The sequence below is a fragment of the Callospermophilus lateralis genome, unplaced genomic scaffold (assembly GCF_048772815.1).
Source record: "Callospermophilus lateralis isolate mCalLat2 unplaced genomic scaffold, mCalLat2.hap1 Scaffold_63, whole genome shotgun sequence".
Taxonomy (NCBI): domain Eukaryota; kingdom Metazoa; phylum Chordata; class Mammalia; order Rodentia; family Sciuridae; genus Callospermophilus; species Callospermophilus lateralis.
In genome coordinates, this window is record NW_027514713.1 from 10,043,503 (window position 1) to 10,115,591 (window position 72,089).

Here is a 72,089-nt window from a genome sequence, read left to right on the forward strand (position 1 = left end):
AAGTTCATCAACTAAAAAAAATTATAAATTAAAAAAAAAAAGAGTGCTCTTGGAATTTTAAAAAACACAGCTGGAAAGAGACTCTTTTTTCTCCAGGTTATGTAGTGCCTATGGTAAGTATATACTCATATTTCTTCCAAGGTGGAATTCTGTGTGGGATTTTAACAAACTTATGTCCAAAGTTTAATTAGATTTTCTAACAGTTTTTAGTTTCTACTCTTATCTGTTCTTTTAATATTAAATCTCCTGAAATCCTTTTACATATTAATAATCGGTTATAAATTAAGAGTGAATATCTATTGAAGTTCTGCTAATTTCTTTAAGATATTTATATTTTTATTAATTTGCATTATAATAGGGCATTTTTACAGATTGTGAATTAAAAGTAGTTTTGTACAGCAAGACTAATGTCAAATTTAATTCTAATAGTGCTGATTGGGGGGACACTCTGATACATTATTAAAAAACATAAAATATTTTGTCAAATTTTATTTTACACAGGTGTAGCTGCTGCTAAAGATCATAATATAGGAACAACAAATCTCCATATTGCAGTTTCTGATGTTGTAAATATCCTAGTCTATACTGGAATAGCAAAAAAAAAAAGGCATTCTCTCAAAAGCAGGTAAAGGAACTACGAGTAGTGGTATTGCAGTTGAATACACCATATACACTAGTCTCATGCAGAATGTCAGCCTCCCAGTTAACAGAGGCTCCAGAAAGAATTCCAATGTATATGAGAATATTTTGAACTTTATTACTTGAAGATTAATTTTCCTATTATATAAAAGAAATTTTAATTTTAAAAGGTTCTTTTGTTTTGCTCCTTTCCTCTTATTAAATAATGTGTTTATGAAAATATATTGTTCAATACATGTTTATGTTTAAGAATAGAAACTAGGTTTTGGGACTTTTAATGTTTTAATGTTCTTAGGTTTTTTATTGGTTTTTGATTGATTGAACCCATGGCCTCAAGCATGATAGGCAATCATTCTATCACTGAGCTTCAACCCCAGCATCTGTCTTCTTCCTTTTTACTTTCCCAGTATCAAAAGAAGAAAGGGGCTTTTCCTCCTTAAATAAAAGTGGCATTTCTGTCTAGTATATTGGTTTTAGTTTCCATGCTCAGGATTTTTCCTCTAAAACTTTTGTCCATCATCACCTATTTCCTCCTTTATAAATATATACTCATAGGTCTTTAACCTTTACCACTCTACTGGTTTCTTGAATAGGAGCTTAATCTAGGGGCTGGGGGTATCACCCAGTGGTAGAGTGCTTGCTTAGCAGAAGTGAGGTCTTGGGTTCAATCCCCAACCATGCAAAAAACAAAAACAAAAAAGTATGCCCCCTTTGAATCTATTACTCTAGCACTCTTAAACAGATTTTTTTCCTGTCGATGTCACATTTCAACCTATAATTCCTGGGTGAAATTATTGTTGCAGTTGCTTTGATTGACATACATTTGGGTAGTAATTCAGGGATTTCACTCTGGTTTGTTTATTACTCTCTGCCCTCAGTAATAAGTTACACTGCTAATTGCTATCTTTTCAAATACTTTTTGCTTTTGCTTCTGACACCACTTAATTTTGACACCTTATGGACAGACTGTTATTTATTTATTTGTTTATTTATTTATGTGTGTGCATGTGTGTGTGTGTGTATTTAGTTGTAGATGGACACAACAATATCTTTATTTATTTATTTTTATGTGGTACTATGATCTCAACCCAGTGCCTCAGGCATGCAAGGCAACTGATCAACCACTGAGCTACAACCCCAATCTCATGGACAGACTTGTCTAGAGTTACAAATGTTCTCTGTTTTGCTTTTCCTGCACTTTCTGTGATATAATTATATATGACTTGTAGCCAGCCTTTAGATGACAACATTCTGTATCCAGAACTTAGGATGAATTTATGACTTAGTGGCAAGGTGCTGGGGACATAGGGATTTATTATAATATTCACTGTATTTTATGTACATTTGACAATTTCTTTAATACACAACCTAAATTTCTTCAGAACTATAGAATTAATTGGTTACTTTGCTTTCTACCTCTACTCTAAGAATTTGAGAGTCATTGGCACACATGAGTTTTCCCAGCTCTACCAGAGACATTATTGCAAATAATGTAAACATTATTTGTCCTTTCTGAGCCTATGATGGTGTAGATAAATAATTACTATTTTTTGTATCGTTATATTATACTAAAATCATCCCCTGTATGTATTCTAAAGGTTAGAAATTACACCTGCTTTTCCCACTACTATTAATTCATGTACTTAACTACTGGAACTTTCTAATTCATCTTCACTTCTTTTTCAGTACTGAGGATTGAACCCAGGGCCTTGTGCATGCTGTGCAAGTGCTTTACCACTGAGCTATAGCCTCAGCCTTCTTATTCATATTTGTTCCTGTGTATTGCCTACCTCTGGTACCTAGTAATAATAATCAGTCTTTTGACAAAACTTTAAAATTCTAAATAATTCTTTTTGCTGTATTTATCTAAAAATTTTGTCATTATGATGTAGGTGTCACATAGAGAGCAGTATTTTAAATTTATAGTAATACTTAACAGCCAGGTGTGGTGGTGCACACCTGTAATCCCAGCAACTTTTGGGAGGCTGAATCAGGAAGATCATAAGCTTGAGGGCCAGCCTCAGCAACTTATCAAGACCCTTTCTCAAAAATAAAGAAAGAATAAGAATGTAGCTTAGTGGGAAAACATCCTTGGGTTCATTCCCCAGTACAGAAAAAGAATACTTAAATATCAAGAAATACTAGCTTGTTTGAATCACATGCTTTTTCCTCTACCTACAAAGCCTTTATGACCTCCTCCTTGTCTTCCTAGCAAATTACTGTATTCATACTTCAGAATATAATTTAGATTATAAATTCACCCAAGAGGTATAAACTTAAAAAGTAAATTTAGTCTGCCATTCTATTTTATATGATAAATCTCTATACTTTCTTGAGTTTATTGAGCAGTAAAGTTTAAAGGAAGAAACAGTGGAAAATAATCCAAGATTTGCAACTTATAATTTGTTAAGAAAACACATTTTTAAACTATCAGCTATTTTTTTAATTAAAGAATAATCTTTATGATGAAATCTTTCTCACTCCAGTACTGGGGATTTAAACCAAGGAGTGCTTAAACTTTAATCTTCACTTTTAGCTCATTTTATTTCATTTTTTATTTTAGACAATGTCTCACTAAGTTGCTGAGACTGGCCTTAAATTAGGATCCTCCTGACTTAGCTTCTTGAATTCCTGAGATTATAGGTGTGTGCTGCCACACCTGGCTTATGATAAACTTTTAACATTGTTCTTTATTTTCTTGTTTTATCATGAAATGAGAAAAACTTTGTCCCAAATAACACTTGAGGACTGAACTAGTCTGTGAGCATTCTTTTACCAGGTATGGTATACATGTGAATTTATTAAGACCCTTCTTAACTCCAAGAAGTCTTGCTAGATCTTTTTTAATTCTCATCTTAACTGCGTTTGACACATAGTAAACAGTTAAAAAGTTAATACACATTTGAATTAATAAATCCTACTGAAAATTGTACAACCACTTTGGAAAGCAATGTTGAGATTCCTTAGCAAACTAGGAATGGAATGATCATATGACCCAGCTGTCCCAAAAGAACAAAAATCAACAAATTATAGTGATATAGTCACTTCAGTATTTATAGCAGCACAATTCACAACAGCCAAATTATGGAATTAACTCAAATATCCAGAAGAGTGAAATCATGGCATTTGCTGATAAATGGTTGGAAATCATGCTAAGGGAAATAAACCAAACTCAGAAAACCAAGAGTCGAATCTTCTGCCTCATATGAGGAAGCTAAAGCAAAATGAGGGGGAAAGAGAGTGGGGGAGGGGATAAGATATGATAAAGATATAGTCAGGCAAGATCAGTATAGTAGAAGTGGGAGAATGATAGGGAGAAAAAATGTAAGGGGAAGGGAAAGACAAATGAAATTAAACTTAACAGAATCATATACATAGATAAATATACTGAGGGAATTTCTGTATAAGTAGAAAGTATTAAGCAAAGGAGTAAAACTAAGATAAGTAGAGGAGGGGGAAAAGGGGAAGGAAAGTGGGGGAAATGGAAATTGAAATCAGATTTATAGTATGTATGATTTTTTACCATAAGAACCCCAAATACAGGGCTGGGGTTGTGACTCAGTGGTAGAGCATTTGCCTAGCCTGTGTGAGGCACTAGGTTCAATTTTCAGCACCACATATAAATAAATAAAATTCCATTGACAAAAAATATATATATATATATATATATATAATCTCAAATACTATGTATAATTTTCATGCTCTAATAAATAAAACATAAATGAACACATAAAAAAATCTTTGTAGTCAGGTTTGAATATTTTAAATGTTTCACCATCGTAGATGTTAGTAGACATTTGTTATATTCTTTGTAATAAAGACTTGCTTTCTTTTTCTCTTAAAAGATGATTAGGTGCTCACCTGTAATCACAGTAACTTGGGAGGCTGAGGTGGAGGATTAAAAGTTCAAGGTCAGCCTTATCAACTTAGTGAATCGCTAAGCCACTTAACAAGATCTTGTCTCAAATAATTTTCTTAAAAAATAGGCTAGGGATGTAGTTCAGCAGTAAAGTTCCCCTGGGTTCAATCCCCAGGACAAAAATAAGGGAATAAGATTTTTTTTAAAATACTCATTGTAATAAGTCAGGCACACTGATACATGCCTGTAATGCCAGCTGTTCTGCTTCAGAAGCTGAGGCAGGATGATCACAAACTTAAGGCCATTCTGGGCAACATCATGAGACCATGCTTCAAAATAAAAAATATTACAGGCCCAGCATTATCAGTGATAGAACACCCCTTGATTCAATTCTCAGTAATACTGAAAAAAAGGAAGAAAAAATATTTACCATATTGAAATCAAAAGTTTGCATGCTTCCAAAATTTTTTGTGCTTACACATAAATATAAGGTTTTTGGTTTGTCAGCATTTTAGAACAATGACCTTGTTTCTTCAAAACTACAGCTTTGTTGATAAAGATTTTTTTTTATTACATATTGACCATAATAGAATATGAGATCCCATAGGAATTAATCAGAATGTTTTTCATTAGTCACAAAAATAAGCAAATCCGGGGCTGGGGATGTGGCTCAAGTGGTAGCGCACTCGCCTGGCATGCGTGCGGCCCGGGTTCGATTCTCAGCACCACATACAAACAAAGATGTTGTGTCCGCCGAAAACTAAAAAATAAATATTAAAAAAATTCTCTCTCTCTCTCTCTTTCTCTCTCCTCTCTCACTCTCTCTTTAAAAAAAAAAATAAGCAAATCCCTTCATCTCACTGAAACTTTTTACTCAAGTGTAAAATAGAGGTTATGATTCCTGACAACCATACTCTATAGTTATAGGAACCAACTGAATGATAATGGTCATAAAAGTTCTTTATAAATTATGAAATGCTATGAGTCCAAACCATTGTTAGGATCACCGCTTTGAGGACAGGGAGAATGCTGATTGAGTAAAAACTCTTAAATTTTCTGTTTCCTTTCCCTTGTTTTACAGAAAACACACCAGGAAAATCACTATTAAACTTTCCTCTAGCACACAGGAAACATTCCCAGTTTTCTGCTCTTTAACAGTTTTGAATAAAAAGCTGGGTTTGACTCCTTCAAGAATACTGATCAAGTCAGGCATTCTGCTATTCTCATAAATCAATTTTAAAAGATTTGGCTTTCTGATAGTCTTCAATGACTAATTTGAAAATGCTCTTCTATATTTTAGGAATACTCAAGAAGATTGTGGAAGAAGATTTGGATGACATTTAAAGGAAAAGATTGAAGGACTCAAGTAAAATTCCTGGAGCCCTGTGGCATATTTATGCTTGAAAAGATGTGGGAAAAGATAAGAGAGTTTCTTCAAATGGTATAATTTATGTTGCAGACAATATATTTCTTCACTTTGAGCAAGGGCTCAGTGATTTTTAGTTTGAAGGGATGGAATTTTTGTTGAAAATGAAAAGCTCCTTTGTCTTGCTTCTTTTAAAGGCCTGTTTATTTTGAGGTTTTTATAGTGGTACTTTGTATTCTTTTATTCTAGATTTTCTTACTTAACAAATGCATTTGAGATTCAGCCATGTTATGTATGTAATATTTGGTTCCTTTTCATAGCTGGGTATTTGTTTCTTTTATTTATTTTTCCATATTTGAAAGGCTGTTTTTTTAAATCTCTTTACTAACTGAAGTATATTTGTAATATTTTCAGTTTGAGGCTACAGAAAATAAAGCCACATTTGTGTATAGCTTGTGGGTGAACACAGCTTTTCATTTCTGTTAGTGCTTAGTGAGATTCCTAGAAATGTGAATTATAAACTGCCAGGTTATTCTTTAAAGTAGTTATACCATTTTCTTTCTCCAAAGTAGTGCTATATGCATTTTAGTTCCTCTATGTCTTCTCTCAATGCTTGTTACTATCAGTTTTGTTTCAAAACTGATCTTATAACTTTGTAGCACCATTTCATTGTGGTTTAAATTTGTATTTCCACCCTTGGTATGGGGATTGAACCCATGGGTACTTGACCACTAAATTAAATACTCAGCCTTTTTATTTTTTATTTTGAGACAGGGTCTTACTAAGTAACTGAGGCTAGCCTTAAACTTGAAGTTCTCCTGCCTCAGACTCCCTAGTCAACTAGGATTATAGGTGAGTGCCACCACACCCAGCAATTTGTACTTTCTTAATGTCTAAATATAATTTAAGTTTCATAAAGTCAGAGAATTTTGGTTTTGGTTTGGTTTTGACCTTTTATTTTTTGCAATACAAGGGATAGGGATCAAACCCAGGACTTCACACATGCTAGGCAAACTTTCTACACTGAGCAACAACCCCAGCCATAACATTTGTGTTTTTCAATGTCCCTTTGCCATACTTAGAATAATACATTTAAAATAAATATTAGTAACTCTGTTTGTAAAGACTTGAAAGATATATTGTCATATACAACATATTTTTCAACAAAATTGTACTTTTTTATAAAATTTGTATATATGTATAAACATGCACATTCGTGTGTGTGTGTTTGTGTGTGTGTGTGTGTGTGTGTGTGTGTGTGTGTATGTGTAGTGTTCTTTGTATACACACGCAGAGTTATACTTCTTCCTGTATTTTCTCTGGGTACTGTGGAAAATTCACCTGAGTTGGAACTTAATTTTAATTTTCACTAGGTACAAATAAATATCAAAAGACATAGTTTCTTTGGAAATGTATAGAAAAGCCAGATAATTTGTAGAAAGCAAATTTTATATTTTTCTCATGTCTGCCACTAAAGTGATGAATGATCAAACTTTTAATTCTGTGCTCCAGATTTTGGCAAAAAATTGGCTATAAAAGCAGGAGATTCTACTTTCCCTTTCCTATGTAGTATGATAATGACAGCACAGTCACAAGTTGAGAGGTTGTTGTCCTTTATTTAATATAGTGGTAACGTATTTTGTTTTGTTGTTGTATTTTGTTTGTTTTGGCAGAAGTAAGGATTGAACCCAGAGACACTTTTTTTTTCATACATATGATTGAACCCAAGGGTACTTAACCACTGCGCCACATCACCAACTCTTTTTATTATTTTTTTTTATTTACAGATAGGGTGTCACTAACTTTAAGTCTTTTAGGTTGGCCTTAAACTTGCAATCCTCCTGCCTCAGCTCCAGAGTCACTGGGATTACAGGCATTAGCCACTGCACCTGGCTCCAGCCCTTTTTTATTTTGAATCAGGGTCTCACTAAATTGCCCAGGCTGGTCTCAAACACGAGTCCTCCTGACTTAGCCTCCTAAATTGCTGATAATACAGGAATATGCCACCAGGCCGTGCAATAGTAATGTTATTTTTAGAGAGAATTCAAGGAAAGTGATAAGAACTCTGTTTACAATATTAATTTTGATTTGATATACATTATTTCCAGCCTATTAGGGTCTTAGCAGTACTGCAAATGTTCATTGATGGTTCAAAACTTATATACTACAGGTGGTCCTCAAAATAGTACAGACTCTAAATAAATATTTCTTATTCTATAGCATACATTGGAATTTCCTGGGCAGCTTTATCAGACACAGATTTCTATACACCACCCTGAGTTTCTAATTAATTAGATCTAGCGAAGAAAGAAATTTTTCCCAAGGAATGCTTAATGTTATTGTCAGGCACTACACTTTGAAAAACCATTCAAATTAGAAGCCCTTGTAAGCCCAACGTACCCATCAAAAAACTTTCAACCAAGTGATATTCATGACAAGATCCAGTAATGCTAGGAAAGAAGCACCATTCTTTTGCCTGTAAAAAGTAAGTGCTTCCAGAAGCTAAACTAAGAGAGGAGTTCTGGTGTGTGTCTTGTAGCCACAGCACTATCATTGTATGAACCACTGTAAAATGGCAAACTTAAAAATATTTTGTAGGGCTATGCATGATGGCACATGCCTGTTATCCCAGGGACTCAGGAAGCTGAGGCAATTTCAAGTCTCAAGCAAGTCTCAGCAAATTAGAAAGGCCTTAAGCTACTTAAAGAGACCATATCTCAAAATTAAAAAAAAAAAAAAAACTGTAGCCAGGGCTAAAGTGCCCCTGGGTTCAATTCCCAGTATCAAAACCCAGCCCAAATCTTTTTTTGGTCAACAACACAATTTGTGAAATTCTTCCTTTACATCCCTAGAAAGAACAGCTAGACTTTGACCTCCAATGTTTACTTTGTCACAGCCAAAGCTTCTGAGTGACCTTTATTTAAACTGCAACAATTAAACCTCAAGCTGGGAGTGGTACAGTCAGTGCTCTAACACAGTCCTTGGCAAACTAGATAGATATATAGATAGATAGATAGATACATCTTTTTTCCCATGCATTTCTCTTTTATTTTCTGAGGAACCTATAAGGTAAAAAAGTAAAATTCTTCCAATTTTATAGAGGATTAAATTATGTTACAAAAAATAAGTAATGAATTTGTGACCTCAAACCATGTGATTTTACATCTTTAATGATAAATTTTCCCTAAATTGCTTAAATTGCTGAATTGTGCAATAGTCATGTTGTAATCAGAAAATTACTGCCAAATAATTATAAGTTGTAAGATATAAAGTAGATACTAAATACAGACACTTAAATATTTTGTTGAAGCTATTGCCTGTATAATTAAACATTTTCAAAACGTGTAATTTATTTAAAATTGTCTCATTTTGGAAAAAAATTATGTGAAGTTTTAAAAGCTATTCATAATGAATTTATAATATTTTAAAGATGTATATTTTTTGCATTTATATGACCAGTTACATATAATTACAACTGATTCCTTAAGAGAAGTATAAGAAAGTGTCTAGGAAGTGAAGTATAAATTACTCAAGACATGGCAGAGAAGAGGGATGAGTAGCCATCTTTAGAGGAACATGCCTATAATCCTGGCATCTTGGGAGTCTAAGGCAGGAGGATCACAATTAAGGTCAGCCCCAACAACTTGGTGAGGACTGAGAAACTTAATGAGACCTCATCTCAAAAGTTAAGAGCTGGGAATGTAGCTCAGTAGTAAAGGAAGCTATAAATCCCCAATACAACAAAGAGGTGGGGAATAAATGGAATGGAAAGGTTTGATGTCTTTAAAACTTAACCCTTACCTCTTAAAACTAACCCTCAGTCCTTTAAGGAAATATATCATGTGAAAACACAGTAGCATCCTGTAAGTGCTAATAGAACTCAACATTCTGGGATTTGGATTTTGTTTGTTATGGGGGCCGGGTACCAGAAATTAGAACCCATAGGCACTTAACCCCTGAGCCACATCCACAACTCTTTTCATTCTTTTAAATTTTGAGATAGTGTCTCTCTCACCAAGTTGCTCAGGACCTCAGAGTTGCTGCCATTGGCCTCAAACTTGAATTACAGCTGTATGCCACAACACCCAGCTAAAACTCGACATTCTGAAAATCATTTTTAAATAACCATAAACTGTCAAAAATGGACAGAATCAACTTTTTTTTAGAATCTGGAATTTAATCCAAAACTTTTAATAACCAAGAGACTAATGAAGAAAAGGGCAGCTAATTTTTTATATCAAGGGATATCTTTTTAGGCACTGATGACCACTAAAATAATGGAATACAAACTTCAATGACTACACCAAACAAGAAATTCAGCCTTTGAGGAGAAATTGGTACAACTTACTAAACAATGACTGTGGTCCTCATTGATAAACAACAACAAACTCTGAGGCAGGGGAGAATCTGATTATTACAGTTAACACATTTACAAAGTTCAGATACCCAATTTAAAAAAAAATACAAGGCATGCACACAAAAAAAGGAAAGTGTCTCATTCAAAGGAGAAAGATATATTGACAGAAATATTTCCTGAGGATTCCAGATATTGAAGTTAGACAACAGTCAAATATACTCAAAAAGCTTAAGGAAAGTCTGAATAAATAAAGAACTAAAGGAAACCAGGAGAATGATGGATGATCAAAATGAGAATACAAATAAAGAATTTGTATAACCTACTAGAAATTTTGGGACTATAAGTGATTTTAAGACATACTAGAACTAGACCTACCAAAAGGCATATACTGAACCATGCGTGGGTAATACACACCTGTATTCCTAGCTACTCAGGTACTCATGAGGCAAGAAGATCACAAGTGTGAGGCCAACCTGAGCAACTTAGACCCTACCTCAAAATTAACATTTTAAAAAGGGCCATGGAAGTAGCTCACTGGTAGAGCACTTGCTTAGCATGCACAGAATCCTGGATTCAATCCCCAGTACCAAAAACCAAAGGTATATACTAAAACTTGTTTTTTAAAGAAAGGGAGAGAGAGAGAGAGAGAGAGAGAGAGAGAGAGAGAGAGAGAGAGAGAGAGAATTTTTAAATATTTATTTATTTATTTCAGTTTTTGGCGGAAAAAACATCTTTGTTTGTATGTGGTGCTGAGGATCCAACGGGGGCCGCACGCATGCCAGGTGACTGCGTTACCACTTGAACCACATCTCCAGCCCCTATACTAAAACTTTTTAAGGACATACTCTTTACCCTCCTTGCAGCTTGTTCAAGTAAGTAAAAAGAGAAAGAGCATTTAGAAGCTCTGTGATGGAATTAGACACTTAATGAAAGTTGATGTCAATAATATCTAATATAAAACATCTATTAGACAAGATTTCAGAGAAGTTTGGCTTCTGTTGACTTGCTTTTCACTGGCTGATTTGTCTTAAAACAAGAACTGAACATCTCACCCATAGTAGGCTGTTCTGTGAAACAGATTATCTGTTGTATGAACAAATGAAGAGTCAGTAAAACTGTATATAACAGATAAAACTGTCAATCATCCACAATGCACTATATTGGCTGGTTTCTTATTAAAACTTTTTAATCAGGAAAGAGAAAGCTGTTTTGAAAAACTGTTGTACTAAAGTCACAGAAAATTGGAATCTATTTCATTGGCTAATTTGAAAGAAAGATGCAAATAACCAAAATTATAGTACAAATTTGAAACTCATTTGTGGTCAGTTTTCTTACTCATTCCTAAAAAAAAAAAACTGAACCACATTTCTTTTTCTTTATGCTCTGCTATAAGTTAACAGTAAAAGCCAAAGAAACAGCATCAAACATACTCAGATTTTGATTGCTTTGTTGATTCTTTCTAGTTGTCAGTCTAAAAAGTCCATCTTAACAAAATTTAGGATCCAATTATCAGGTTTTCCAAAGGGTTTCTAAAGTTCTTTTTGTTGTTGTTGTTTGTTTTTTATCAATTAAAAATATTTCTTTTACCAAGTCACTTTCAATGAAGATTTTCAATGGAAAGTGTGGTGTTCTGCCTCAAAATCCATTTGATACTTGGGAAAAATTAAATCTAGTTAAAAATTAAATCTCTGGTTAAAATTAAATCTCTATTGGTTTCAGACTGTGGCTTTTCTTTGCTCCTACCTCATTAGATTTATATTACACAAGTTTTCTTTTGGAAATAGGTAAAGAATTTTCACAGCTTATTCAGGTAACTGAAGACTTTGTGTCCCCAGAACATCTTGTACAGTCATTTCACTTAACACAGGAACTGAGACTTTTGAAGGAAGAAATCAATTATGATAGGCTCCAGGTAAGAAATGAATGTTCAATCCTTTTATATTCAGAAATTAAAATATATGCATAATACTTTAGGCAGTCATTTTCTGGTTTGTCACAACAAGGTAACTGAAGGTTAATATTAATGTATATTTAATTGTTTGAATTTTAATGACCCTTATTATAACTTTTGGCTTAGAATCACTTTTAGATTTTGACATTTTTCTTATTGAATTTGGCTTTCCTAGGTCCCCATTAAAATTATTAATATTTTTAGCATGGTAATTGTCATTTGTCAGTTTCTCTCCAGCTTAAGTGATGAGAAATGTCAATATCTCTTTCAGGTTAAAAATATCTTGTATTATGCAGTCAGAGAAATGGTGAGAGCTTTGAAGGTACATGAAGATGAAGTAGAGGATATGGAAGAAAATTAAGTGTGTCCTGTTGGATAATTTTAGACCGGATTACCTCCCCTTGAATAATGACATGTGTGCACACTAATTTAAGCTTCACAAAACCTTCAGTGCCAAGAAATTCTCTTCGTAGTGATTACTTGTTACTGACACCAGAGCACTATAGCATATGTCACAGCTCCTGTGATTAAATGTCATGAAACAAGGTAAATTTTAAAACAGCAATTCTGAGCTGTTTCTGTATCATAGTGTATATGATGTTTGTGAAAATGTCAGATTTAAAATGATGTATTTATTTTTGGTATAAAATTCTATGCTATATTGTTGATCAAGTGTAAATGTGCCCTTGTACAGTTTTATAAGATAACTGATAGTTTTCAGTACATTGAGATAGTTGCTTTGAGAATAGGACACGAACACCAGCTATTGCCTGCATTTGGGGAATTGCTGAATCGCTCAGCAGTCATGTCATAATCAGAAAATTACTGCCAAATAATTGTAAATTTTGTAAGATATAAAGTATATAAAGTAGATACTAACTATAGACACTTCAATATTTTGTTGAAGCTATTGACTGTATAATTAAACATTTTCAAAAGGTGTAATTTATTTAAAATTGTCTTATTTTGGTAAAAATTATGTGAAGTTTAAAAGCTAAATATTAAACTTAATATGCTATATAAATATATACATATATACATTTAATGGTGTATTTTTTTAAAACATTAGCTTGCTTTTGTTAAAGTGCAAGTGTTACATATGGCTTTGTACATTAAAGTTAAAAGGGGTTTTACATTTTCCATTAAGCAGACTTTATCAGAAATTGGATTACTTAGTTTGTCCTCTTTTGACATACATACTGCTGGAACAGAAAAGAGCTTGGCGTTGAGAGTTTGGATATGCATAATAAAAAACTGTGTGGCCCCAGTAAGTAGCATTAATTTAGAATCTTGATTTTAATAGCTGATGACTATTATCAGCTGTCTACTTGAGGTGTGTATAGGACTAACTATGCAAAATATTATTAAAAAACAGTTCCAGGTGCAGTGGTGCACATTTGTAATCATAGTGACTTGGAAGGATCACTAGTTCAAGGCCAGTCTCAGAAACTTAGCAAGACCCTGTCTCAAAATAAAAAGGCTTTGGGATATGGATGGGAGGGTTAGTGGCCCTGGGTTTAATCCCCTGTAGAAGAAAGGGGGTGGGGTAGGGTGGGAACCGCCCAAGTTCTGGCTATTTTTCTGTTTGTTTTCTTTTGTTTGTTTGTGTGGGTGGGTTTTTTCCCCTACCATTTTTATCTCCACATAGACTATTTTGTCACTGTTTACCCCAAAGTTCAGCCAGGATTGTGAGCAAATACCTTTCATGTGAACTCCCAACACTTGGCACAAGGACTAATGAGATAGCTAACTGGCCAGGAAAGAAAATTCTCTGAAAAAGGAAATTGGGCTAATTAATACTTAATATGATTTGGTGAGCTATGACTTTTTAAAGATTACCCTGTTGATGAACAAGAGATGTAGCCCAGTGGAAGAGCATTTACCTAGCATGTGTGAGGCCTTAGGTAGGTTCAATCCCCAGCACCACAAAAACAAGACTTCCCTGTTGATTCACTTATTTTTACACATTTATTTTTGTGCTGCTGGGGATTGAACCGAGGGCCTTTAACCCCGAGCTACATCCCAAGCCCCATGAGCTTTGACTTTTTAATAACCATTTTTTTCAAATATGCCTCAACCGATTGTAGTTTCTTTTGCCTGATGCTTTTGTATGTGATATCTGATTTAAGTTTTGATATGAAATTAAAGGCAAGACAATTCTGGATATTACCACATGCTGGTCCCCTGGTCTGCCAAGACCCAATTGTCTATGATGATTTTTCTCCCCAAAAGCATTTGCCTCTTTCAGTATTGCTTAAGCCACATTTTAACCATACTACAACCCCTTTCATATATCTGAAGCCAAGGAATTTCTGGCCAGGCAGAGGCTGAAAACTTGATTGATGAGATTATTCTATCTATAGTCTGAAAAAAGTTGCCATGCTCTGAAATTCATGCTAGTGAACTAAATTGTGCTAAGTCTATGGTGGAGAGAGAACACTGTTGTGCTTATATCATAAAAGATATTTGTAAACTTTGGAAGGCTGGGGAATTGCAGGTATATCCTTGCCCCTTTGATTTTTTTTTTATTTTGAGGCTGGCCTCAAATTTGTGGTCCTCCTTCCTCAGCATTCCAAGTCACTGGATTTGCAGGCATGTGCTACCTTGCCTGGCTAAATGTGTAAAACAGAAAAATCAAGATCAAGGAAATGTTCAGAGTGAAACTTGTGCTGAATAGTTTGGACCTTCCCATTTTAGTATATAATGTTTTATGGATTTCTTTTTCTGATTAATGAATTTACAAGTATTGAAATCCATTTCTTTTCTAATGTGGGAATTTAAACACATTAGAAATCAGTATGTTACTTCCATTTTGGGGGTATGGGTTTAATCATGAGATAAAAAATATTGGTGAACGAAGAAAAGTGCTCTCATACCTTTATTTTACTCTATATGCATATATTGAATATATAGAGATAGATAGATTCAGTATGTTCTGTTCTAGATTCCGACCTATCAAAAATATTCTGAAGACCTGATTAGATAAGCACTTTCATCCTTGGGGAGGAAAAAAGAGAAAGTGGTTTAGTTAACATTCAATACACTGTGCATTATGAATTAAGGTGTAGCACATTGACCAAAATACAAAGCTTATACCATTCTCATGTTACCAAGAGTCAGACTTGGAAGTTTCCTAATTGTGAAATTATTAAAACCTTGGTTCCTTAATAGGTTTACCTAGGTAATTATACCTTGAAGTCACATGGGAAGTGTGAAAATACTTAGATTCCCACAGTAACCTATTTTGTATTTATTTATTGGTACAAGGGGTGGAACCCAGAGGTACTTTACTACTGAGCTACATCTCCAATTCTTTAATAGTTTTTTTTTACATGTTGTTGGTCCTTTATTTTATTCATGTTTATATGCAGTGCTAAGAACCAAACCCAGGGCCTCTCTAAATTACTAAGATTGGACTTGAACTTGTGAGCCTCCTGCCTTACCCTCCAGAGCTGCTGGGATTACAGGCATGCACTTCCACACCCAGGTACCTGTTTTTTTTGTTTTGTTTTGGTACCAGGGATTGAACTCAGGGGCACTCCACTGAGCCACATCCCCAGACCTATTTTGTATTTTATTTAGACACAGAGTCTTACCAAATCTCACTTTTGCTGAGGCTGGCTTTGAACTTGCAATTCTTCTGTCTCAACCTCCCAAGCCACTGGGATAACAGGTGTGCACCACCGGACCCATCCCAGCTAACATTTTAAATGAAAGTTGTTACTTAAAAATGAAAAATGTTGGCAGGCTATATCCAGGTCACACTAGCTGTATAGGAAGTTGAGTTCCCTTTTGTTAATAGGGTGGTTTTCAGAGCAGACTCAGCTTTTACATAAGCTCAGTAGGCTTGGGATGTAGATCAGTGGTACAGTACTTGCTTACTATGCATAAGACCCTGGGTTCAATCCCCAGAACCATCTAAATCAAAAGTCAACTCAGTGTAAATGAGCCATCCAAAATGCAGTCAGAATTGGAGGATTGCCCTATTGTGGTTTTTGTCTTTGAAAATACCTCAGCTCTGTAGCCAATGAAGGGATGTCAAGGATGTGCTATATATGGGGATCAGAGCTGGAATACCTTGAGGAGATGCATTCTAAGGACAAGTGAGGAGTTAAATGGTGTTTTCCAGCTCTCTAGTCTTTGACCCTAAATTTGACAGGTATGGATGATGTAAACAGCAGGGGGGGGGGTGGATGTCAACAAATACAAATGAGAAGTACAAGCCAGATAGAACTGACTTCTTTCCCAAGAAGAGCTGTGTGATCTTCTCTGCCATCACAGAGGATGGTGACTCCCTCTCAGGTCTGTCACACTGTTCCAGAAGAGGGAAGAAAAGGAACAGTTCCTAAAAATCACTGCACCATCTGAAGTTCACAGTGAAAACTACAAAACTTATAAGGAATAAAGCTTTAGGGCATAACACTCATAAAACTTCAACAATGACACTCAAAAAACTTCAACAATGATACATTATAAAAGAAAAAAAACCTGGGATTACACTTTTGGTGATACTAGGGGTTGAATCCAGGCTGTGAAGCATACTAAGGAAGCTCTCTTCTGTTAAGCTACACTCCCAGTCCTATAATATTTTAGATTTTCACCACTATAAGAGGAAGGCACTACAAGAACAATTTTAGAGAAAAAAGTTTATTTGGGGCTCAAAAGTTTCAGAGGTCTCAGTCCATAGATGGCTATCTCAATTGCTCTGGGCCCAGTTGAGACAGAACATGTGACAGAAAAGCAGCTTTACAGTCACACCCTGCCTGCCCACAGTTAACCATATCAGTGAATTAACACACTAGTTATGTGTAAGCTCTCATAAACCCAGTCATTTCACCTCTCACATGTGAGATTTTTGGGGAACAACTTCCATGTAAGCCACAATGTGCATCGAATGTTTAAAAATTATAAATACTACAAATACAGGCTTCCTACCTTGAAGACCTAAAGTTTTCTTATGGAAGTAGAAAGGGTTTGTTTTGAGTCATGAAGTAACTAGTAGGAGGATGGTTATGTGAGATTAAAGGGAAAGGTAATAGCAGACATAATTGGGTACAGATCACTACTACCACCATAACTAGGAAATAGTTTTGTGCATTCGTTTCAGTTTTTCTTGAAGGAGAAATTGCCAAGTAAACAATTCACATTCTGCTAAAGTTGTCCCCTTATATATTAATCATATTGGAACCAATTTTGCATGTTCAAACTAAACCATGGCCTGACTATACAACAGGAGATTCTTTGAGTCAAAGCCTTCAAAGCCGATGAAGCCATAGGATCTCAAACATTAGAAATTTTGCACATCTATTTAGTGGTCATCATATAATATAATCTATCATTTTCACATTACCTCCCATGAGATATGAGTAGCAATTCAACCCTTTTAGATTAAGTCAAGTGCCAGTGTCACATATCTTCTAAGTACAATACAAGCTACAGAATATTTGTTACTTTCACATATTCAGAGTTAGGGATGACTTTGTTAGAAGTATTCCATTCACATCTCTCAAACTTAAGTAGTTAAATTTTTCAGAGTCAATCTAGTGTGTTCCAGTATTTGAACGCATATTCCACAGTGCTCAGTGGGCCAGGAGCCAGTATTGTCAACTAAACTTTGGGGAGGGATTTGATTCAAAGGTAGAGGGCTACGGGGCATGACTCAATGTAGAGTGGTTGCCTAACGTGTGATGCCCTAGATTCAATCCTAGTACCAAGAAAGATTCTCATTTTTAATTGTATCCTTGGTTCCTTCACCCTTAATCCTATCATACCTGTAATGCCCCACCCTTTTTAATTCTATTCCTGATTTAGTACTATGTTAGAGAAGCAGGCTAAGAACTGCAAAGATTTACCCAACCTTCACTCCAATTCATGACTACTGAAAAATCCTAATAAACAAGACTATTCCAAATATTTTTTGATTCTCCAGACCCAGTACCTAACTGTGCCCCCCTCACTTTTAGAAAAATGGAAGGATAATCCACTTAAGACTTCTTTACTTTTTTTGAGAGGGAGAGGGGTATACTGGTGGACTTTACCACTGAGCCACATCACAAGATCTTTTTAATTTTTGATCAGAGCCTCACTAAATTGCTGAAGCTGGCTTTGAATTTGTAATCCTCCTGCCATGGCCTCCAGTAGTTGCTGGGATTATAGGCATGGGCCACCATGCCCAAGGTCCCCATTTTATTTTTTGATAGGATATCACTAAATTGTTGATGCTGGTCTTGAATGGGACCCTATACCTCAACCTCTGAATTCACTGGGATTACAGGTCTGTGACACTGAACCTGGCACAGGTCAGCCTTGAGTAAACCCTAGCAGCAAAACATGAAAAGTATGAGCAGACAGAAAATAAGTGGGCAAGCCTCTCATCCCTGAGCTAAGTTGGCCCAGTTCTTAATGGCTTTTATAAAAGGAGGCACACTTCCCACTTTAAGGTGAAAATACCCTTTAAAAAAAAGAAAAAAAAGAAAAATCCAGGTGCAGCAGCTTTTAAGACTGAGAATCACAAGTTCAAAGCCAGCCTCAGCAACCTAGTGAAACCCTATGTCTAAATAAAATACAAAATAGGGCTGAGGCTGCGGTTCAGTAGTTGAGTGTCCCTGAATCTGAAGCACTAAGATTCCAAGTTCAAAGCCAATCTGGGTCATTTAGGAAACCCTGTCTCAAAAGGGCTGTGGATGCCCCTTGGTGGTAATAAGCTTGCATACCATGCATGAGGCCCTGTGTTCAATACCTACTACCAAACAACAAAGACAGCAGTGGCACAATACTGTACTCCCAGTGACTCCAGGCGGTTCAGCCTATGGACTGAGACAGTAGGAACCTGAGTTCAAAGTCAGCCTCAGCAAATTATTGAGGAAAAGAAACTTTGGGATACCCTCTCTCTAATAAAATATACAAAGATGCTTGGGATGTGACTTAATGATTAAGTACCCCTGAGTTCAATCCCCAGTACCAAAAAAATAAATAAATAAATAAAAGAAAAGAAAGAAAGACAAGGCATTTAAGTTAAACACACATTCAAGGTTATCCAGTTGACCTGTGAATAAGGAAAACAACTCAGTGAGACCCTGTATCTAAATTTAAAAAAAAATACAAGATAGGGCTGGGGATGTGGCTCAGTGGTGGAGTGCTCCCAATTTCAATCCCAAGTACAAAAAAAAATGTATGTATGTATATTCACACATATACACATAGAATATGTAAATATTCTATGTAAATAATATGTAAATAATATATTTGTATGTGAGACACAAAAGTACCCATTGTAAAAAGCAATAAGTTCCAGTATTTTAATATCTTGAACTCACTTGAAAAAATATGTGCATTTCAATAATCCTGATAAAACACTAGAGAAGAAAACAATTTTTTTAAATTAATTTTTATTGTTGGTTGTTCAAAACATTATATAGTTCTTGGTATATCATATTTCACACTTTGATTCAAGTGGGATATGAACTCCCATTTTTACCCCGTATACAGATTGCAGAATCACATCAGTTGCACATCCGTTGATTTACATATTGCCATACTAGTGTCTGTTGTATTCTGCTGCCTTTCCTATCCTCTACTATCCCCCCTCCCCCCTCCCCTCTCCTCTTCTCTCTCTACCCCCTCTACTGTAATTCATTTCTCCCCCTTATATTTTTTCCCCTTTCCCCTCACTTCCTTTTGTATGTAATTTTGTATACCCCTGAGGGTCTCCTTCCATTTCCATGCAATTTCCCTTCTCTCTCCCTTTACCTCCCACCCCTCATCCCTATTTAATGTTAATCTTCTAGAGAAGAAAACAATTTTGAAAAAAAAATTATTATTTTTTTTGGTACCCAGGATTGAACTCAGAGCACTCAAATACTGTGCCCCATCATCAGCCCTATTGTTACATCTTATTTAGAGACAGGGTCTCACTGAGTTGTTTAGAACTTCACCATTGCTGAGGCTGGCTTTGACTTAAATATTCTCTTTTCTCAGCCTCCCAAGCTGCTGTGATTACAGGCATGTGCCACTGCGCCCGGCAAGAAACTGATTATTTTGCAAATAACATCCTCCTATTATGTTTCTTTTAAACAAGATTTCCAGGTTGTATGAATTACCATGGCACTATGATCTAGAAGTATTACTCCATACTATTGGGTTTTTCAAAGAAATGTTTTCTGAAAAGATGAAAATGAGAACTTGGGATCAGGCGTTAACACCCAGTTACTTCTCTGGATTCAACAGGTAAGTCCAGGAGGACTTCCAAGCTTGATGCAAGCCAATAGATCAGGAGGCAGAGGCAGGAGGATCAAGTTCCCAGGCCAGGCTCAGCAACTTAGCCAAGACTCTATTTTTAAAAGGGGTGGGGATGTGGCTCAGTGGTTCAACAGCCAGGTTCAATCCCTGGTACCCCCAAAAAGGAACAGTACAGCGAGAGAGCACCACTAAGAAGACACAAGACCCACCTTACTCATACAGAACAAATGATTTGGGGGAAGTAAGCTATTCTAAATCCCTTTAAGTGCCTCATAATAAACAGAAAAGATATAAGAACACCTAGCAATCCTAGCCAGGAAATGTCCAGAGACTACAATGTAATAAAGAAAATAAACATTATTTAAATCTACTTTGGAATGTATTCTGCTGCAAAGGAACCATCGCAGTCCTAGTCAAAACACACATAAACCAGATGCAGTGGCATGTGCCTGCAATCCCAACAACTCAGGAAGCTGAGAATTGCTTCAGGTCAGCCTGGGCAATTTGGCAAGACCCTGTAAAAGGGAAAAACAATTATGAGGCTAGGTTTACAAAATCTGGGATGTTATAACACTGAGATGAACAAATTAATTAGAATAACTTTTAAGATGGTTTCATCTGCAACACAATAAGACAGGAAAAATCTGACTTCTGCATGATCTCTTCACCCTTCCTACTTAGGCTACTTTCCTCATGGAACATGGGAGCCTAACCCTACCCACTGAACCCAATGAAGTCCTCACTCCCTCAGGAAGCAGTATGTGCCTCAGTCCCACAATTCCACACAGGAAGTCCATGCTTTAACATACCTAGTGATCTGCAAAGAAATGTTTTGTTAAGATCCTCTTCTTCTCCAACCCCTTCTCCTAGAAAAAAACCACTCACTCACTGTGCTCCACTGGGTAAAGGTGCTACAAGAATGGCTGCAAGCTGCTTAGAGCAGCCCTGGGCACTTTCCAGGTGAGTTCCACCAAAGAAAGACTTGGAACATTTAGCTCTTGGGGATTTTCACTTGATTTTTTCCAAAATTTCCTCAGGAAATTCTACATTCCCCTTCAACACCTTTAAAGAGGAAAGGGATTGCAAAATAATAGGGGAAAATCTTTAACACACCAAAATAATAATTTGATAGCATCTGCTTAAATTCCTATTCAAAGTTTACAATAGCCAGATGCCATACAGTTCCTTGCTTTTCAACCACCAACCAGTCAACAAGGGTATAAAACAATTATTTTTTTGATTTCTTACAATCAAATACTGCCAACTAGCATTACTTCTACTTATGCATCATTAAAAACAAAGGATCATTCCTTAGTATTTTTAATGATGAATTATATAACAAAGTTAGAACTTAAAATGCACCCTGATTAATTATGTAAACTGGTAATTTTTTTTAAAAAAGCATAACGAATAATTTGGTTCCTTTCTTCATAAAATGGAAATTTAAATATTTCTCCTGATAGTCTTGAGGTCAGCATTATGTTATTAGTGCAAAATGTGGGTATTAGTTTCATCTAGAAAAGTGTGTATCCTATACACCTTACTTAAACAAACAAAATGTGCATAACAAAATGCATACAGTCAATGCATGATAGAAAGCATGTTTCAAATATATGGCAGGCCCTCAGGCCACCATATTATTTAGGTTTTACATTATCATTTATGGCATTATAGATTAATTATACATAACACACTTTTATACATTTTAACCCTGAAGAGAAATAATTGGTGATTGAGAAAATTATTCTAGGTAGCCATTTGGTTTGCATCGGGAGAAAGTGAATCTCCAAGAGTTTACTGTCTGTAAGGTGGGAACCATTAGCTCTAGTGGGTAGATCAGCTACTTAATATATTTCATAGTGACTGATTCTCACATCCTGGCAATGCTGCTCCTGCCAATCAGCCAGATGGTAAATCACATCTGGAATTACTCTTGTATGTGGTTTTCCCTTTTTTATTGTTCCTTCTTTTCTGGATTAACTGTGTTGCTGTATTTCTTCTGATCTCTCCAAAAGCCTTCCATTTCAATTATTCATCAGTCCTTTCAGAAAATCCTTAGACAGCTCCATAAGTGGAAGTTGTGGAGATGGAAAATCCAAGGGAGGAAGATTGGGTATTGGAATATCCTTGGCTTTCCCAATATTTGCTGCAAATTTGTGCCAGGTTGAAGAAGGTGTAGCAGTGTCCGAATGTAGTGGCAAGCTCTATAACGCTGACTTTTCTATAGAATCAGCATCCACATCCAGCTCCTTATCTACTGGACCTTGTACAAGTCTTGCTTTTTCAGCTTTTAGTGCTTTATTTTCTTTCCTTAATCTTTCATTCTCAGCCACAAGGAACTCCACATGCCTTTTCAAATCTGCAATTTTGGTTGCCTGCTTCTCAATAATTGTTTTATCATCCTTCGGGGCTTTGCTTCCAATACATGGTTGTGTTGGCTCACTCTTTTGCTGAAGTAAAAATAATAGTGTTTCTGAATTTCTGTCAAAGACTCCATGAATCTCAGAAAGGTGTTTTTCTGTACAAGGGCTGTAGTTCTGAGAAAGAAGGGGACTCTGACCCTCTGCATCCTCAGCAGAGGGTGTGTGAGATGCCTGAAGTTGGGTAGCTACATCCTTGTCTGTGTTCTGAGCTTTTGATCGTTCTTCACACTTTGCCCTTTTCCACTTCTCCTGGATGAGGAGGGACTGTTTTATGTGGCTATCCCTTTTTAATTCCAGTGATAAATGAGCCTATTTCACAAAAGGAAAATTACAATTTGCAGAGTTAAATATTGGAAGTCTTTTTACTGTTAATATATGCTATTCCAAGAGCCTTTCTGACTTAACACTTAAAATTTTTATACTGTTTGTGATTTAATAAAGATTCAATAACAATATCAAAATAATATAAATTAGAGAATGGTGTATTTTTTTTTACTTAAGTGAAAGCACCATTCATTAAGTTAAAGTCCTAATCTCAATAATTCAGACTTTTTCTGACTGTGCCTTACATCTGCAATGCCATGCCATTTGTAATCATCTTAGAATTGGAGAAATTCTTTCTCTTTAGAACTCAGTTCTATAGTAACCAAAATGAAAAGTCTTCCTGTTAAGAGAGATTTAGAAAGCTCAATGCAGGCATCTGCAACTTCCTCCATCTGCAATGCCATGCCATTTGTAATCATCTTAGAATTGGAGAAATTCTTTCTCTTTAGAACTCAATTCTATAGTAACCAAAATGAAAAGTCTTCCTGTTAAGAGAGATTTAGAAAGCTCAATGCAGGCAGATACCAATAGCAGGTTCTATAGTATCAAAAACACAAAGTTAAAATATCCTATGATTCAGTGTTAAGAAGTAAGTGGGTTTTCAATGCCACTGATATCCCTCTCAGAAATTATCTCCTTATTTCAATTAGATATATATGTACTAAGTACTTCCTAGGTACCTGAAATTTTACAATCAAGAAATCAGAAGCCAGGTTGGGTGACACATGTTTATAACCCCTGCTACTTAGGAGGCTAAGGCAGGAGAATCACAAATTCAAGGCTAGCCTGGGGAACTTACCAAGACCCTGTCTCAAAATTTAAAATAGGGCTGGTGATGTAGCTCAATGGTAGAGCACCTGTCTAGCATGTATAAGGCCCTGAATTCAACTCAGACCCCTGTTAAAAAAAGATATTTAGATAAAGGTATTTTTTAAACCTCAACAAGCCTTCCCCTAGCATAAGAAATAAAGTCACTGGTGAAACAAATTTTGAAGTTAAGAACTTTTTAACATAAGGCAGGGCGCATAGTGGTACAAGAAGCCTGTAACTCCAAACATTTGGGAGGCTTAGAAAGATTAAAAGTTCAAAGCAAACTTGGGAAAATTAACCAGACCCTGGTCACAAAAAAAATAAACAAAAAGGGCTGGAAGGATGTGGTCCACAGGTAGAGCATCCCCTAGGTTCAATCACCAGTAGAGGGAGGAAGGAAGTCAAAAATAAAGAAAGAATTGTCTAAGAATTCAAGAACAGACAAATGGGAGACTTCATATTTAAAAAATCTTCAACAAGCAGATTTATCCAATTGAATCCAGTCATGGTGGTGCACACCTGCAATCCCAGCAGCTCAGGAACCTGAGGCAGGAGGACCACAGTTTCAAAGCGAGCCACAGCAACTTAGGGAGGCCACAACAACTTAGCAAGACCCGGTCTCTAAATAAAAAAAATAAAAAGAGCTTGGGATATGGCTTAGTGGTTAAGCTCCCCTGGGTTCAATGCCAGGCACTAAAATAAACAGCCCAACGATGTTCAAATATGAGCTACTAACAGGATGCAAGTTTTGGCATGTCTAAAAGAGCAAGAATGAAGCTGGGGGAGAAGGTTGTTTCTGTATGCCATTATATCAACAGTTCACTTAGTTTTCACATTTTACACATTTATAATATAGCACTTAAAGACCTACATTTGATCCCCCACCATCAAACAAAAACAGAAACCCTGCAAATTTTACAATTAAAGAACTTAAAAAGGGGTAAAATGCTTTTTTTACACACAATTCAAGTCTCCATTAAAAAATCTTTTTAAAATTTTTCTGTAAAACTTAAGAACATGTCTTACCTGCTCAGACTTGGTCAGCTTCATAGCATCAGAAAGATATGCTGGCCAAAGAAAGAGGAACATTAATATATGAGTATCATCCTATAATTACTGGGTAAAAGAAGTTTTAATACTTCTCATACAGAAAAAAATGATCTTACAAGCAGTAATACTATGATTAGGTTTTGGAGGGATTTTTTTTTTGCTTCAATACTGGTGAATGATCCCAGTGACTAAATAAGGGTTAAAGCTCTTCCACTGAGCTACATCCATAGCCCTTTATACTTTGAGATAGAGTCTTGCTAAATTTCTGTGATTGGCCTGGAACTTGTGATCCCCCTGCCTCAGCTTCCCCAGTCTTTGGGATTACAGGCATTCGATAACTTAACTGGCAGGTTCTATGCTTTAAAATCCCTATGGAAGGGCTGGGGATGTGGCTGAGTGGTAGAATACTTGCCAAGCATGTGGAGACCTACATTTGATCCCCACCATCAAACAAAAACAGAAACCCTACAGATTTTACAATTAAAGAACTGAAGATGATTTCATTTGAAAAATAATGTTAAGGAAGGATTAAAAAGTAATAAGAACCAGGCAGGTATAGTAGTATATACCTGTAATCCCAGCAACTCAGAAGGCTGAGGCAGGAGGATTGGAAGTCTGAGCCAAGCCTAGACAACTTAGACTTTGTCTCAAAAAATATAAAAATAGCTGGAGATATTGCTCAGTGGTAAAGCATGCCTGGCTGGGTTCAATTCCCAGTACTTAAAAAAAATTAACAAGAACCTATTAGGTACTTAGTCCAAAATAACTCCCATTTTGAAAATTAGCACCTGGCAATGAAGCATGACCTTCCTTTTAGGCCCACCCCCAAAGACTCCCTAACTACCAAAACTATAGCAATGGTACCAAATAACAATCACAGTGTTTTTTTAACTACTCCCTTGTACCTGACTATATATTTAAAAGACATTTTTCTCCAGCAGGCTGCAGCACCTTACAGAAGGGCAGTCTAGTAGATAGTCTCTGTCAATAAACCTTTGCTTAAACTAAGATGTATGTCCCATGGATATTTGCCCCATCTACCCTAAAAAACCTTTCAGACCAGGTGCAATGACAAGCACCTATAATACCAGCAGCTCTGGAAGCTGATGCAGGAGGATCTGAAGTCCACAGCCAACTTCATCAACTTAGCAAGGCACTGTCTCTAAAAATAAAAAAAGGGCTAGGGATGTTGCTCAGTGGTTAAGTACCCCGAGTTCAATCCCAGGTACCAAAAACAACAATAACCACAACCCTCTAATCTCAGGATCAAACTCTGGGTGACTTACTTTGAAGTAAATTCTTACTTTTCCTCTTTTGGAAGATTGCTAAGAGTCTGCTATGGTTTGAATCTTAAATGCCCCAGGAAGCAAGCGCAAGTGTTGAAGGTTTGTTCCCCAGCTCCTGGCATCATGGGAAGGTATTGGAATCTGTAAGGGGTCGGGCTTAGTTAAAGGAAATTGGGTGACTCAGGGTTTAACATGAAAGGCATATGTGTCCCCATCCCCTTTCCCTCTCTGCTTTCCATAACCATGAAGTGAGCAGCTTTGCTCTACCACATATTTAACCATGATGTTCTACCTTGCCACAGGACCCAAAACAACAGGGCTAATAAAACATGAACTGAAACCATGAACACATGAAACCTTTCCTCCTTTCAAGTTGAATCTCAGTTATGAAAATCTACAACAGAAAATTGGTAACAAAAAGCAGCAAAGTCTTTGCTATCACTATACCTGATAGTGGCTGAGAAATCTTTTAAATTGAGATGGAGGAGGTGTCATGGCTTAGAGATGTTGACTACAGAAAGCTTGTAATGTTGTAAACAGCTTAAAGTGCAATTCTGGTGGGAACTAAGAAGACCAGAATGCTGATAAGAATGTGTAAACTAAAGGCCAAGCTCATGAGGTTTCAAACAGAAATAAGGACCCTATTGAGAACTGGACTAGAGGCCATTCATGTTACATTCTGAAAAAGAACTAGTATTCATTTTATGTATGCCAAGATTCTGTAAGGCTGAATTTGAAAGCGATGGACTAATTAACTTGGTGGAGGAAATTTCAAGGCAGTGGTCTGTGTTTAGCTTTCAATTAATATACCATTGAGAATGGGAACAAAAAAGAGAAAAGAAAGATTTGAAAAACTTTAGTTTAGACAGAAAAGTAGAACTTTTAAAGTTGTGGCCAAGTAAGGTACCAGTGCTAAAGAGATCAATGCCATTAAAAAGAAGCTAAGGACTTTGCACCTCAGGAATCAGCAAGGCCCATCATAGACTCAAAGACTTTTATTTGATAAGAGAGCCCAGGGGAGCCCTACACCCACAGAACCAGGGAATTGTTTTCCTTGTGTTCATCTTTCAAAGGAATCAGACTCTGCCATAGCTGTTGTTGAAGCAGGTCTTTTACTGCTCCAGCTGGTAGCAGATTTGTCATCCATACAACGGTGCTTTTGCTAACATGAAGAATACAGGAGTTATTACATGGGATCCTGGGGGAATCCAATCAAAACTTCAATCAGCATATGGCAGTCAAAGCCCCTGCCAAGTAGCCCCTGAGAAGGCAATGTGTGAAGCTGTGAGAGTGAAGCTAAAGATGCAATGGAGACCCCAGTAAGTCAGAGATGCCAGGAATGTAGAATGCTTGCCAAGGGAAGTAACAGGCAGAGAGTAGAGCCAGCCAAAGTGAGTGGCCACATGCACTACAGTTGGCAAATCCAGAAACAGGACTGCCTAAACCCTTTGGAGTTCACATCATTTCACTGTGTCCCAAAAGCAGCACACGAAGCTACAGAACTCAGTATTTGCCCTGCTGGGTTTCCATCTTGATTTGGTCAAATCCCTTTCTTCTTTCTGCAGTCCTATTCCTCACATTTGGAATGGGAATGTTTATTCTATGCCACTGAATGTTACAAGTATATAACTTGTTAAATATTCCAATGGCTCAAAACCAAGTTTGCCTTGAGTCTCAGAGTAGACTTCGGATTTGGACATTTGAGTAATAAAGGAACTGTTAGGACTTTGGAGACTCTTTAAGATAGAATAAATGCATTTTGTTTCACAAGATGGACATAAGCTTCTGGGACCAGCAGCAGAATGTTATGGTTTAGAACTTGAATGCCCCCTTGAAGGCTCATGTGTTGACAGTTTGATCCCCAACTGATAGCATTATGGGGAGGGAGGTAAAAAACTCTGTGGAAGGGGATGTGTAACAGAAGGAAGTTAGGCCATGGAAGGCATGACCATGAAGGGGATACTGGCCCCATCTTCTTCCTCTCCCTCTGCTTCTCAAGGCCATGAGATGAGCAGTTTTCTTCACTACACACTCCCTACCATTAATTTTGATACAGGGCCTTGTTAATTTACCTAGGGCCTTCCTCAGTTGCTGAGGCTGGATTTGAATTTGCAATCCTCAACTCAGCCACCCAAGACACGTGACACAAAAAAATGATGGGTCTGAATGACCATGGACTGAAACCTCTGAAATTGTTAAAAAAAATTCACTTTTTCTCCTTCTACATTGATTTTCTCAGGAATTTTGACAATGTCAAAAACAACACAAAGAACTAATCATAAGTTCTATAAATATTCAAACTCATGGTAAATTTTGAGGATTATAATATCAATCTGTTTTTCATTTTGTGCTGCTATAGATTTCTTCATTTACTTATTTTTACTTACATTCTGTATTTCATTTTGTTTCTCTGTGAGACATTTTAAATATGTTTTTGAACAAGATGGGATATAAATAACATTAATAGTGGATCTATTTCTTATATTTTGTTGCCTGATCTTTATTTGTATTTTAATGATTTTCTGATTTCATGCTTAGAAGTGTCTGCTAGGTTCTACCATTCCTAAGAAGCAAATTAATTAGACGTTCTTGTCCAAAGAAAACTAGGTGATTATAGTTTTGATCGAGCCTTACATGCCAGATTTACATTTTTCTTCACTTTGTTCCTGTATTAATTTTGCATAGCTTGTGTATTTTTCTTCATTATCATTTAAATTTATTGAGATGTTCTATCTGCTCTGCAACTGTTCAGATACATTGTGGATGAATTTTCTTAGTTATTACCACCTACCTGCATAAATTTTTTCTCCTTGTCCGAACTACACTTTGCTTTACCCACTCCTTTTTTTTTTTTTTGGTACCAGGTTTCAAACCAAAGGGCACTTAACTACTGAATCACATCCCCAGCTCTTTTTTTTTTATTTTATTTAGAGAAAAGACCTTGCTAAGTTGCTTAGGGCCTTACTTTTGCTGAGGCTGACTTTGAACTCACAATCCTCCTATCTCAGCCTTATGAGCTGCTGGAATTACAGCAGTATGCCTCAGCATAAGCTGTTTTATCTACTTTCTTATCAAATAGAATAGCTTTTGCAAAACTCAAGAAATGCCTCCCTTTGTAGAGCCTTAAAACAGTATAATGCAGTAGTGCATACCTATAATTCCACCAGCTAGGGAGGCTGAGGCAGAAGAATCAGGAGATCAGAGTTAGTAGCCTCAGCAATTTAGTATAAGGCCCTAAGAAACTCTGTGAAACCCTGTTTCAATTTAAACAATGGCTAAGGATGTAACCAAGTGATGAAGTGCCCCTAGGTTAAGTCCCAAGTAATAAAAAAATAAAAAATAAATAAATAAATCTCACAACTGGGAGTTGGGGCAGGGGCCACATGGGGTATAAGATATTGAAATCTGGGGCACTTAACCATTGAGCCACATCCCCAGCATTTTAATTTTTAATTTTGATACAGGGCCTTGCTAATTTACCTAGGGCCTTCCTCAGTTGCTGAGGCCAGATTAGAATTTGCAATCCTCGAGTAAGCCACCCAAGTCACTGGGATTACAAGCATGTGCCACATGCCTGTTTTTTTTTTTTTAGAGAGAGTAAGAAAGAGAGAGAGAGAATTTTTTAATATTTATTTTTTAGTATTTGACAGACACAACATCTGTTTGTATGTGGTGCTGAGGATCGAACCCGGGACGCAAGCATGCCAGGTGAGCGCACTACCACTCGAGCCACATCCCCAGCCCACACATGCCTGTTTTTTATTTGGAATTTTTAAAGGTTATTTTAGAAGGATTAAAAAAAAAACTTTCAATCTGATTGCATCATAATAGATTTCCTCCACAATTTCAAAACAGGAACAAATGCTCACCAAGGGAAATTTGGTAAAAGAATAGGCATCTCAGGAAAAAAGAAAACTAACAATTCTGATTAAATTGCTTCCTCCAAATAGGAAACAAAGCAAATATTTAAAGTAGATATTAAGAAATGATGGGGACAGGAACTAAGAAAATCTGAAGAACCTACTACTTCTTCGAGCAAGGCATGGTATTGCACGCCTATAATCCCAGAGATTGGGGAGGCTGAGGCAGGAGGCTCACAAGTTCAAAGCCAGCCCCAGCAACTTAGTGAGGCCCTAAGCAACTCAGGGAGACTCTGGCGAAAACTATGAAAAGGGATGGGATGTGGCTCAGTAGTTCATAGGCAACTTCAATCCCAGGTATCAAAATAAACAAAAAAACCTATTGTGAATAAGTCAATTTAGAATACAATGAGCTCATTCCAACACATCAATTTTGCAACTCTAATACATGGCTATTTTTCAAATATATATATATATATATATTAATTTTAGTTGGACACAATACCTTTATTTTACTTGTTTATTTTAATGTGGTGCCTAGGATCGAACCCAGTGCATCACACATGCCAGAGGAGTGTGCTACCCCTGGGCCATAAAACCAAGTCTAAACTCCAAATCAGCCCAGTTGGATTTACTAATCACATTAAGTTCTATCTCCATGATTTAAACCTAATGATTTAACAAGCTATCATCTTTTCTAACCTAAGAATGTCACAGAATTTAGGCCAGGTCAGGGTGATATTTGAAGCCCTAAAGCGGTTTCAATTATTCAAATATCAGATTAAGATGAATGCAAGTCTTTTCACTTTATTTATTCAGTTAGCTGGAATCTTTGGTTTTGTTGTTGTTGTTTTGGTACTGGGAAGTAAACCCAGAAGCATCTCAACCACTGAGCTACATCCCCAGTGCTTTCTTAATTTTTATTTTGAGACAGGGTTGAAGTTGCTTAGGGCCTTACCATGTTGCTGAGGCTGGCCCTCAATCTACCAAATTGCTGGGATTATGGATGTGTGCTTATGGAACTCATATGTAACATGACTTAAATAGTTAAACAATATGTTGCTTTTGTAATGACTAAAATTTAATAATTCAATGGATAACAAAATATAGTTTAGGAAATATTTAACAATACTGAACTCACAAGAGTTAATATTGTATAAAACTCACCATAAAATATACAGATTTATGTGGTACCTGCCATGTGCCCATCTTGCAGCACAAATGTCAAGTATTTGAAATTCAGACTCCTTTAAACAATATTTACTATGAATTGGCAGACTTCTTGGAATTGGCTCATAAGTCTTTAGGAATACAGCTGTGTATAAGAACTATATACCAAGGTGCCATTTATGCCATGTTCATGTTTCAGACAGAAGACTGGTTTAGGAGAAGCTGGGAAATCCATCATATTTGAAAAATACTCTTAAGCTAATTTTCTGGGTGATCAGCAGAATGATCTAACATGCATATGCAGGATAACAAACACTACTGTTGTGATTTCCATTCTAAATAAAGTGGTCAGAGATACTGGGAAAAACAAATTGCTCTCATTTTTACAATCAATATTTCTTAAAAAGACAACTTACCCACAGCCTTCTTGTGACAAGAAATAGCCTCTTCATATTTCCCTGCAGCTAATAAACGGTCTGCTCGTCTGCTCTGCTGAAAAGCCTAGAAGACAAACATCTATAAATTACTATTAAGTACAAAACATGACTTTAGAAAACAACAATAGAGGTTGAGTTGGAATACCTACTTACTGTAAGGCTTTGGGTTCTATCACTAGCAACTGCCCCCAAAACAAACCAACCTTTTAACAAGATAAATGATATTATTTGTTGTCACACCTCAAGTCATCATTACAGCTGTATCTATATCAGGATCTATGAAAAGAGTAGATCGAACCTAAAACTACTGCATCTAAATAAACCCTCTCCCAGTTAACATGAGGCACTTCAATGACCCACATTCTTCAACTCCAGAAGTTAACTAGAAAGAGTCACAATTATAGTCTGTTACTCAAAATGTTTTTTTTTTTAATTTTTCAAACTTCTTTCAAAATAAGAGTTATTTCATAGACAATTCCATTAGTCTTAGGGTAGGGAGAGTGAGCATGGAATGAATAGACAAACTCTAGATAGGGCAGAGGGGTTGGAGGGGAAGGGAGGGGACATGGGGTTACAAATGATGGTGGAATGTGATGGTCATTATTATCCAAAGTACATGTATGAAGACACAAACTGATGTGAATATACTTTGTATACAACCAGAGATATGAAAAATTGTGCTCTATATATGTAACAAAAACTATAATGTGTTCTGTTGTCATATACAAATAAAAAATAACAATTATAAAAAGCTATTATCAGAGAACCACTTATCATATGGTAAAATTTAACTTTTATTATTATCAGTTCATTCTTCCATTTCAACATAAAGCTGCTATTTGTCTCAGAAATGAGAAACCTGTACTGGGCATGGTGGTATTTGCCTATAATCTTAGCTCCTCAGGAGGCTGAGGCAGGAGAATAACAAGCTCAAGGTCAGCCTCAGAAACTTAATGAGATGCTATTTCAAAAAAATAAAATAAAAAGAACTGGGGATGTAGTTCAGTGCTAAAGCACCACTGGGTTCAATTCCTGGTACCATTTTAAAAATTAAAGAAAAAAATGTTTGCACTTGAGGCATTATGATACCAATACGTAGTATTAAAATGATTTTTTTTTTTAAATCAGATACAACTCACCAAAAGAACAAAGGGTAACTACAAAATTCTATAAGCAAATGACTTAAGGATCCCTACATTTAAAGGTAAACAGATTAAATAAGCAATACTGGCCTTTTATTTATCTATATATTTTCATGGTACTAGGGATCAAACCTAGGAGCACTTTACCTCTGAGCCACATCCCCCAGTCCTTTTAAAGTTCTATGTTAGGGCCTTGCTAATTTGTTTTAGGGCCTCAGTAAGTTGTAATCCTCTGGTCTATGCCTCCTAAATTACTGAGATTATAGGCATGTGCCATCATGTCTGGCTATTGTATGAATTTTAACCACAGAGTCAGACTAAGCAAAAAATATGTTCAAAACACATAAATGTTTTCAGGTACCTAGAAATGACAAACTCTGGGGAAAGAGAATATACATAATGAAGAAAAGTAGTAGATACAAGAAGTTATGATTAACATTATTTTTCTAATGAATATATTCTGATATTATTGTTAAGGCTTTTCCTTGAAATTCCACAGACCATCATAACAAGGAGTGGCACAGTGTATACCTACCCCTACCAAGAATCAGGGACTCTGGTATCAAATTATTGCTCTCCCACTGAAAAAGTTAATTTATTCCAACCCTCAGGGCCCATTTGCTGACCTATAAAATGATGAATTTGGACTAGATCCATGGTCCTGAAGTTTTAAATGGAATTCAAATCATGAGAACTAGGTGAAGATGTAAATTCTGGGTCATTAGGTTTGGAATAAGGCTTAAGATTTTACAAAGGTATATAGCTAGTTTTATAGCTGCTGGATCACAGACACATTTTAAGAGGCAAAAACAAGATGGTATTTGAAATTACTGCACTCTAGTACTGTCTCTATAATCTTTGTGCCTTTGGGGACTCCAATCACTTTCCACCTTGTGCTATGGGTATTTGTTTGCCTCCATAATTAAACTTCAAGCTCTGATGACAAAATAAATGGTTACTTGAATTTCTGAACAAGAACAAAAAGTTCCCAATAGGTGAAGTCAGGACTTCTTAGCTCTCCCATCTTCCCTAAAACTTCCCCATGGAAAAATCTAATCTCCAACTCTGCCCATTCAGGATTTTCCTCTCAATATAGACTCAGATATAACACTTTCTAATAAACACACTCATCAATTTAGGTTATTTCAAACCACAGCAAATTCCTTTTTTTAAAGTATAGTTACTATTAAATTCTTATTAAACATCTACCAAGTGCCGAAGGGTAGAGCCGAGGTTCCAGCTTGAACACTTGTATAAACACATGAACTTGGCTTTAACTATCTGTTTCAATTTTCTTATCTATAAAAAGAGTGTTATTGTGAAAATTAAACTAATTAGCACGCCCTAAGTGGTTTTTCATACTAAGTACCATGATAGACAATGAAATTGGAATGTTTTTTTTTTTTTTTCACCAAGAGGTTGACAATGAACAGTGGGACACACCTGTAATCCCAGTGACTTGGCAGGCTGAGGCAGGAGGGGCACAAGTTTATTATCAGCCTCCAAAATTTAGGGAGGCCCTAAGCAATTTAAGAGAATCCTGTTTCAAAACTGGGGCGGGGGGGGGGGCGGTTAAAAAATAAGCCAGACATGGTGGCACATGCCTATAATCCCAGAGGTTAGGGAGGCTGAAAAAGGAGGATCACAAATTCAGAGCCAGCCTCAGCAATGGTAAGGCACTCAGTATATCAGTGAGACCCTGTCTCTAAATAAATTACAAAACAGGGCTGGGGATGTGGCTCAGAGGCTGAGTTCCGCGGAGTTAATCCCCAGTAATCAAAATTAAAAAATAAAAATAAAAAATAAAAACCTCTGGGTGGTGTGGTGCACATGTGTAATCTCAACAGTGCAGGAGGCTGAGGCAGGAGGATCTGAGTTCAAAGTCAGCCTCAGCAATTTAGCGAGGCCCAAAGAAACTCAGGGAAATCCTCTTTCTAAATAAAATATTTTAAAAAGACCAAGGAGATGCGGCTCCATGGAAAACACCACTGGGTTTAATCCCATGTACCCCCTCCTCAAAAAGTGATAACAGACTACACTAAAGTACATATTTTAATAATTAAAGATACTTCAGGAAACCTATTTTGGTAGTAATTTTCTTATTTTTAAAAAAATCATTAAAGATTTCCCATTTTAAAACTGATCTCCTTAAATACTGTTCTTAATAGAATCAAGTCATTAACAGTAGCTATGGTGTGATGACGAAAACCTGTAATCCCAGTTGAGCCTGAACTGTAATCCAAGTCTCAGCAATGTAGAAAGGCCCAATCTCAAAAAAAAAAAAAAGAAAAGAAAAGAAAAAGAAAAAGAAAAGTAGTACATGTATAAATTTCTGTTATTTCAAAGTAAAAATTATGAAAATTTTATAATCCATGAGTCCTATCTTACAATAATCATAATGCCTTGTCCATTAGACACATAAAGAATCCCTTCCAGATTTTTGTTGGGTATTTTTGTTTGTTTTATGTGGTGCTAGAGATTGAACTCAGGGCCTTGTGCACGAGAGGCAAGCACTCTACAAACTGAGCTACATCCCCAGCCCCCAAATTTCAATCTTAGAATCAGATACTAAGTTAATAATGTCTCAAGAGGTTGTAAATAATGTGACATTCAGAAACTTGGAAACACAGGTAGAAACAGTTCTGTAAAGAGAAGTGAAACAGTCAGCCTAAAGAGTCAGAGACTCCTGTCTGAATCTGAGGCTCCCTATGTTCTTAGACACATGTATACTATACCCCTGCTTTTTTTCCTGCTCCTTTGTTTAGAGTCCAATAAATCATCTCTTTTTGCTTAAGCTGATTTCAAATGGGTTTTCCTCATTTGCAACCAACAAAAACCTAACAAATATAACCTGTTACTAAGTGGCTGATGTCACTAACAAATATTTTTTTCTACCTCTACCGGCTTTGTTTTTGGAACTGAGGATTGGACCCAGGAGCACTTTACCACTGAGCTACAGCCTCAACTCTTTTCACTATCTTTTTAAATTTTGAGACAGGGTCTCAAAATTTCCTGAGGCTGGTCTAGAACCTAGAATTTTACTACCTTAGCATCCCAAGTTACTGGGATTTACAAGAATGTGCACCTGGCTATAGGCCACTTTTAAAATACACATTCCACACTGCACTCTTACCCAAAGGAAAAAAGTATTATCTTCTATAACCTTCTATTTATTAGTGCATTTAGGGGAGAGCTGTAAGACAAATGAAAAGAAACAAAATGCCAAAAAGTACACAGAGGAAAATGTACCATACTCCTGACTTTATAGTAGGGTTGTCTGTTGGGAGTCATCCACTTCCCCCTTCCTTTCTTAATCAATAGAGTAAACTACAAACAACTAGCAAGTAGTGTCTACAACCAGTAAGCATTGAAAAGACTACTAAAATTACATTTAAGATACTCAAGTCAGGAGTGGTGGTTTCAATCTCACAAACACTATCCACTCTAAATTTCCATGTTTTCATCTGTAAAATGTGAAATACCTCATATAGTTATTAGGAAGACAAGATAAATAATATAAATAATGCTAATCCCATCACTTAGTAATTGCTGGAAATATTTTAGTGCTCCACTGCCTTTTCCTAGAGTATTTTCATTAAGCCCAGCCTCATTTGTGACAGAAGGTTACTTTTCCCTAAAATTTTCAGGGCAACAACGAAAGGATTCAAATAGCCCTCTTTACCTTAAAAAATTTCACTGCATATAATATAAGAAAGTCACAAAGACTCCAGGAAAATACAAGGCTATTCCTCCTTGGACCATCATATAATTATTTTTCTTGGATTAGAATCTCAAAAGCAAGTGGATTCATTTACCTCAAATAAAGAGAGAACTGACTACTCTGGAGGGAAGCTCAGTTACTCAAGAACATTCCAAACACTTAAGAGACAAACATGTAGGAAACACTTTGACCTGCCTTTGCAGCACAGGTGAGTAAATCATGACCAATGGTCATATGTAAATTAAAACCTTACATCATCTCCCAAACTGGAAGCAAACAAACCAAGAAATAGAAATAATCTCACATAATTTTTTTTCCAGTACTGGGAAACTAAAACACATTCTACTAGTCCTTTCTCCCAATTTTGTAAAATTTTAAGACAAGGTCTCCCTAAATTATCAAGCCTAGCCCAAGAAACCTCAACCTCTCAAATTGCTTGGATTACAGGAATGTGCTTTGCACCATTTATCTCACATTAAGTTTTAACATATGTTACCAGCTCACAATACCAAAATTAAATGTACGAAAAGAAATGCCTAAATAGACACTAAGAAGTTTTATATTACAATCTTTCCATGTTGACAAAAAGGAGAGGAAACCCTTTGGGGAAAAATAATAATAATAACCAGATGAAACAAACATATTCAAAGTTGAAAGACTATTTTTTCTTCAATGGAAGTGAAATTTATTTTTCTTTTTAACAACTTTTGGGGGAAAGATGCATTATTTGTACAAATTTCCTTTATTTCCCTTTTATTGGAAATACTGGGGATTGAATCAGGAGAACTCTATCACTGAAACATTGAGACACAGTATCTCTAAATTGCAAAGGATGGTGTCAAATGTGTGATCCTCCTGCCTTAGCCTACCAAGCTACTGGATTACAGTTATGCACCACCACTCCCAGCTTGTTCTAGTTAAACATTGGAATGACTATTTCAAATTCTTCCATATCTTAGAAAATTTAATTGTGAGAAATAAGCCTTAGGGCCCTTACTGTAAAACTAACATAAAGGAATCAATACTACAGCAGAGGCAATACATGCTGACATAGGATCTACAGTTCAATATAGATAAGGGCCAAGGTGAAATGAAAATGAGAAAATAGAGAAGCACTGCTAAAAAAGCATCCAAAGCATGAGTTTGAGCAATATTTTACTCAGTACCCAAGACTATATTAGGTCAATACCTAAGTAATTACTTAATTTCTCTCAATGTAGGTTTATCTGTAAAACTTTGAAAAAGTTCTTACTAAACCCCAAGAATCCCTGAGGACACATGATTATAAATCCATGCAATAATAATCCTGTACTAAGTCCTTATACAATGAACTTGGACAATACTAGAATGTGCTTAGCAAAATTTTGATAGAGGCCTCTCAATTTTACTTAGTAACACAATTATTTGTTTTGTTTGGTGCCAGAGACTGAACACAGGGGCACTTAACCACTGAGCCACATCCTTTTTATTTTTGGGAGGTACTGGGGATGGAAGGCAGGGACACTCAACCACTGAGCCACATCCCCAGCCCTATTTTGTATTCCATTTAGAGACAGGTCTCAATGAGTTGTTTAGCTTTTAACTGGCTTTTAACTCCCAATCCTCCTGCCTCAACCTCCCAAACCCAGCAGCAGGAATTACAGGCATGCATCACCATGCCCCGCTATTATTATTATTATTATTATTATTATTATTATTATTATTATTATTATTTTATTTTGAGACAAGGTCTTGCTAGATTGCTTAGGGCCTTACTAAATTGCAGAGGCTGGCTTTGAATTGCCGATGTTCCCGCCTCCAACTCCAGAGCTGATGGAATTATAGTTATGAGCCACAGAACCTGGCTCACTTTTAAAACCCTTCAAGTAAATATTAACCTCTCTTCCACTATTATCTTCCAATAAGTAGCTAGCTAATAAATCATATCTTTCAAATCTCAAATGATTTAAGAATTCAAGATGCCAAACATGCTACTTGCCACATAGTTTATGGATTATGAAATTGAACTAATCTTTTAAATATAATTATTTCAAAAGATAACACAAGCCTGGCATGCTGAAGCATGCCTGTAATACCAGTGGCTGGGGAGGCTGAGGCAGGAGATCTTGAGTTCAAAGCTAGCCTCAGCAACTTAGCAAGGACCTAAGCAACTTATATTGACCCTGTCTCTAAATGAAATTACAAAAAAGGGCTGGGGATGTGGCTCAGTGGTTACATGCCTGCTGGGAGCCATCAGTCAAGTAGGTATGACAATTTTTTTGCCAGCATACCCCCATGTTTCTTTAGTGGAAGGACTCATGGAAATAGGATATTTTGCAGCAACATTGCATGTAAGGTGACCTTGCTCAAGGACCTGGGCAGATCCGTGTTTAGGGTGTTCCCGGTTTAGGATAATCCAGGTTTAGGGTGTTCCCCGTTTAGAATAGGGCGTATCCTGCTGCCTGAGTTCCCCTTGAGTTCTCACGGGATTCAGAATATATTTGGGAGACAGAAGCCCAGTGGTGGTGGATTTGGGCAGAGAACGTGGATTTCCCCATAACGTGTTTGTAGAGGCCGGTGACAGTTCGGGAATAAAGAATTGCTGTTTGAATCTACAAAGCTGTGAGTGGCTCGTGATTTGTGCCCAGCCAGACTGCGGCACATGTCCCCACTAATTTTTCCTAAACTGCTGACTCTGTGCTTTATTTTTACCACAATCACCAGTTTCAGTCTTCTCCTAAGCCATGACACACCTGTAGAGCAGCTGACTGGGGCTATGCGGCAGGCTGTAGCCAAATAAAGTGAAGCTAATTGGAACTGAACCAGTGGTCATTTTGCAAGGACACTTGAACTTTGAAGCACTTTGTAAATGGCTGATTATTTCTAATACCCCTATTAAGATTCAGTATTGAGTCACCCAAGTTTCATTGCAAACTATGTCACCTTAAAACAAGAAAGGTACAAGACAGTTTTCTGGCTTAAAAAAACTCCCTAATGTAGTCCAAAGTTTCTAAGGGTAAAAACAAAGGGGGGAGGGGATGGGAGAGGGGCCAAAGTAATAAAACTGCAAGAGTTTCTCAGAACAGCTAACCTGCCAAAGTTAAGTTGGAATAATAACTTCAGATGATACCAGTGACTTTGAACCACAGCCACTGGTTAGAATCTTAGGCTTTAAAGCTCACCAAATTCAAAACTGTATAAGTGAGACTTTAAGTTATGGGCTTATGGTCTCATTATAATAATGGCTAACTCATACTCTACTATGTATCAGATACAGTACTAAGTGGTTTGCACTTATTTCCTCCTTTAACCCTAACAAAAAACCTGAAACAGTGAGATCAAGTAATTTGCCCCAGGTTAGGCATCAATTAAGTGACAAAGTCAGAATTTACCCAAGCAGTCTGGCTTCAGAAACTATTTTCCTAAACCACCAGGCTCCATTGCTTCTCTATATAGTGTGAACCAGTTCAAGGCTCTTCCAACACAGTAGGGTTGAGAAGTCCAATGTGAGAAATTATTCCTCCATAGTCCTTTTTCCCAATTCCACCAGCACAAATAAACTGCAAGCCCATGACTAAAAAGTTCCTCCTGTCTGCAACCTTAGGTGTTCTAAGTTTTATAGATAGATAGATATCTATATCTATATCTATATCTATACCTATACCTATACCTATATATCTCCTAGATTAGAAAACTCACAGATGCAGCGGCCAATCTGGAAAGAACCGTTTCTTATTGCTTAAAAGACTTTAGACTACCAGTACTTTTTCTGAGAACAACAAATAGCTTTTATACTTTATGACGCCTAAAGTGATGAAACTGAGCTAAAAACAGAACGGTCGTGTTTTCTTCCCCCAGCTATCCCTAATTTATTCGGGGAGAAGAGAGACTATTTATGAACGCGAACCAATACAGTAAGTAGGTGAAAAGAAAACTGGAGTTAGGGGTTTTACTCCACCTCTCCAAAGTTGAGGAGCTTAGACTCGGGCCCCCTGTGTTGAAACTTACAATCAGCATTATACACAATTTCTGTCCTAGCCAAATTCCGTGCCTCCCAGGCTTCAGAGAGGCTGCTACCTGGCGTTTGGAGGCATCTCCCCCACTGCAGGAGAGGAGAGGGCATCCCCAGGAGGCGGCAGCCCCTCGCCAGGGGCCCTGCAACAGGGGGTGCCCAAAGTCAGTGGGAGCTTCCCCACCATCTCAGAGGAGGGCAAACTCTGAGGCGGCTTTCCTGGAGCCTCCTTAAACTGAGGGCCTGCGGGTGGCCCTCAGCTTCTGCGACTGTCACTGCTAAGACTGCCCCCTGGCATCAAGGGTCTACCTGAACTCTGGGGACTGTACCCGACGACTGAGGCAAAGGCACCCACCGTGGACACAACCCTGTGAGCCACTTACCAAGTTGAGAGGTGCTTCCATTACTTCCAACGCGTGAGCAGCGTTGCCAGTTCACGTAGAGGGAAGTAGAAAAAGAGCACGAGGAAGCCTTGGAGACAGCCACCCCTCAGAGAGCCCAGAGAGATTGTAGTAGGCGCAAAAGAAGAAACCACCCTACCACTTCCTTTTCCAGTGCCTGGGGCCGACCCCTGAGCGTTGCTGTGGCCACATTGACTTCTGACGTCACTTGCCGGGGGCTGGTTCAAGGTGGGAGTGAGGACGATGAGTAGGTGGGGCTCACAGAAGGCGGGGCATCGGCTGATGTCTGCTTCAAGAGTTTTGTTTTGTTTTTTCCCATGAAATATCTTCTGAAAGTGTAGTCAGATGTTTTGTGAGTAGGTGCAGGCTTTTAGTACCTTAAGATGGCTATCTTCCAATATTGACTTCTCTCATTTCCTTCTCGCCTGACTTTTTTTGAAATTCACTCTGCTTAGCTACATCCTCTCTTGCACTTGTGTACCCACCTTTATCCTTGTACCTGTTGATGTTTTTCAAAAAGTAGATCTGAGGGCTGTGGTTGTAGCCCAGTGGTAAAGTGCTTGCCTAGCACATCTGAGGCACTGGGTTCAATCCTCAGCCCCACAAAAAAAAAAAAAAAAATAAGTAAATAAATAAAATAAAGGTATTTTGTCCATATACAACTTAAAAAAGCAAATTTGAGCAAAGTTAAACCATATACTGAACTGGGCCATGATGGGAGTTAATGTGAATTATTCAGCAGGGCTCTGCCTTGAAGTTGAACACAAACCAATAAAACAGTATGTGTTACAAATAGACAAGTATAATGATGCATTTAACAATTATATTCTAAGCCATGGTGTTACCGGTGTTTACCGGTGATGAGTCCTTGCTTCCCCAATGTTGAAGTATAACACCAGAGAAGCATGCTGAGGCAAGGTTAGTGGAAAGTAAAAGCTTTATTAAAGGACAGAAGAAAAGACTTCTCCTGGAGGAAGAAGGGGGACCCAAGAGGTGGAATCCATGGAAGGGAGAATGTGTTACCCTTTTATAGCTAAGGTCTTTTTTTAACTTTCCCACATTCCTGTCTTCTGTTCTTTTACCTTTCAGTGATGGAATGTAAGTGGGAAAGCCCAAAGTGTGGGGCACAGGTGGGCCAAAGGAGTATTCTGGGCAGGAAAGACCTTTGGATTAGCATCTCCAAGTTTGCTGGGAGCTGTTTCATTAACATTTATTGGGGATCCGCTCTGGGCCTTGGGGGACATTAACATTCCAAGAGTTGTTCTGCTTTTCTCTGACTCCATTCTCAATGTGGCCTTCATTTTGGATTTTACTCGATATTAGACCTGATTTACCTAACTACACTGACTACCTATCTTTAAATCAGTCTTCAATGGCACAAAACTATGTCATGAAATCCACTGACAAAAGTGATTTATGCTGCAAATATGGACCAGAGCTGTGATGGAGAATAACCAAGATGCAGTTGGGTGGTGAAGGAAATTTTCCCAGGGGTGTGCGATTTTTCAGATGGAACCTTTAAAGAGCCAGCTAAGCAAAGAGCCTTTCAAGGAAAGAAAATGTACTGAAACTCTAAGCTTAAAAAAAAGAAGAGAAAGAAAGAAAGAAAGAAAGAAAGAAAGAAAGAAAGAAAGAAAGAAAGAAAGAAAGAGACAGACAAAAAGAAAAACAAAGGCTGCAGCATCTTTATTATGGTGGAGACAGGCAAAAGAAGATGTCAAAAGTAGTGGGAAAATGCAGCCAGGCATGATGATAAATGCTTATAATCTCAGCTACTTCAGAGGCTGTGGCAGAAGAAAGACAAGTTCAAGGCCAGTCTGGGCAATTTTAGCAAGACCCTGTCACAAAAAGGGCAAGGGAAGTAGCTTAGTGCTAAAGAGTAGGTTAATGCAAGAAAGAACATGAATGGCCTTAAGTACCATCTCTCTTTTTCTTTTTTTTTGTTTCTTTAAATCAAGGGTTGAACCCAAGGGTGTTTAACCACTGAGTTATATCCCCAGCCCTTTTATTTTTTATTTTGACACAAGGCATCACTAGGTTGCATACAGCCTCACTAAATTGCTAAAGCTGGGGGCTGGGGATGTGGCTCAAGTGGTAGCACACTCGCCTGGCATGCGTGAGGTCTGGGTTCGATCCTCAGCACCACATACAAACAAAGATGTTGTGTCCGCTGAAAACTAATAAATAAGTATTAAAAAATTCTCTCAAAAAAAAAAGTAAAATAAATTGCTAAAGCTGGCTTCAATTATGTGATTCCCCTCCCTCAACCTCCCAAGCTGCTGGGATTACAGGCATGTGTCACTGTAGCTGGCTTTTAAGTACAATTTTAATGCATAATGAAGCATTTAGATTTTATTCCAAAGTGCATTGGAAAATAAGTGAAAGTGTTTTTTCTTCTCCTTGTTTTGTTTTGTTTTTCTGCAGTGCTACTACTGAGTCTCAAAGGAGAAGCACCTAAATGGAGAGGTGGGACATACTTGTGACGACTGAGACACACAGGAGTCTAATTGTTCCCTTCATGCTTTGCTGCTCTGCCATTGAAGGCTTATTTTTAAATGGACATTTTTTTTAATCCCAAATCTTGGAAAAAACAGGATTGCCCTTCTTCCACATCCTAAACCCAGTTATCAATTCTTGAGCACACATCTATCTCAGGAATAAAGTAATTTAGATTTTGGGAGTTGGATCCAGAAGATCTAAGTTAAGATCTAAGTTAAGATCCAGTTAATCTCCCAAATTAACAAGTGAATTATGACCCCTATTAGGACACATCTAGAATGTACCCTTTGAATCACCTTCAAAAATCGTCTGTTCCCACTGATTGGTAGAATCACAGACTCTGGAGACAGAAGTTCCCTGTGTTTTTACTTTTCTAACAAAGCAATAAAATTTATTTTTTCCTTTTTTTCCTCTAAAACCATGTCTCATTATTCTGTTGGCAACAGGGGCAAGAAGCAAATTTTTGGTAACAGAAGAATGTCAAAGTTGAGGCAGCCTCAATAATTTAGGGAGACCTTCAACAACTTAGTGAGACCTAGTCTCCAAATTAAAAAAATAAAATGAAAATAAAAAATTCTGGGGATGCAACTTAGTGGTAAAGCACCCCTGGGTTCAATCCCCAGTACTGGAGGTTTGGGGGGGGGGTTGGGGGAGGAGAGTGAGAAAGAGAGCACCCAAGAACTTCTAGAATGCAGGAAACACCCATGAACATTTGACATGCAAAACAGGAAACACTTGGGCAACCCATCCATGCCCTTGACCCAGGTCCTTGCCTGCAAAAAGTAACAGGACACAAGGGAAATAAGCTAGTGCTAGAAAAACTGGTGTGAAATTGTGTAACAGCTCTGTCTTCTGTCTTCAGCCCTTAGCTATTGCAACCAATGGGTTGCTGTTTCTCCCTCCAAAAATGCCTTGCATTCTCCCTTGGATATCTATCTGCTTTTTTAAATAAATTTTTGTCTCTGATTGGCATGCACTGATTTTTTTTTTCATTCTTGTATGCCAAGGACACCACTTGTCCTGAGTCAAGTTCCCCTTTCTGGGACCTCCTCTAATGACAGAGCCCCTCTTTTTATTTTAGGTTCCTAGAATCAACTTAGAACATTATTAATATTGAACAGATCCTGCCCAGAAGCTATTTGTAAGTGTTCTTTTCTGTCACTTTAACCTTTCAAAACGTGCTCCTTTGAAACAGTGGTCCATATTGTGCTTTGAACATAACCCTGACTGTTCTAGCACTGTAACATATTTGTAAAACAGACCTGTTTCTTTGTTTTCCTCTCTCCCAGCCCCTCCCTAATCTCTACTCCCTAATCCCTAATCCCAAAGGAAACAAGATTACCTTTCTTCCCCATTCTAGGCGGAGTTATCTGTCTCTGAGCACACACCTACCTTAAGAATGAAATAATTCAGACTTTGGGAATGGCTTCAGATCTCAGAAATTACTATCTTCCAAAATAACAAGTGAATTACAACTCCTACAGAGTGAGTGCCTTTGCTTCACTGTTCTTTATATTGGAATTGCAAGGGCTTTCCCTGAGTTTCCCAGTAAAACAAATCACATTTGGGTCTTCATCTCCTCCCTCTCCTTTCTTTTTTTATGTTGTTGTAACATTGCTGATAGTATTCAAAAGCATAACACTAATTCTAGATTTTTATGATCCAATATTTTTTTGTTCTGAATAACATTGTTATTGGCCAAAAGATAGGGTAGGAACTCTAGCCCTAATGTCCTGTAATTGCCAGGTTGCCCATGAGGGGAAGGAGTTCCTGATGTTGGCTGACGTGGGTGGTCATGGCCAACATATATGCTCTGTTATTTCCAGAAAGACCCCTGATTCCCTCAGGGAGGCTCCCCTACCTCTACAGAATGACTTGGTCCATTCCTTGCAGCTGTATAACAGGGGTTCCCTTGATGCTTTGACTATATCCCTTGTGGCTTTGAAACTTACAAATTGTTTTTTTCTTTTTCCTAAACTTTTTTCCTGAACTTCTCTAATGTTTTTCTTAACCTCCTCCTGATTTTCTCTCTGATCTTCTCCTCCCTGATATTTTCCCTAACCTACTCCTCCCTGATCTTCTCTTTTATCTTTCCTTTAACTTTTCCCTGATCTTCTCTGATCCTATTTTCCCTAAACTTCCTTCCTCATTTTCTCCCTGATCATGTTTTTTCCTGATCTTCTCTGATCTTCTTTTCCCTGACCTTCTCTTCCCTGATCTTATTCTCCCTGATCTTCTTTTTCCTGATAACTCCTTCATAATCTCAAAATTTTCTCTGCATTATCTCGATAAAAGCCCCTGTTTCTGAAAATGGGCAGAATCACAGTCTTTGTGACAGGAGTTTCCTGTGTTTCTCTTTTACTAGCAAAGTAATAAATCAGCTTTTTCCTTTTCCTCAAAACTGTGCCCTTGTTATTGGGTCAGCATCAGGGACAAAGTCTGAGCTTTTTGGCAACTGTTGAAGCTGGGATTAGATATGTACAGAAAAAGAGTTATACCCTCTATGGATGAGCATGTTTCCTGGTTATGATCCCCTGCCCTTCCTGTTCTGCCTCCCTCTGGCTTTTTGTGAAAGTATGAAATCCAGCATCTTCACCCTGATCAGGCCCAGCTGAGGAAAGTTCTGCCGCAATCTGCCTGCAGCAAAATAACCAGGGGTGACGAGCATCTAATTAACATAAACTCGATACAGCAGTCAACCAATTAGGAATCTCCACACTTAATGTTTCACTGGCGTTACTTCACAAACCACTCCCTCTGGCAAAATGTCAGGCTCCATCCTGACTTGTTTACAGACTCTAACAAGTTCAATGTGGCAGCTTCCAGGTTTAAGCTGGTGTACTTCCACCTCTTCACCCAGCAGTGAGTCCAGGTCCAACATACCTGCTGCAGGATGCCTGCAGTAGGTGACTAAGAGTGTTGGAATGGGATGGAATTTTTCCTTCCTACTGTGTACTAAATGGGGAAGTGAGGGGTGAGAAAGCCATACTGCTGAGTTCTGTCTGGCATTACTCCCTTGTGTAAAATGGGGCAACTGGTTGGTGAGGCAGGCTCTGCTTAGATTTGGTTATAACGTGAACCTGAAGGATAACCAGTATTCCATTGAATTATTTGAGAAAAAAAAAGTAATATAATTTTATTTTTGTCTCTCGGCAAATAAATATGTTTTTATTTTTAAATTATATATATTCCTTGAAAGCCATTATACATGTAATGTATTTAACAGATGTAACTTCAGTTTAATGCTTTTCTGTGGTATTTTGTACTCTGATTAAATGAATAATCTTTCTGGCATCTAGAAACCAATTTTTCGAGTGGCGCTGCTTGGGCCGGTGGCAGATTGCGGGCTGCTGGTGTCGGGCTGAGGAGAACCACGAGTGTTTTGGACATTTCGCGTCGGGATCCGCGCAACGATGAGCGCTGCCAGGGAGTCTCACCCACACGGGGTGAAGCGTTCAGCCTCCCCAGACGACGATCTTGGATCTAGCAATTGGGAGGCAGCAGACTTGGGCAATGAAGAGAGAAAACAAAAATTCTTGAGACTTATGGGTGCAGGCAAAAAAGTACATACTGGTCGTCTTGTCATAGGAGATCATAAATCAACATCTCACTTTCGAACAGGGGAAGAAGACAAGAAAATTAATGAAGAACTGGAGTCTCAATATCAACAAAGTATGGACAGTAAATTATCAGGAAGATATCGACGACATTGTGGACTTGGCTTCAGTGAGGTAGAAGATCATGATGGAGAAGGTGATGTGGCTGGAGATGATGATGATGATGATGATTCACCTGATCCTGAAAGTCCAGATGATTCTGAAAGTGACTCAGAATCAGAAAAAGAAGAATCTGCTGAAGAACTCCAAGCTACTGAGCACCCTGATGAAGTGGAAGATCCCAAAAACAAAAAGATGCAAAAAGCAATTATAAAATGATGTTTGTTAAATCCAGTGGTTCATAACTCGCAAACACTTAGTCTTTGTATTAAAAGTAAGCCTTATTGTTATAATGCACAGTGGAGGACTGCTTATAGAGCACAGACCTTTGTATTATAATTTTTAAAAAGGCCCTTTTAAATAATTACAAAGTGTTTGCTTTCAAATGCCATTCGTTACACTTTTATGGGCATGACTATAACCATTTTGTAAAGAGTAAGAGTTGTATAAAATAAATAAATACAGTACTCAAAAAAATAGAAACCAATTTTTCTCAAACTTTATCATTTTTAATTTTTTTGAATGTACCTCCTCTTTCCTCCTAGGCCCCAGATTTCCACTGTGTTGACAAGTATAGCTCTAGCTTTATGCTATCATGTAACTGTATACTGTCATGGTACACAAAAACTATGATTTCTATAGGTCTATGCTGCTTGGAGAGGAGTACTCCATATGTACATAAACAGTTTTCATGAAGAAATAACAGCAATTTCTACTCCATCTTTACTTGCTGAGAATTTGTTGTGTTTCCTCATCAATATTCTGTATTCTTTTGGTTGTTGTTGTTTCTTACTGAAAATTTAAATCAGGGCACACAGAGACTGGGTCACACATAGTTGCTTAGGGCTTTGCTAAATTTCAGAGGCTAGTTTTGAACTCAGGATTATCTTGCCTTAGCCTCCCAATCCAATGAGATTAGAAGTGTGTGCCATGGAACCTTGTTCTATTTTATTTTTATACTGAAATATATATTACTTCTGAAAATAATTTATTCTTGATATTAAGAAAGCATAGAACATTATTTTTCCCACAAATGACCCCCTTTTTTTGGAAAAGATGTCATTTATTTATTTATTTATTATTTTGGAAAAGATATCAGTAGTACCAGATGCATACTTTATTGTCTTCTAAATGGAAAGTTTATTATTATTATTATTATTATTATTATTATTATTAAGCTATGTATGAGTTACAAAAGTTTATCTGTTCATATTGTAAGGTATATACTCTTTTCTATGGCTTCATAGCATACTTCAGTGTGTATCAAAATGACCTGTTGGGGGTTGGAAGGGAAGAGGAGGGTTCATGGTGTTAGAAATTGTGGTGGAGGGCTGGGATTTTGGTTTAGTGGTAGAGTGCTCACTTAGCACGGGTGTGACTTGGGTTCAATTCTCAGCACCACATAAAAATAAAGGCATTGTGTTGTGTTCATCTACAAGAAAAGATTCTCTCTCTCTCTCTCTCTCTCTCTCTCTTTAAGAAAACTTTATTAAAAAATAAATGATGGTGGAATATGATGTATATTATTATAAAAAGTAAATGTATAAAGAAGTGAATTCATGTAAATATACTCTGTATAAAACCAGAGAAATGAAAAATTGTGCTCTATATTGCCGCAGTCTTTTGCTGGGCACAAATCACGAGTCTCCACACAGCTTGTAGATTCAAACAGCAATTCTTTATTCCCAAACTCACACCGGCCGTCTACAAACACGCTCTGGGGGAATCCACGTTCTCTGCCCAAATCCACACTCTGCCCTGATCCACTCTCTCCAAAATCCATTCCGCATGGGCTTCTGTCTCCCCAAATATATACTGTCTGACCCTAAGCACTCAAGAGGAACTCAGCAGCAGGATACGCCCTATTCTAAAGGGGGAACACCCTACTCTCCTATTATGCTAAACTTCCCTATTCTAAAGGGGGAACACCCTAATCTCCTATTATGCTAAACCGCCCTATTCTAAAGGGGGAACACCCTAAACACGGATCCTGCCCTGGTCCTTGAGCAAGGTCACCTTTCAGAAGTCCTTCCACTAGACAGCATGGGAGTAAGCTGGCAAGGAGATTGTCATACCTACTTGGCTGATGGCTCCCAGCACTATATGTTTAATAAGAATTGTAATGAATTCTGCTGTCATATATAATTTAAAAATAATTAAAAATAAAAAATAAATGATGGCATTATGTTCTAATTCTAGTATTTATTTCTACTCCTTTTAAAAATTGCAAAAAAAAGGTCTGTTGGTCAGTGATAAACTTTATAAAGTATAAAATGTATCCTGAGTATTTGGTAATACATAAACCAAGACTTAGGTATTTATAGTGTTTCAGCAAAATTTAAAAAATAATAATACTGTAGAGATCATTTCTTGCAACATATACTCATAATTATATGAAATGCATTTTATACATATACATATATACTACCATTATATATAATTAATAAATGATTACTACATCTCTCATTACCACATTTATTTCAAATTAATTTGTCTTTTGAAAGCACCAATGTATGACACTCATTGGATATATATACTTGGTGTGTCTTCAAATTTGTCACTTTATGTATTATGTTCTTTACTTTTGATAGAATTTCTTTTTTCAAATTATTGAGATTAGTGAATTTTAGACACTTCAGTTTAACAGTGCAGTCTGTAGATTTTCTTTTTAACTTCAGGTAAAATACATTCCACTTTTTATAGGCTTATTGTTATGTAAATGATGTCTAAAACCCGGCATATATAACACCCTAACCTGACTTTACTCTGGACTATTGATATCTGAGTGGAGGGGATCTCAAGTGATCCATGGAAAAGGCAGGGTTGGGATGGGTCAGGATGTGAGATTGGTGGATGCTGAGTATGTAGTAGTGAGTATTCATGAAAAAGTACTGGTGGAGTAGATAGGGGTAGAGAAAAAAAGTGCTGTGAGGGAAAGAGGGAAAGAATGATAAGCTCAAGGGTTCAGATTTAAAAAGTCTAGTGGTGGATAAATAGTAGCATGAGGGTAAGGGGTGGTTTCTTTGGAGGCAGAAATGAGGTAGAAGCAAAAGAAGAAGGTAACTCTTTCACAGTCCCCAAAAGAAAGAATCAGATGAATGGATTATGTGTTTATTTCTTCCCACATTGGAGTGGAAATGATAATTCACACAGTATGTTTCAGTAGGTAGTATAAAACCATTTCCAAGTAGCTTTACAAATTTGTGTGGCCACAATCAACATTTGACAATTTTAATCACATTAACTCTTTGTACTTTTTTATTGGTTTTATTTATTTATTCATTCATTCATTCCATTTTTTTCATTCACTTTTGCTTTACTGTTATTGTGTATATACTCCTGGTGAGTATTCAATGATACATACACATACACACACACACACACACACACACACACACAATGGTATATATATAATGCTAACTTCTATAAGATTATATTCTAAAACATTAAATTCAGTCAGCCTCAGCAACTTAGTGAGACTAAGAAAATCAGCAAAACCCGTTTTCTTTATAGAATATTTTATTAAAGACTGAGAGTGTTTCTTAGCAATAAAGCATATCTGATTTCAATTTGTAATATGAGAGAGAGAGAGAGAGAGAGAGAGAGAGAGAGAGAGAGATCTTACAAAACTTAGAAAAGAAATTAGTGACACTCTTAGTGTCAAGGATGTAAATATTTTAAAAGTAATAATGAGCTAGTTGGAAAACACATCTAGGTTATTAACTGCTGTTTTGGAAAGTTAGTCTGCTCTCCAACATATAAAAGTGAGAGAGGAATTATTTATTAAGTTTTGTATAAGAAAAAAGAGGAGTTTTGACACAGTTTTTAGTTGACCCAGACTGGGTCAACTTTAGTGGGTGATTAGGGTTCTGCCAAGATGATAGATCTTTGAGTAATTTGGAATAACGTGATTTTATCTAGTCTTCAAAAACAAAGATTAAGGTCTAATATAAATCAGGCCTGGCCAAGGATAAAAACATTTAAATGAAAAGTAAATGTATGAATAAACACATAAAACAATATTTAAGAAAAAGTTAACATTCAGAATATTTATTCAATTATATAATATTTATTCAATTTTACATTTACCAGTAATGTAAAAACAATGACAACTAATAAAAAAAATGAATTAATAAAGGAACAAAGAAATAATGGAACTAATTAATTAATTAATTAATTAATAACAAGTACAAAGATGTAATGTGACTGGAATTGTCAAAGTCAGCTTGTAGCCATGACAAAGTGTAAATTTACATCGAAATGGTGTTTTACTACTTACTGAGACATACTCTATGAACTATAAATTCCACTCCTAGGTGGGAAGAGTTGAACACAGAACAAATTCACCTGGCTCTCTTTCTTGGGAACTGTGCAAAAAATTACCTTTTTCTTTTCCCCCAAATTTTATTACCGCTTCCAAGAACACTACCCCTCTATATTCATACTATCATTGTAGACTTGTAGCAAATGAACTCCTCTACTGCTCAAGTTCTTTTTTTCCATAGCTCTTTTTCTCCCTACTCCCATATAGTCCACCAATACTTATTTTGTAATGCAAAATCTACATACTCAGCAAACTCCAGTCTTACATCTTACTATATCCATTTCCTGCCTTGTGTATGACAACTCTGAGATCCCCTGCATCAAGACATCAATAGTCCAAAGTGATAAGACTTGGGGGTAAAATATGCAGAATTTTAGAGGTCAGTTACACAACAAGAAAGTTATACAAAATGGGCTTCATTTAAGGGTGAAAATAAAAAGAAAATCTATAGACTTCACTAGTTAAAATAAAGGATCCAAGATTTATGAATCTCAATAATTTGAATTATATCTGTGAGTCAATTTTTTAGGGGGAAGTGATATGGGGACATTGCTAATGAGTTTAAAGCTCAAACTGTTTTTTTATGAGACAAAAAACAGATAAATAAAAAAATATTAAAGAAATTGTGATATCATTTTTATAAATAAAAATATAGACATTTTTTCACAAATTGTTTAAACTTATAAACAGTTATAAATGTCAATGCACTTCCCTCTGGAATAGGTCTTAGTATTGGAAGAAAACTTTGCCTTAAAATAACTGCATTCACAGACCCTCAAATAATAATAATAATAATAATAATAATAATAATAATAATAATAATAATAATAAAAATAATAATAATAATATGACATGGGGATGATTTCAGGGTTGTGAAGCATATCTATAATATAAGTTACTTGAAAAGAAATCACAAAAAGTTTTATATACTGTCTGAAGACATATATGTATAAATTATATATAAAAAGTGTTTATGAGTTCTGTAGTGGGGGTGCACAAGTCAAATACACAGTCTTTATTTTTCTTGAATATTTTTTGTTGTAGATGGACATAATACCATTAGTAGTTTGTTGGTTGGTTGGTTTTTTAATGTGGTGCTGGGTGTTCAACCCAGTACCTCCTGCATTTTTGGGAAGCACTCTACCACTGATCCATAACCCTAGTCCTCAAAGTTCATTACTAATTTATTTATTTTTATTTTTCCGGGAGTGTATGTGTGTAGTGCAGGGAATTGAATCCATGTCCTTATATAAGCAAAACAAGCACTCTACTGCCTAAGCTATATTCTCAGCCCTGATCTGTAGTCTTTTAACAATGACAATGGAGCAGCCTTTCATTCAGACTTTGATTCTGTGCCCACTTGGCTCAGGTTGGAGGCAGTGCCTGAAGCCTTGACCAGTCTCTTAGGTGACAACTGTCCAATCCTCACGCAGCTGGAGATGAGAAGGCGGGCTTCCACAATCTTCTGTTCTTTTGGTGTCTGGAGCCCACCATTCTTTCAATCTTTTTGTAGGCTTTCTGTCCTGGATCTGGAGCCCAGTTTTCTGTGTTATGCAGAAGCTGAAAACAAATCACAGGGAGAACGCTGAGAACCCCGAAAGCCAGGAAATGGTATGTGTGCCTTGTTATCTTGAGACTGGGTAGGAAGGTTTCTTAAAGCTGACAGGAATGGCAATGGTGGAAACTGGCAGTCGTGGCTAGGGACTCTTCCTGGTTCTCTCCAGAATCTTGTTTGTGGCCAGAGGGTCTCTGTGGGGCAGTTTAGTGTTCACCTGCCTCTAACTAGTCTAGTGAGGCTTAGATCAGCAGTTGAAAACCTGGGCATTTTGTTCCATAATTGTATGGTGGTTTCAGCTTCTTTCTAAAGCCTTTTGTGGGCTTCCATGTGTCATGAGTCCAGCATGTCACCAGATTGCATAGTGAAGACTGAGATAATTATCAGGAGAGAACCACAAATCCATTTGTTGTACTCATGCATGTGATAGGCTGTTGACTTTAGGGCTTGTTACTCATTAGAGTTTGTTTGTTTATTTATTTAAATGTGTGTGTGTGTGTGTGTGTGTTGTTGTTTTCTTTTTGGTACCAGATATTCAACCCAGAGGCTGATTCACATTTCCACCTCTTTTTTAAATATTTTTATTTAGAGACAGGGTCCCTTTGAATTTCTTATGGCCTCACAAATTTGATGATGCTAGCTTTTAACTCATTCTCTTCATGAGTCCCGAGATTTTTAAATGTAGGGAAAGCAGTATCTCAAATTCAGAAAAAACATTTTGAAATCCAGAACTTCAGTTTAGCTCTCCAAAGGTCTCAGAATAAACCCCTAGTTTTCTAGCTCTCTGTTCACATATTCAAAACTAGGGTTCTTGGTTCACAGTGAATAAGTATAAAATAGAATAGATAGTATAATGACAATGCAATAAAGATAATGGGCCTCACTCAAACACACCTGGCTGCTAACTGAAAGATATGTTAATGAGCACCACTAAAGCCTATTTCAAATGTAAAAGACCTTGGAAGCCCACTTGTGGGAACACCTTCAACGACGTCCTTTGTCCCAGGGGTGATTACTGATTGAATTTTAAGAAAAAAGGATTGGTCACAGAAAAAATGAAAGTGAACCCATAAGGTAGTCAGGATGCCTTTTCCAAAGCCTATTCTAAATGCATTATGCTCCCTGTTCTGCCCAAAACCATTAGTAAACTTCTAAGATGGCATACCAAAATGAAGTTTTTTTGTTTTTTTTTAACTGGAGAAATTAAGATTTTAATAGAACCTTCATCTCAGAAGACTTTGATTATTCATAAAGGGCAAAGAATTGCTCAAATCTTTTTACTCCCCTATTTATCTATCAGAAACTGAGCTATTTCAAATGAACAAAGACAAACAAAAGGATTTGGCTCTAGTGATATGGCATTTTGGGTTCAAAAAATTCAAAATTCTCATTCTATGAAAAAACTAGAGATTCAGGGAAAAATAAATCATGGTTTATTAGATACAGGAGCAGATTTGACTTGTATAGCTGGAAAAGATTGGCCTTCAATCTGGCCTACAACAGTAACTCCCTCAACACTTATGGGACTTGGAACTGCTACTAATGTAGCAAAAAGCCCTCAAATACTTAAATGGGCTGATGACAAAAATTCAGGAACTTTTCAGCCATATGTTATTCCTTCACTTCCCTTTACTTTATGGGGCCGAGATATAATGTTTAAAATGGGAGTTTTTCTCTGTAGTACTCTTGTAGAAGAGGCTCAACAGGATTTTTAATTGGGGCCATTGTTGAAACAGTAGATAAAATGACTTGGAAAAATGATGAGCCTGTATGGATAGAACAATGGCCCTTAACAACAGAAAAATTACAGGCTGCAGACTTGTTGGTTAAAGAACAACTTAATTTAAAACACATAGAACCTTCTAATAGTCCATGGAATACTCCTATATTTGTTATTAAAAAGAAATCAGGTAAATGGAGATTATTACAAGATTTAAGAGCTATAAATGCTACCATGGAGGATATGGGTTCCTTACAACCAGGACTCCCCTCTCCAGTAGCTGTCCCTAAAGGATTTCATGTTATGGTAATAGACTTACAAGATTGCTTTTTTACTATTCCATTACATCCTGATCATCATAAAAGGTTTGCTTTCAGCCTTCCCTCTGTGAATTTAAAACGGCCATATCAACGTTTTCAATGGAAGGTGTTGCCTCAAGGTATGAAAAATAGTCCTACTCTTTGTCAAAAATATGTTGCATTAGCAATACAACCAATAAGAGATAAATATAAAGATGACTATATTATTCATTATATGGATGATATATTAATTGCTCATAAAGATGTCCAGTTGCTTCATCATAGATTATTAATGTTGACACAGTCTTTACAAAATTTTGGTTTAATCATTGCTCCAGATAAAATTCAGCAATCACCTCCTTACAATTATTTGGGTAGAAATATAAATACTCAAACTGTTTCCCATCAAAATTTAAAATTACAGATTGATCATTTACAAACTTTAAATGATTTTTCAAAAACTTTTAGGAGATATTAATTGGATTCATCCATTTTTGAAACTTACTATTGCAGGTCTTAAACCCTTATTTGATATTTTGAAAGGAGACTCTAACCCACGTTCTTCTCATATTTTGACAGAAGAAGCTAAATTGGCTTTAAATAAGGTAGAAGAAGCTATTAATAAACAACAATTGCAAAGAGTTGATTATACTCAAACTTGGGATTTTCTTATTGTACCTACTCCTCATACACCCACAGGAGTATTATGGCAGTCAGGTCCTTTAGAATGGATTCATATGCCGGTTACTTCTAAAAATGTTATTTGCTCATACCCTACTGTGATTGCTTTATTAATAATAAAAGGAAGACATAGAAGTAGAGAATTATTTGGGAAAGAAATGCATAATTTGGTGATTCCTTATTCTAGAGATCAATTAAATACACTAATGGAACATTCTGAAGATTGGCAAATAGCTTTACAGGGATATTGTGGTCATATTAAATTTCATTTGCCATCTCACCCTTTGTTATATTTAGTTAAGAATCACCCTGTTATTTTTCCAAAATTGTTTTCTTCTGAACCTTTACCTCAACCAGCAGCTTTAGTTTTCACTGATGGCTCCTCAAATGGACGAGCATCTTTAGTTATTAATGATAAAACCTATGTTCAACAGACAGAGGAAACCTCTGCTCAGAGAGCAGAAATAATAGCTGTAATTATGGCTTTTACCCAATTAAAAGATCAAATGTTTAACTTATATACTGATTCTCAGTATATTGTGAAAATTTTTCCTCATATAGAGACAGCTTCTCTTCCTCAGCATAAGACTACAATTTTTCATCATTTAAATTCTTTACAGAACTCGATTTTAGATAGACAACATCCTTATTTTATAGGGCATATTCGAGGACATTCTAACTTACCAGGAGAATTGTCACAAGGCAATGCATTGGCAGATTCATTAACTAGACCCCAAATTCTTACCTGTTCAGGAAGCTACAGCTAGTCATGCTTTACATCATCAAAATGCTTCTGCCATTCAACAGCAATTTTATATTCCTAGGGAATCAGCTAGAACAATTGTCAGAAATTGTCAAACCTGTCCATCATTATTGCCAACTTTACCCATGGGAGTTAATCCTCGTGGTTTAAGACCTAATGATCTATGGCAAATGGATGTTACTCATATTCTTTCATTTGGAAAATTAAGTTATGTTCATGTTGTTGTTGATACTTTTTCTCATGTGATTATTGCCTCAGCAAGAACTGGGGAAGCATATAAAGACGTAGTGCAACACTTGTTTATTTGTTTCTCATATTTGGGAATGCCTAAAGCATTAAAAACAGATAATGCACCAGCTTATACTTCAAATGCTTTTAAAAAATTTTGTGATATATTTAAATTTTCTTATTCTACAGAAATCCCTTATAATCCTCAAGGACAAGCTATAGTTGAGAGAGCTCATCAAACATTGAAAGCTCAAATTGCTAAACTTCAAGAAGGAGAATATAAATATAGTTCTCCTCATCATGTTTTACAACATGCTTTGTTTGTGATTAATCATCTTAATTGTGATTATAAAGGAGTAACTCCCATGTTAGGACATTAGGAAAATGAAAAAATATCAGCAAAACCCTTGGTAAAATGGAAAGATCTTTTAACAGGTAAATGGAAAGGACCTGACTTGTGGTCAAGGATATGCTTGTGTCTTCCCACAGGGCGCAGATTCCCCCATTTGGATTCCTGACAGACTGATTCGACCCTATGTCCAGCCTCCAGACCAGAAAGCGGAACAGATCGTGTCCTCCAAGTCTCCGATATACCTCACCATTGACCACAGTTCCTGAGGAAGATTTGATGACTACCTTGATTCCATCTTTCTCCCTAATGAACTTTGATGATCCTCAATCCTTATTCAGACGATCATCTTCTACAAGATCTGCAGAACTACCAACTTGGGGACAATTAAAACAATTGACTCATCAAGTTCGAGAACTTATCTCTATTCATTCAAACCCCTGCACTCCTGAGAAAATGTTTGTTGCTATGCTAGCTATTTTTGCCTGTCAGGTAACCAATGTGTCTTCTGAATATTATTGGGCATATTATCCTGATCCACCTTTATATCATCTCACTACTTGGGGAAAAGGAGATATTAAGGTATTTACCAATAATACTAATCTCCTAGGGGGTGAATCTAATTCTTTTATTACTCCTATATCAACTCATAATTTTAGTTTTAAGGGTCATAGTCATTTACCTCCTCTGTGTTTTAGTTAAAATGTTATTCAAATTGTGGGCTGCATATCACTTAATTATAGAACTTTTATGACAAATTCTCCAAATGAGGAAAGTGATATAAAGGATCTTTGGATACTTTCTATTTTAGCTTTAAATTTTCCTGATTTTAAAGAAAATTTGCCTTCAGAAAAGCCCCCTTCTATGTTTCAAGATTGTGAAAAAGCTGAGTCCCATCTTGATCATTCATGGGTAAGAATAGATAGACAATTTGGATTTCCAATGTGGCATAAATGTATGTTTATTGAAAGAGGATTTAAAATCTTTCCAAAAATTCTTCTTTTCCAATATATGATTTTTCTATTTCTAAATCTGATTATAATGCTCCTAAAATTTTATCATCACCTTCATGGAATACTCCTCGAATATGAATTATTAGGTGCATTCCACTTGAACCCATGAATGAATGGTTTCTCAGCTGGATGGGTTGCCCCTTTATATTTTACTAAAATTAAACAACATTATCAGGTTTATACAGAACTTTATAGGTTATTGGCTTCTTTAGACATAATACATATGATTAGGCCTTCTTCAGTACATGAGAGTCATTTTGTTACAGCTTGTGTAGGATCTCCTTATGCAATATTACTTAAAAATCAAGGAACACTAAAGATTTCAAAATTAGAGGATGAAACTTATGATGTTGTTTGTGAAGGTAGTACATTAACAAATTGTATTGATCCTAGCATATCAGCATCCAGTCATATTTTAATTGTACATCAACCTTCTTATGTTATGTTGCCTGTTAAATTAGATTCTATTTGGTATGATGATGCTGGGTTACAAGCACTAGACTTAGTTAATCAAGCCTTAATTAGACCTAAACGTTTTGTAGCTACCTTAATTTTAGGAATTTCAGCATTAATTGGTATAATAGGGTCCATAGTTGCTTCCACCACTGCATTAGTTAAAGAAGTTCATACTGCTCATCACGTAAATCAGTTGTCAAAAAATATTTCTACTGCACTTATGATTCAGGAACATATAGACAGGAAGTTAGAAGCTAGAGTTAATGCTTTAGAAGAGGCTGTTCTTTACATTGGTAATCAAATTCAAAACATAAAAACTCGAATGACAACTAGATGTCATTCTCAATATAAATGGATTTGTGTTACTCCTCACACATATAACTATTCTGAAGAAACATGGTCCCAGATACAATGTCATTTACGAGGATTATGGAAAAACACTAATTTAACTCTAGATATAGAGGAATTACAGGAAAAAATTAAAGATATTAGCCAGGCACATATTTCAGAAACAACCATTCCAGAATTAGCTGACACTTTTGTTTCCAAATTAAATTCTTTAGTCTCCAGCAAAACTTTATTTTCTATTTTAATCAATAGTTGTTTAAGTATTTTAATTATTCTTGTCCTTATGTTTGTCCTTCCAGTCCTGTTTAGATTGCTGAGTCATGGAATTCGTTCAGCCCATCTGGAACTAAAGTTACTCCATTTAAAAAATAAAAAAGGGGGAATTGGTGAAGGCGATCCCCCACTCACTGTTTTGACAGGGTCACAGTGAGAAAAAGTGTTGGCAAAGCCGCTCTCCCACTGTCTTGACAGGGTCACAGTGAGGATGGATGCTGGCAAAGCCACGCTGGTTGGTGGGCAACCAAAACCATGAGACCCTTTTTAATGTAATTGGGACTTTTCATTTTCATGCTTATGTTTCTGACAGGAGGCATGAGTGTGTTAAATGCCAAACAAATTAAATTTCAGATGGCTAGAACATAACAGGTAGTTCATGCCTTAGAGGCTGTTCTACTACCCCTCAGCATATCAAGGACAAAACAGAAGGCTGTTCTTCTATCTCAGTACATTGTGGACAAGCCTGATAATGGACAACAATCATCCTTTGAAAGGTCATGAGAATTTTAGGCACCACATTGATTAAATCAACTAGAACCCAAGCCCATATTTCCGCCCTCTTAGAAAACCTAATCAGTATGCTTATTTTACAAAGTTCACCACATGTAGTCTCATTTTTACATTTAGGAAAATTAAAACATATAAATATGTATTTTTTCTCTTTTTATAAACTCTATCTTACTTTACATAGGGATATATGATGAGCATACTTAATATTGGTGGAAAGTGGATTGATGTTTAGAACTTACTTTCTATTGAGAAAGATTATGAAGATATGAGAACTAGTGCACCTTGACTGAGAAACAAAGAAACTCTTTGAGAAAGCAGCTCAACCAGTTTTATGAGAATAAATTTAGGAATTAATTAAAATAGCTTTATAAGACACAGTTTTAGAATAATGTTAGAAATATTATTTTATTTAGATTCTTAAGTTTTGAAATCTTAAAGTTTTTAGTTGTATAGGTTTCTGATATGTTTTAAGAATGATTTATAAACTTTAGGATATTTTAAATATAAGATTTAAAGGGACTTTTTTAGATGGGAATTTTAGATTAGAAATAAAGTACAAGTATACTTTAGGTTAATTATTGGTTAGGAGACTTAGAGTCTGGTTATGTAGCTTGGCATTAGTTAATAAGAAAATAACATATCTTGGGAAAAATAGTAAATCTTGGAAAAATCTGAAAAATGTAAATTAGTGACGTATTTTATTAATGATTCTGTACTTTTAATAATTATATAACTGAAGGACATATCCCGGAAAAATGTAAATTAATGTTACATTTTTTGTACCCCTAATCATGGTTAAGGAAATGTCATGTCTTGGCAAAGTTTTAAATTATATAATCAATGACGTATTCTGAATCTATAATGATGAGAAAAATTGTAATAAAAGATGACCCAGAGAAAGCTGCATTAGCTCTCTCTCTGGAGATTGCTCGAACGGAACAACTCCTGTCTCATCTTTTCGCCGATGCCACTCATTCTTCAGGACTCCCTGGACCCCGCTAGGGCAGGACCCCGGCAAGTGTGGGTAACATTAATACTAATATCACCAGTGACTTGTTAGGTGGACAAAACATCAATAACTTTCCTACATATCACTTTTACTTTTTATCATGACAACTTAATAGTTGTCTAGGTACTATTTCATTTGAAACGAACAGAACTCATAATTTTTTAGCAATACAAAAAAAACTTTCTTTATAATAGATCATATATTAGAATACAAAGCATGTCTTAATAAATACAAAAACAAAATAATTCTATTTATCCCTTATCATATCACAGTAGGTTGCAATTAGAAAACAACACATACAGCCTTTTTAACAAGTGGGTCTGGGAAATAAATACATACACACATGAAGAGGAAAATCAACTCAAAAGTGAATCAAAGATTTAGGAATTACACAAGAAACTCTACAACTGGTAGATAAAATTGTAAGCTGAACTTTTCAGCATATTATCACAATCATCAGTGGTCCTAACAAAACTCCTAAATCAATCTTATAAAACCAAGAAACAATAAGTAGGATGGCAAAAAATTAAAAACTTCTGAACACTAAAGGAAACAAATGAAAGCATGAAGACAGAGGCTGCAGAATAGGAGATCTTTGCCACCTGATCCACAAATAAAGTTCTACTCAGTAAGACATCAATTAAAAGAAAAAATGGCATTTGTTAGTAAATAAATGGAACTGGAAAATGTCCAACTAAGTGAATGTAAATATCCTGCTCAGATTCAAAAAGTCAAGGGTTGAATATTTTCCCTTATGTTAAGAAGATAGATAAAAATAAAGGAGAAATAAGGGATTTCCTAAAAACACAAGAGTGGTCAGTGGAGTATAGGAAGGAGATTGAGAGGGATGGAGGAACTGCCAAAGGAAGTGTCGTGAAATGAATCTTAAATTTTTTTTTTCCTTTGTGCACTTGAGAATATAACACAATGAATTTGACCTTTATGTATATCAATGATGCACTAATTAAAACAACTAAAAATAAATACAAGAAAGAACAGTGGAGTAGAAGAGAAATAACAGAGGTAGGGATGGGAGAGATTACTGGGGATTAAACTGGAAAATTGTATACCATACTTGTATGATTATTTAAAATGAACCTCAATATTATATGTGAATTGATTATCTAATTAAGAAAAAGAAGCAAAAGGCAAGTAAAACTACAGAAATTGCATGAACACTTGAAGAATGAATAATACGGTTGCATAATCAAAGGTCACTAATGAAATCAGGGGGAAAAGTTTTAAATAAACCTGAGAACCACATGAGAATTGAAACACAACATCTATACATTTATGGGATAAAGTAAAAGCAGATCTTTTTTGTTGGTGTTTTTTTCTTCTATTGAGACATTATATATATATATATATATATATATATATATATATATATATATATATATATATATATATATATATGATAGTGGGGTTCATTATAACATATACAGAAATACATATAACATATTTTGATAAATCTTACTGCCCAGTACCATTCCTATCCCTTCTGATGTTCCTCAACTAATCCACCAAAGCAGTTGTATGAGGGCAGTTTATAGTAAGGGCTACTTCCATTTAAAAATCTGAGATATTTCAAATTAAAAACCTCATGATGCATCCCCAGTTCTAAGAAAAACTTCAGCAAATTTATTCTAAAACCAATACAAGAATAGAATTAATTAAAATCAGAGCCAAAATTATAAAATAGATATTTAAAAAAAACATAGTAATAAAGAAACAAATAATTGGTTGTTAAAATGGGAAATAAAATTGATAAACCCTTGGTCAAGGGAACTATAAGGAAAAAGAAGATACAAATGAATAAAGCTAGAAACAAAAAGTGAAATATTAAAACAGATACCACTGAAATCCAGAGGATCTCTGGAGACTATTAAAAAGCTTATATTTCAATAAACGGGAAAATCTAGACTATTTTAAAGAATAAAATTGAAAGATAAATAAATCTAAGTGATATTAATGAAATATGGCGTAAAATATTGAATCAAATGGGTAGAGAAAAACATAGCTCAATAACAGGCAATAAGGTTGAAGCAATAATAAAAAGTCTTCTGGACCAGAGGTTCAGAGGTGAATACATGGATAAATTTTATCAGATATTTAAAGAAGAACTTATATTAATTCCCCATTACATTTAAGAGCAAAGGAAAGATGCTTCCAAAGTAATTCTGCAAAGTATTACCCTGACTGGAAAAGTGAATATTGGACAGAACAAGAAAAATCTAGATATCAATATCCTTGAGGAACATAGTATAAATATTCGCATAAAACCTCTTCAAACCACATTCAATAACACATTACAAAATAACATACGGTATCAGGCATAGTGGTATAGGTCTATACTCTCAGAAAAGCATCAGGTTGTTTGAGGAACACTGTAATTTCAAAGCCAGCCTGGGAAATTTAGTGAGACCTGCTATCAAAGTGAACAATAAAAGGTGCTGTGGATGTGGCTCCTTGATACTATGCTCCTGGTTTGAGTCTCTAGTCACATACAAGAAAATTCATAAAAGCTGATTTTGCTCCAGGATCCATGCAAATCAATAAAATTAATACAAGGCATATGGAATCAAGAGCAAAATTACATGATCATTTAAAAAGCTACAGGAAAAGCCTTTGACAAATTCAATGGCCCTCATGACAAAGCCCTGAGAAATTAGAAATAAGAGAATTTTATTACAAGATAATAAAGACCAAGTATATCAAATCCAAAGTCAATAGTAAAATGAAGAGGAACATTTTCTCTAAAATAAGAAAAAACACAAGGATGTTCATTGCCACCAATCTCGCTAATCACAGTACTTAAAATTTTAGAAAAAGAGAAAGAAATAAAAGGGATTCAGGTAGGAAAGTTAAAATGTTAAATTATTTCTATATGCAAATGATTTAGTCTATTCTTAGAAGAACATAAATAATTTATCATGGAAATTCTATTTTGATGAATGAATTCATCAGAGTAATAGGATACAAAATAAAAATATAAAAATAAACTGTTTGTCTACATACCATAGCAAACCTTGTGAGAATAAAGTAAGAGTAATAGATCATTCAAATAACTTTAAAAATAGCTAGAAATAACCCTAAGCAAGGAAGTGAATGACCTCTTCATGAAAAATTACACATTGATGAAAAAGGAAACTAAAGAAAACAATAAGAAGTAAAAAGATCTGCTATGTTCATAGAGAAGCAGAATTAATATTGTTAAATGGCCATAGTACCATAAATGAGTTATAGATTCCATGTATTCCCATTCAAATTCAAATGATATTGTTTGCAGAAATGGAGGAAAATAACTACGTCTAAGTTTGTATGGAAGAAAAACAACAAACAAAAAAATATTTAGACAAAGTGATACTGATCATAAGAGAAACAATGGATAAACCACAATGCCCAATTTCAAAATATAAAACAGAGACATAGTAATAAAAACCATGGTCCTGGTGTAAAGAAAGACCCATAGACCAATGGATAGAAGAGAAGTCAGAGACTAAATTTTGGACATTGTTTATTATTACCACTTCTTTATTGTTTATCTGAGTCAAGTCAGAGAGCAAACCCACACAGGGGGTGTTTTTGGGGAGCATCTATAGTTGTACTTGTTTCTTCTCAATTCTAGCCAGAACAGGCCAGTACTGGTTGTGGAGTCTTGAATGTTGAAAAGTTTCATTCGTGCCTACCAGGAAGTACTATAGAACCATTTATATATGAAGAGGTAAATCAGTCAAAATATTGTTTTTTTGTTTTTTTGTTTTTTTTTTTTTTTTTATGTACCTGAGTATGGGGCTCTGGTTAGAGAAGAAGCTATCAAAAAAACTCTAGGACATGGAGTCTGTGGGTCAGTCTGTGCTGAAAATCCCAATTCCACACTTCTTTCAGTGAGCTCAAGGTCATGCAAGATGTCAAGTCTCTGTGGTTGGTTTCACTTTGTCTAAGCATGATAGAGATGGACTGCATGCAGGTCTGTGCTTGGTTGGGGGAGATGCAGGAAACAAGCTTTTCAAAAGATCTTTCAAAGCATTCCAAAAATATTCTGCCCCCCAAAATCACTTGCAACTCATCTTCTTTTCTTTTACTAATCTCAAAACACCAGTTTTAAAAGGGAGATGTCCCCACTGCCCTTCATTCTTTAAGGCAGTCAACCATCACACCACACTTCCTGCTGATCAGAGTTTTCAACATATCTCTGTTAATCTGGACCAAAAGGGTGGGTATCCACAATTCCAGTAAATAGAGGCATTTCTTGTGTCTTGGAGATAAAACATACAGGAGACCCTGATATCTCAAAGACAGAGTTCCAGCAATGGGACCTTTCTAAAGAGGGAACCCCCTTGGTGAAACACCAAGGGAATGACTATAATTGCTTCAGTTGAAGAAGTGGAGGTTCTTCCTTCACATGCCTCTAAGAACAGTGAGATGGCCAGACTCTGGAGATCAGCTCTCCTCTCTGTAGATGGTAGCAGCAAGTTTTTTTTTTTTCAGAACAAATTCTGACTGTCTTCTTTCACATTGTTCCTACAGGCACATTTAATTGAAACTCACCTCAGTTTCTATCCCTTGGATAACTATGTAACCATGACTACAGCTTTTCAGAGCTCCTTACAGATCTGTGTCTCAGGTACCTTTGTTGATAGAGCCTGACTTGTGTTGTTGATTACTCTTTACCTGCCAAATTCATGTCTTTGTTGGGTCCTGGAAATATAAGAACATAAACGCCAGGGTTTTTGATCAACCATCAAGAAAGTCTAGAAAAATGACCCCAAGTATAGAAGTTTTTTTAGTAAGCCCTCTGATTCTGCTGAAAAGAATCTGCAGGGCACCTGTCGTCCACTGACATCTCAGGCAGAATTCAACTGGATAAAACTCATTACTATAGATAAAACTAAAAGTTGGTTCTTTGAAAAAATAAATAAGATCGACAGACCCTTAGCCATGCTAATGAAGAGAAGAAGAGAGAAAACTCAAATTACTAACATACAGGATGAAAAAGGCAATATCACAACAGACACTACAGAAATACAGAAGATAATGAGAAAGTATTTTGAAACCTATATTCTAATAAAATAGAAGACAGTGAAGATATCGATAAATTTCTTAAGTCATATGATCTGCCCAGATTGAGTCAGGAAGACACACACAATTTAAACAGACCAATAACAAAAGAAGAAATAGAAGAAGCCATCAAAAGACTACCAACCAAGAAAAGCCCTGGACCAGATGGGTATACAGCGGACTTTTACAAAACCTTCAAAGAATTAATACCATTACTTTTCAAGCTATTTCAAGAAATAGAAAAAGGAGCTCTTCCAAATTTTTTCTATGAGGCCAACATCACCCTGATCCCGAAACCAAAGACACTTCAAAGAAAGAAAACTACAGACCAATATCTCTAATAAACATAGATGCAAAAATTCTCAATAAAATTTTGGTGAATCGAATACAAAAGCATATCAAAAATTGTGCACCATTATCAAGTAGGATTCATCCCTGGAATGCAAGGTTGGTTCAATATACGGAAATCAATAAATGTTATTCACCACATCAATAGACTTAAAGATAAGAACCATATGATCGTCTCGATAGATGCAGAAAAAGCATTTGACAAAGTACAGCATCTCTTTATGTTCAAAACACTAGAAAAACTAGGGATAACAGGAACTTACCTCAACATTGTAAAAGCTATATATGCTAATCCTCAGGCTAGCATCTTTCTAAATGGAGAAAAACTGAAGGCATTCCCGCTAAAATCTGGAACAAGACAGGGATGCCCTCTCTCACCACTTCTATTTAATTTAGTCCTTGAAATACTAGCCAGAGCAATTAGACAGACAAAAGAAATTGAAGGCATAAAAATAGGAAAAGAAGAACTTAAAATATCACTATTTGCGGATGACATGATCCTATACCTAGAAGACCCAAAAGGGTCTACAAAGAAACTACTAGAACTAATAAATGAATAATAAAGGTGGCAGGATATAAAATTAACATGCATAAATCAAAGGCATTCCTGTATATCAGCAACAAAACTTCTGACATGGAAATGAGGTAAACCACCCCATTTACAATATCCTCAAAAAAAAAAAAAAACTTGGGAATCAACCTAACAAAAGAGGTGAAAGATTTATACAATGAAAACTACAGAAGCTGGGGATGTGGAGCGTTTGCCTGGCATGCGTGTAGCCCGGGTTCGATCCTCAGCACCACATACAAACAAAGATGTTGTGTCCGCCGATAACTAAAAAAAAATAAATATTAAAATTCTCTCTCTCTCTCCCTCTTTCTCACTCTCTCTCTCACTTTTTCTAAAAAAAAAAAAAAAGAAAAAAAGAAAACTACAGAACCCTAAAGAGAGAGATTGAAGAAGATCTTAGAAGATGGAAAAATGTACCCTGTTCATGGATAGGCAGAACCAACATCATCAAAATGGCGATATTACCCAAAGTTCTCTGCAGGTTCCATGCAATGCCAATCAGAATCCCAACGGCATTTCTTGTAGAAATAGATAAAGCTATCATGAAATTCATATGGAAAAACAAAAGACCCAGAATAGCAAAAGCAATTCTAAGCAGGAAATGTGAATCGGGAGGAATAGCGATACCAGATTTCAAACTGTACTACAGAGCAAGAGTAACAAAAACAGAATTGTACTGGTACCAAAACAGGCAGGTGGACCAATGGTACAGAATAGAGGATACAGAGACCAATCCACAAAATTACAACTTTCTTATATTTGATAAAGGAGCTAAAAGCATGCAATGGAGGAAGGATAGCATCTTCAACAAATGGTGCTGGGAAAACTGGAAATCTATATGCAACAAAATGAAGCTGAACCCCTTTCTCTTGCCAAGCACAAAAGTTAATTCAAATTGGATCAAAGAGCTTGATATCAAATCAGAGACTCTGTGCCTGATAGAAGAATAAGTTGGCTCCGATCTACATATTGTGGGGTCGGGCTCCAAATTCCTTAATAGGACGCCCATAGCCCAAGAGTTAAATACAATTATAAACAAATGGGACTTACTTAAACTAAAAAGTTTTTTCTCAGCAACAGAAACAGTAAGAGAGGTAAATAGGGAACCTACATCCTGGGAAATAATTTTTACTCCTCACACTTCAGATAGAGCCCTAATATCCAGAATATAAAAGAACTCAAAAAATTAAACAATAAGATAATAAATAACCCTATCAACAAATGGGCCAAGGACCTGAACAGACACTTCTCAGAGGAGGACATACAATCAATCAACAAGTACATGAAAAAATGCTCACCATCTCTAGCAGTCAGAGAAATGCAAATCAAAACCACCCTAAGATACCATCTCACTCCAGTAAGATTGGCAGCCATTATGAAGTCAAACAACAACAAGCGCTGGCAAGGATGTGGGGAAAAGGGTACACTTGTACATTGCTGGTAGGACTGCAAATTGGTCCGGCCAATATGGAAAGCAGTATGGAGATTCCTGGGAAAGCTGGGAATGGAACCACCAATTGTCCCAGCTATCGCCCTTCTTGGTCTATTCCCTTAGGACCTTAAAATAGCATACTATAGGGATACTTCCACATCAATGATCATAGCAGCACAATTCACAATATCTAGACTCTGGAATCAACCTAGATGCCCTTCAATAGATGAATGGATAAAAAAAAATGTGGCATTTATACACAATGGAGTATTACGCAGCACTAAAAAATAAAAAAAATCATGGATTTTGCAGGGAAATGGATGGCATTAGAGCAGATTATGCTAAGAGAAGCTAGCCAATCCTTAAAAACAAATGCCAAATGTCTTCTTTGATATAAAGAGAGCAACTAAGTACAGAACAGGGAAGAAGAGCATGAGGAAAAGACTAACATTAAACAGAGAAGAGTGGGGGGAGAGAAAGGGAGATAGAAGGGAAACTGTATGGAAATGGAAGGAGACCCTCATTGTTACACAAAATTACATATAAGAGTTTGTGAGGGGAAAGGGGAAAAAAAAACAAGGGAGAGAATTAAGCAACAGCAGATGGGGTAGAGAGGGAAGATGAGAGGGAAGGGGAGGGGAGATAGTAGGGGTTAGGAAAGGTAGCAGAATACAACAGTCATTAATATGTTAATATATAAAAATGTGGATGTGTAACTGATGTGATTCTACAACTTGTATTTGGGGTAATACTGGGAGTTCTTAACCCACTTGAATGAAATGTATGAAAGATGATATGTCATGAGCTTTGTAATGTTTTGAACAACCAATAAAAAACATGGCAAAAAAAAAATTATAGAGGGTGTGAGCCTACCAGAGAAGAGCTTCCACCTAGCCAGTTTTTCCCTGAAAACTGCTGCAGTTAAATTCTTTGTTGAACTCTTTTATTTCTCTAAAAACATATTTTTGGTCTTATCTGTTCATTGGCTCTCTATAGTTGCACTCCACTGCGTGTCCTTACTCAGGTTTGCCAAACACACTAGTTGATTTGACTCAAATTCAGGGTGCAGTCAGTAACCACTGTACATATCTACATATATATTTTTTACCATAGTTTAATATTTTGTAATTATTTCTTATGTGGAAACTGTATTGAAAAAGAAAGAAAACTTTTACAAAACGAGTTTATCATTTTATTAAACTAGTTTTCCTATAAGTAAAAGTTTCACCAAAAGAAATTTAGATTTCTGTAAGCCCTTGCATCCCTGAATAAAACAGTGGGAACAAGGCTTCTTTTCTACTTGATGTGACATAATTCAGTCTCAACACTAAAAGCTTATAATTAGAATGTTTCAAATGTTTAATGATGTGTAGCAAATGTATATATACATATATATGTGTGTGTATACAACTTACACTTTATACATGTCATATAGTATATATGTTATATATGGTAGAAGGTCCTCTTATTTTATTGGTAATTTATGAATAGTGTTCGGTGTAATGAAGTTAGTTTCTGATAGAAATATGCACATCAGTTAGTGTACTATTGGTATCTCTCTCTCTCTCTCTCTCTCTCTCTCTCTCTCTCTCTCTCTCTTTCTTTTAGCTGTCAATGGACCTTTGTTTTATTCATTTATATGCAGTGCTGGGATTTAAACCCAGTTCCTCACACATGCATGGCAAGCACTCTGCCACTGATCCACAACCCTAGCCCTCATGTTGATAGTTCTCTACTGTCCTTCTATCCTGTTTTTTTAGATTTAGTAGAGAAATGAATATAATATTTGACTGATTTGCAGAGGACATATAACACTCTGATATAAACTATTTCAATTTTTAATGTGTACTTCTCTAGTTTTTAAATCTAATTTATTTCAAATCTGGAAAATTAGGTGTCTCCTTAGAATACTAATTAGGCAATATTCATATAATTCATTAGTGATATAATTTTACCAGATGACTATCTCTCAGATTCTTCCTCAGAATAGTGTTGGTCATTCATTTGGTGATGCACGTCAAAGGGAAAAATATGGTATAAATGGGCATACAGAAGGTAAGAACCACTCATTATAAAATTATTGGATATAATGCATGTTTAATACATGAGCACTAGTATGATTTAATAGTGGAAGAAATGAAAATAATAAATAGTATGGGAGTTGAAATAGTGTATCTTATAAAGTTGCAATCACAGGGTAAGTTGAGTGGTCCTAGAGGAACTGAGTTATTAGGTCCATTTCAAGAGCTGCTTAAATTAGAGGAAAGTTGGGACATAAGAAAGGGGAGAGAAGAATTTGGAAATGAAGAATGAGAAAAGACTGTAGACAACAACAACAAAAGAAAAAAAGAAAAAGAAAAAATAAGCAGATGCACATTGATGATGGCCTGATAAAACATTCCCTGGAAAGATTATGACTTCTAATACATCTACAAATTAGAGTACAAAATAGGGAGAATTTTAAATAGGTAAAATAAATGGCCAGGCACAAGGTGCATGCCTATATTCCCAGGGGCTCTGGAGGCTGAAGACAGAGAAATAATTTTTGTTTTAAAGCCAGCTCAGTAACTGAATGAGGCCCTCAGAAATTCAGCAAGACCCTTTCTCTAAATGAAATATAAAAAGGGATGGGGATGTTGCTCAGTAGTTAGACACCCATGGGTTCAATCCCCAGTAACAATAACAAAATAACAAAGCAAAAAGAAACACCAAATAGGCATGTTAAGTTAGAGGAATTGGTAAAAGATTAAGCGTGCATAAGAACTCTCAAATTTTATTGAATCATATGTTGGGGACCATGTACAAAATCTATGTTCTGACTCAGAAGGTCTTTGGTTCTACATCCTGAATACATTCAGAGATGCTTCCAATGCTCCTTGATGCACAGACTACATTCTGAGTTAAAAGAGCAGTTGAATAAATTGCCCTTTAGAAAATCTAATTTAAGAGCCATTTCATCTTAGTTCATGGCATAACCACATAAAATTAGAGCATAAATAGTGCTTTGTTTTTAATTATGTTTGTTGGCAAAGGGGTAGAACAAGAACACATAGAAATTGTATTTTTTTTTAATTTTTTTTCGTTGTACAGAATAACATTATTTATTTATTTATTTATTTATTTATTTATTTATTTATTTATTTATTTATTTTTATGTGGTGCTGAGGATTGAATTCAGAGCCTTGCACGTGCAAGGCAAACACTCTACTGCTGAGCCATAACCCAAGCTCCAAAATTGTATTTTTTAAAGATTTTTTTAAGCTGTAAATTGACACAATACCTTTATATTATTTATTTTATATAGTGCTGAGGATTAAACCCAGTTCTTCACATGTGTTAGACAAGCACCCTGAGACTGAGCCAAAACTCAGCTCCTAGAAATTGTATTTTTAAGATACAGTTACTGCATTGGGAAGAAAAAGTAGTGGGAATAATCTAAACAACAAATGTAAAAAAAAAAAAAAATCAAGACCACAGATCTAGAGATAGCTTTTGAAAATCCAAGGGAGGGGCTAGTGAGGAGGAAATAAAAATATCTATGTAATTTTGAAGGTAATCATAAGGAGACTGAGACAATGCATTTCAGCTGGTTTCACTATATTTGCCTTCAATCAAAAGTGAGGATTACTGGTCCAGAGATGGTTTTAAGCAGGGGAAACTGTTAGAATTAGGGCAAGCAGCCACTTTAATTTCTTTGCTTCAAAACTACCAAGCATAAGGAAGTATTGATATTAGTATTTGAGATCAGAAACATACCATTTAAGAAACATGGGACATTTTAAAAGACAGTTTTTTTCCTTAATGAAACCATGGCTTTGGGCATGCTAGGAATACACTCAATTACTCTTCCAAGTCCTCATCTCTAAATAGCTAGTATTCTGATATGACACGTATTTTATGAAAATC

At 36.1% G+C, this 72,089-nt stretch overlaps 2 pseudogenes; one reads left to right on the forward strand and one right to left on the reverse strand.

Annotated features, from left to right (window-relative positions):
• Positions 1–22,434: 22,434 nt before the first annotated feature.
• LOC143389604 (nuclear receptor-binding factor 2-like) lies at positions 22,435–41,031 on the reverse strand (annotated as a pseudogene).
• A 5,811-nt stretch (positions 41,032–46,842) lies between these two features.
• LOC143389552 (small acidic protein pseudogene) lies at positions 46,843–47,697 on the forward strand (annotated as a pseudogene).
• The last annotated feature ends 24,392 nt before the right edge of the window (positions 47,698–72,089 follow it).